Below are 72,089 nucleotides of genomic sequence, written 5' to 3'. Positions count from 1 at the left end.
CCACCGGTGGTCAATTTAGCGGGTCTAATGATGACCCACCAAATTGACAGCAGATCGCTCTCCAGTCAACCACGGTACTCTACCCCTGACGAGAAGACTAAGTTAAGTCGACGGGAAAGTTTCTCCTGTCGACCCCCCACAGTATAGACCTCGTGGTAACTCGACCTAAGTTATGTCGACTCCAGCTACATTATTCATGTAGCTGGAGTTGTGTAGCATAGGTCGACTTACTGCGGTAGTTTAGACATAGCCTCAGTCACAGTTTCTCTCCCCTGCACACTACAGGCCCAGTAGAAACCAAACAAGTTTCTCAATCTACTTTCCCACTCCTTGGTTAGACTTTTTTCCCCTCTGCCCTCAAATCAGACAGCTTCCTCTTCCATGTTGCCGGGTGGCCAGCATGGGGGCAATTGAGAGCAGAAGAGAAACATGCTTCCTTCTCTTAGTGCCAGTGACCTGCCTCACCCTGCCCCACAGCAGCTGGGGTCAGCCATTACAGGAAAAGTCTAGCTTTGCCCCTGTAAATCTACACAGGAGCACACTCAGTAACTATAAGGATGATGGTATGCACAGTCTTGTCAGCACTAGGAGCAGTGAGAGGCTCAAGCATGCTCAGTGAGGATGGACTCTGGAGATTTTAGCTGTTATAAGCAATGAAGTCTCCACTGAGCATGTGAAAAATGTGATTTTACAGACATATAACTTGGTCAGTTTTAAGTGGCTATTCATGGGACATGGCAAAAGACATGAATGCCAACTCCCTGCCAAATTTCAATTCCCTGCTCCAAAGCATAGGGATACTAGAGCATTTCAAAGAAAAGGCTTCAATATATTATGTTTGCACATGGGAATACAACATATTGTTTCCTAACCTTGTTCTTGGAAACAGTTAAACCATTTTGGCTGAAGATTTCTAAAAAAGTTCAATCTAAGTCAGATACCTGGCATGGTAAATTTCATCCCAAAAGTTATACACAACTGAAGACATAATGTTATAATGGAAAGTGTTGGGTAACCTTAATAATAGTCAGCTCTACAAGTCCCACCTATAATATTCAAAGGAAAGGTTCATATTAAAAATATATTCTGATTTTTGTAAGCTCCCCTATATATCTCTTAGAATCCTCTAAAGTCTCCCCCCTCCCCCCGCTGATGTTAATTATTTAATATTTGCATTGATGTAGCATCTGGCAGCCTCAATCAGGGATTGGAGCCCCGTCGTGCTAGACAATGCCCACGCATATAATGAAAGGACAGTTCCTGGCCCAAAGAATTTACAGTCCCAAGCCCTGATCATGAAAGGTTTATGCATGTGCTTAATTTTGAGTGTGTGAGTAATCTTATCGAACCCCTTGAGATTGGTGCCTAAGTAATTAGTGCTTAGTTAGATTGGCAGTAGCTTTGATAAACTTGAGGCCCAGGAAATCTTGAATAACATTTTTTTTCTTTTAAAAATCAAGTGTAATTATCAGACTTGAATTATTTTTAAATTAAATATTACCAAGTTATTTAAAGCAGTGATATGCTGGAATAGACTTGCATGAGCCCCTTGTTAGCAGAGCCAGAAGGGACCCATGAAGAAACCCAACTTCTTCTTTTTAAAAAGTTTATAGCTCAATTTTTTCTTGCAAAGTTATCTTTGAAATGGTAAGTTGAACAATGGTAAGAACAACCAACTGGGCTCCACTTTTGCAGCATGAGCATGAGGCTAAAGATACCTATGCACTGACTGACACACATACACATTCTTTTACACTTACACTTGTATAAAATGAGTCCAAAATTTGGGATGTATCCAAAGGCATCACCTGATAACATTACCAAAAATGCTTAGGCTGGCTTGACTCACAGTAATGTGATAATGGTGTCTGGAAATAATTGATGATTGGGTCCCCAAATTGTTTTTTTTTTCCCAGGCCCATCCCAAAACACTAATGCCAATTCTTATTCAGTCCTTTCTGATGCTGGGATCAAACTAACTGCTGTTCACCCTGGTAGTTGCTGCTTTGTGAGGATATCTGCCATGATGGTGGTCATGGCAGCTACTGCAAGATTAACTCCCCCACTTTTGTTGTCTACTAAGCACTAGGAATGTCCTCTACCCCTACCAGCAGCACTTAAGGACAAGAGGCTAAAAATGTAAATGACTTCTCATATTGAGCATAAAGTTGTAATACATCATTACTGTTCAAATTCAGTGAGAGGTTAACCTAAAACCAACCAACCAAACAAACAAACAAACTTCTTTAGCCCATGTAACACATGTTCAAGGATCAAAGGTATAACAATTTGTATTTCACCAGGGCAAGGATCACAGTCCAATGGCCAGATGTTGAAGCTAGAATCTATGAAAAAGGGGCAGATGATTGGACAGAGAATGGTATTACACATTCTTCAATCACACTGAACTCTAATTAGTCTTAGCAATAAAGACATTTCACAGAACAGGCTAAACAAATGGTTCCTGAGAAAGCTCTTTTTGTGCTGCTGAGGAAGCCTACATAACAGTGTGATCAGCAAAGCCCTAAGGGCCTATTCTGCCTTCAGATGCCCTTTAGTAAGCCCCAATCACTTAAATAATTTTAATTATGAATTGTACAAATGTATCACAGGGGAGGATTCATCCCCAACAGGCTGCCTATCAGCATATACCTAGACAAGTACTTTATGCAGCTATGACTGAATATGTACGTATACAGACCATGTGGCTATCAGTAATGTATTATGTGTGTAGCTATCTGCATGGTTAGGCATGGTACGTAAATCGAAAACATTGCAAAAGTACATGTAGCTATTTTTTTTACTTGTATTTTATTCCTGGAAGAAAGGAATCATTTGCTTTATACAGAAAAAAATATAAAGACATGATTAAAAGTGGCAGGGCTCACATCTAGGGAAAAGGTTGCACTCTTCTTGCCAAGTGCATATGAAAAAGCACATTTGCCCACTGCTACTAACTGGACACACTCAAGCAGCCACAGATCCACATATCCTTTCTAGATTGAGTCTCAGCCAGCTAAATCTCATCTACATCTCAACCAGATGCTGGATGTATTGCTCAAATGAACCATCCAGTCCAAAGACCTAGATACATGGAGTTAGATGTCATCTACTTCCAGAAGGCAACACGGCCAAAATAATTTCATTAAGGATCATGGTGACTTCACATAAGTATTGAAGGGAAGGGGAAATATATTAGAATCTTGACAAATCTCTGATGAGAGATCCCCTGAGGACAGATGATCAATTGTCCAATACCACCCTCTGGGACCATTCCAAAGAAAGAAATTGAGCCATTCAAGAGCAACTTTGTCAACCCTTGCTAGGATCAGCAGACATGCCAACAATACCTCATGGTTAGGAGTAAAAAAAGTCATCTGATAGACCTAAAATAATTAAAAGGAACACTTCATAGTCCTCCGTCTCCAAAAGGAGATGAGCAGTGCATTGTCCATACAATACCACAGCCTAAAACATGAATGAGTGGTGTCACTCTGTCTGGAGTGGCTCACGAGTGAGAATAACAACCTCAGGACAGACTATTAAGAAACAGAGCACAAACCCCAAACTGGTTGTGAGTTCTTTACTTAGATTTCCCCAACCAAATAACAAATTTAAACTCCTCAGGCAATATGCAGCTTTAACAGAGTCACAGAAGTCTCCTTCAGCATTCCGATCTATCTTGCCACCCAGGCAAGCTTGACTCTGTGACAAATGGTCACTTTACTTCACAAAATATTCATGTTACTCCCAGTCCCAAAGGACCAGTCACTCACCCCAGGTCAATTTGCACCTTAGATCTCACACCAAAGACATATCTTGTAGCCAATCCTATAGTAAACTAACTATGGATATTTTAACTCAGAAAAAGAAATTAGAGTTATTTACAAGGTTAAAGCAGGTAATCCTACACACACAAATGAGTTACAGTCAGGTTTCAAAAGGTAATCACAACGTCTATTGTAAACAGACTTTGAATATTCTTTAGGGCTAACCCAGGCAAAACAGCTGGGGATTCCTCGCCCCTCAGAAGTCAAGCAGCAAAGAAATACTAAGTTCTTCTTAATAGGTATTTTTATTCCCTTTCCCCAGTGTCTAAGCTGTGATGGGACAAAGGCTTGGTCATATACCCTCTTCAGTGCTCTGGGCGAAGCAATCAACAAAGTCTTTGTTTCACAATGGCTCATTTGGATGCAATAGCCGTTCCTGATGGGCACGAGATAATACCTCTTATGGCGTATTTCACACTGGGTAATGCTTCTCCCCTGGCTGTGGGGAATTTACAGTCTCAGGGGTGGTCTACACTACGAGGTTAGGTCGAATTTAGCTGCATTAGGTCGCTTTTATAAACAATGCGGCTACACAACCAACCCCGTTCTGTCGACCTAAAGGGCTCTTAAAATTGACTGCTGTACTCCTCCCTTACTAGGGGAGTAGCACTAAAATCGATCTTCTTGGGTCGAATTTGGGGTAATGCAGATGCAGTGTTGTGCAATTTGACGGTATTGGCCTCCGAGAGCTATCCCAGAGTGCTCCAATGTGACCGCTCTGGACAGCACTTTCAACTCTGATGCACTAGCCAGGTACACAGGAAAAGCCACGGGAAATTTTGAATTTCATTTCCTGTTTGGTCAGCGTGGCGAGCTCAGCGGAACAGGTGACCATGCAGTCCCAGAATCGCAAACGAGCTCCAGCATGGAGTGAACAGGAGACACTGGATCTGATTGCTGTATGGGGATAAGAATCTGTGCAGGCAGAACTCCGATCCAGCAGAAGAAATGCTAATATATATGTCAAAATCGCTCAGGGCATGGTGGAGAGAGGCTACACCAGGGACACACAGCAGTGCCGTGTCAAAGTTAAAGAGCTCAGGCAAGCCTACTACAAGACAAAGGAGGCAAACGGTTGCTCCAGGTCAGAGCCCCATACATGCTGCTTCTATGACTAGCTGCGTGCCATTCTAGGGGGGGACCCTAGCAGTATCCCACCACTGTCTGTGGACACCTGCAAAGGGGGAGTCTCACACAACACAGAGGAAGATTTTGTGGATGAGGAAGAGGAGGAGGAGAATGCACAGCAGGCAAGCAGAGAATCTGTTCTCCCGGTAGACAGGACCTTTTCATCACCCTGGAGCCAATACACTTCCAAGGCGGGTTCCCGGACCCTGAAGGCGGAGAAGGCACTTCTGGTGAGTGCACATTTGTAACAACACTACAGGGGTTAAAAGCAATTGTGTTTAATGTTTGATTTGCCCTGAAGAATCGGGATGCATTCGCGGCCAGTACAGCTACTGGAAAAGTCTGTTAACGTGTCTGGGGATGGAGCGGAAATCCTCCAGGGACATCTCCATGAAGCTCTCCTGGAGGTACTCTGAAAGCCTTTGCAGAAGGTTTCTGGGGAGGGCTGCCTTATTTCATCCTCCACGGTAGGACACTTTACCACGCCACGCCAATAGCAAGTAGTCTGAAATCATTGCAGCACAAAGCATGGCAGCAAATGGTCTTGGGTTTTGGTCGCATTCATGAAACATTTGGTCTTTATCTTTCTGTGTCAGCCTCAAGAGAGTGATATCATTCATGGTCACCTGGTTGAAATAGGGGAATTTTTGTAAGGGAACAGTAAAAGGACTCCGTTCATGCTGGGCTGTTTGCACTTGGTTAAAAGGGATCATCCCAGAGAATAGCCACGTGGGGGGTGGGGAGGAGGCTGGGTGTGCTGCACAGCCACCCCAAAACCTCAGCCCCTCCTTTTAAATGGCAAACCCAACCGGCATTGCTTGCTATGGAAAAGGAGGGTGCTACAGTTTGAAACCATTCCCACATGTTATGAAGGCAGAAGAAGCCAGCCTCGCATACCCTTTGGCTTACCATGGCTGCCTGGAAACAAAATTCTGTTTCCCAGCTGTGTGTGATGTATCACCATACCGGCAGGCGCTCAATATAAAAGGCAAAATGTGACCTTGTACCTAAAGCACATGTGCTGTCTGCTGTGAATTGCTTGATTCACTGTGAAAGAGTCTCCCTTTTGTTTTCAAAAATGTATCTTAAATTTTACTCTCTCTTTTATCCGCCCTGCAGGTACAAATGTTTCTATGCTCCCCCTATCATCTCCGTCCCAGAGGTTATCGCAGATTAAAAGGACAAAAAAACGCACTCACGATGACATGTTTTCTGAGCTCATGCAGTCCTCCCGCACTGATAGGACACAGCTGAATGCATGGAGGCATTTGGTGGCAGAGGCCAGGAAAGCATACAGTGAGCGTGATCAGAACATGCAGGAGGAGGCTAATGGGGGAGCAAACGGACATGATCAGGCATCTGGTGGAGCTGCAGGAAAGGCAACTAGAGCACAGACCCCCCCATGCATCTATTGTATAACCGCCTGCCCTCCTTGCCAAGTTCCATATCCTCTTCACCCAGACGCCCAACAATGCGGGGGGGGGGGGTGGAGGAGGCTCCGGGCACCCTGCCACTCAACTCCAGAGGATGGCCCAAGCAACAGAAGGCTGTCATTCAAACAGCTTGGATTTGTGGTGTGGCTATAGTAAGCAATGTGGCCTTGTCCTTCCCTCCTCCCTCACCCCACCCAGGCTACCTTGTCAGTGAATGGATTCAAAACAATAGGGACTTTATTTCCTTTGCCAGCTGTGGTCGAAGGGGGGAGGGTGGTTGGCTTACAGGGAAGTACATTCAACAAAGGGGGTGGTTTTGCATCAAGGAGAAACACACACAACTGTATCACCATAGCCTGGCCAGTCATGAAACTGTTTTTCAAAGCCTCTCTGATGCGCAGCACGCCTAGCTGTGCTCTTCTAATCACCCTGGTGTCTGGCTGTTCAAATTTGGCCGCAAGGTGACTTGCCTCAACCTCCCACCCTGCCATAAACGTCTCCCCCTTACTCTCACAGACATTATGGAGCACACAGCAAGCAGCAATAACAATGGGAATATTGGTTGTGCTGAGGTCTAACCTACTCAGCAAACAGCGCCAGTGGGCTTTTAAACGTCCAAAGGCACATTCTACCACCATTCTGCACTTGCTCAGCCTATAGTTGAACTGCTCCTCACTACTGTCCAGGCTGCCTGTGTACAGCTTCATGAGCCATGGGAGCAAAGGGTAGGCTGGGTCTCCAAGAATAACTATTGGCATTTCAACATCCCCAGTGGTAATTTTCTGGTCTGGGAAGAAAGTCCCTTCTTGCAGCTTTTTGAACAGCCCAGAGTTCCTAAAGATGCGAATGTCATGCACCTTTCCCGACCATCCCACGTTGATGTTGTCCCTTGTGATCCACCAGTGCTTGCAGCACCACGGAGAAGTACCCCTTGCAGTTTATGTACTGGTTGGCAAGGTGGTCCGGTGCCAAGATAGGGATATGCATTCTGTCTATCGCCCCACCACAGTTAGGGAACCCCATTGCAGCAAAGCCATCCACTATGACCTGCACATTTCCCAAAGTCACTACTCTTGATAGCAGCAGCTCAGTGATTGCATTGGCTATTTGGATCACAGCAGCCCCCACAGTAGATTTACCCACTCCAAATTGATTCCCGACTGACCAGTAACTGTCTGGTGTTGCAAGCTTCCAGAGGGCTATCGCCACTTACTTCTCAACTGTGAGGGCTGCTCTGATCTTGGTATTCTTCCACTTCAGGGCAGGGGAAAGCAAGTCACAAAGTTCCATGAAAGTGGCCTTATGCATGCAAAAGTTTCACAGCCACTGGGAATGATCCCATAGCTGCAACACTATGCGGTCCCACCAGTCTGTGTTTGTTTGCCGGGCCAAGAATCGGTGTTCCACTGTATTAATCTGCCCCCTACCACCATGATGTCCCAATTGCCACATCCCGTGCTTTCAAGAATGTCTGTGTCCATGTCCTCCCCACAATTGTCCTCATGCTGGTGGCTCCTAGCCAGGCTCTGCACGTACTGCAGGATAATGCGCAAGGTGTTTACAATGCTCGTAACAGCTGAGCTGAGCAGGCTCCATGCTTGCCATGCGATGGCATCTGCATGGATAACCCAGGAAAAAAGGTGTGAAACGATTGTTTGCCATTGCTTTCAAGGAGGGAGTGAGGGAGGGAGGGGAGACTGATGACATGTACCCAAAACCACCCACAACAATGTTTTTGACCCATCAGGCACTGGGAGCTTAACCCAGAATTCCAGTGAGCAGAGGGGACTGTGGGATAGCTACCCACAGTGCACCACTCTGTGAGTCGATGCTAGCCACGGTATTGAGGACGCATTCCGCCGACCTACTGTGCTTAGTGGAGACCTACACGATCGTCTGTATAAAATCGCTTTCTAAAGATTGAATTCTATAAAATCGACCTAATTTCATAGTGTAGACATACCCTTAGGCTTGGTCTACATTACAAACTTACGTCGGTATAACTACGTCACTCAGGGGTGTGGGAGATCCACATCCCTGGGCAATGTAGTTATACTGATCTAACCCCCCCCCCCCCCCGTGTAGACAGTGGTATGTCAATGGCATAGCTTCTCCCAGTGATATAGCTAGATATAGCTACCATCTCTGGGGGAGGTGGAGTACCTATGCCAATAGAAGAAGCTCTCCCAAGGGCATAGGTAGCATCTTCACTAAGCACTACTACTGGTGCATCTGCTTTACTGCAGTGTTGTAAGTGTAGACAAGCCCTTAGCAATTTTTTCTTTATAATTACAGAGCAAACATATACATATTAACTTATAGTATTGGATACGGTCATTAGGGTGAGCCAGATTGGTTTCCAGCTATGCATTTGTCAGTGTTCAGTTAGGGCCTGGGGCCTTGGCATGAACTGGCACCTGGTCTTCCAGTGTCACAGTTGGGATCAAAGAAAACTAGGTGTTATTAAAGTTGGCTTTCCCACAATTTTCTTGATAACCTTCCTCAGAAATGAGAAATCTGAGACAAATCAATAAATAAGATTTTCCACATCAAGAAATGGTTTCTTGAGAAGGAACCTAATGACAGTTTCTTTAACAGATGCTGGCACCCTTCCCTTCTTAAGGAGCTGACAAATTTTCTCCAACAATAGATCTAGATAAAGACATACTGTGAATGGGATCAATAATTCACCTAGAAAATTCATAATCAATATGAACCTTGAAGTCACTCATACCAATCAATAGAGGTATACATTTCTTGAGCTTGTAAGCTGCTTGGGTTAGAGAACCCATCTTCCTATGTGTTTGAACAGTGTACAAGGACACACTGATCCTGAATGGGTGCTACAGTGATATACATATTAAACAATAATTATAATGAATGACCATTAGAAATAGGCTGAAGCTGCAATATTCAGATCCAGATCAATAGAATTTCTGCTGCTAAATCCTTAAGCACTTTTGAAATTCTCCCTTATTGTGTGCAGATGCTCCAGCCTATGCATTGAGTGTCCACAGCCCCTCCTTGCCAGTTATGCATGTCTTAGAGCCACTCTAGTGGCAAAAACATCAATTTAATAACTCCTCCCACAAGCCACCATCAGTGACCTTCACACCATATTATAGGGGTCAGCATAAAAACCCTTTCTGCAGCACAAGAGGAATGCAGAGATTCCCAGCATATCTGGTCCAAGTACTTCCCTATAGCCCCAATGTGGGACGTACATAATGCAGTTGACTCTGGGCAATGTCTCTGCATCAGAGTGCATTTTACTCAGACAGGCAGAAGAGGATTTTTTTTTTCCTATGTGAAACTGCTTAAAGCTAATCATTTCTACTAGCAACGTTTGATAACATTATATAACACTATTACATTGTGTGAGTAAAGCAATATACTGACCATAGTCCAAGTTTTAGGATTCTTTTCACTATTTCAACTTTCTAAAATTAACAAGGCTAGATGTTATTTTGTATATTCAGTAAAGAGTCCCCTTGCTATCATGGTAGCACAAGTTTTAGTTACTTCTGCTGATTATAAGACCTTTCTGAGAAATCTATTTGCTTTCACCTGGAATTGCAAATTGCAAAAATTAAATTTTGTCTGGATTGGAAAAAGATTGCTCTATTTATGGTTCCCTCTTTCCCTCCAAACCAGGTGATGCTGCATAAAATCTTTTTTTCAATCTAGTTTGCATTCAGTTTGACTGCTGATAATGTATTGTAATTTGTCATTTACATTGATTACTGATGACACGTATGTAGTTAAACTGAAGCATATAATCAGTCGGCCTATATTTTCAAAGGTGAGTAGGGATTTTGGCTGCTCAGCTTGAGACACCTGAAAGGTGCCTGACTTTTCAGAAAATGCTGAGATCCCACCATTGAAAAATCAGGTGTTTCATGTTGGGCACCTAATAACTGAGATGGCGAAATCACTAGTTCCTTTTGAAAATTCAGTCTTATCATGTTTAAGGACTTGTTTTTCTCTTCCTTCTTTTTGTAGACTTTTCTCTGGTTTTCGATACATTTATCATGACCTCCATAAGAACAACCTCTATAACAAAATAAACCCTTCCAAATTAAGTATTTTTGCTGTATCTGCAGTCATTTTTTGAGTATTTATACTGTACTCTTTTTTTATTAAAAGCCATCGCTATACTTAAAAGGTGACATCAGTGGAACAGACCATTATCATGGGGAAATATCTCCTTCTGCTATATAAATATGGAGGGGAAGTCTGACATTTGTAAAATAAATAAATGGTGAGGTGAAATCACTTTTAAAGCTGGAGACACTTAATCCCATGTTCAGGTTCTAAATAGTTATTTTTCTTGTGTCAAATGTCTTATGTAGATATAATCACTTTATCTGAGAGAGATTGGTGCAGTGAGTAAAGCAAAAGTTGCTCCTTAACCATTGTGGAACTGCTGCATTTCCATTGTTTTAAATGACAGACCTCCCCAACGTTTCACTGAATGGGAAAACAGTTTGTCCATATGGATATAATGCAATTTTATGGCTACAGTTCTTTCCTAAATGGCTCTAAATGTTTAGTTTTAGCTTATATCTTTGAATGATATAAACAATCTGACAGTCTGACTACTTGTCATATACCCACTTCATGTCCTGATTTTTTCGTAGTCTTTGATATCCATGCAAAGGTATTTATTGTTTCCTTAGTGCCAGGAATACTTTCTGGATGGCCCTTTCCTATAGGCAGCAGGATATTTTGGACAGAGGGGTCTTTTTAAGACTCTTTGAACACCTATTATAGTCAAGGGTTGCCTCTTGACTGCAATATGGTATCATAGTCTTATGAATCCCGGTCGATACAAGGAATGTGCAATGAATACAGTCTGGAAGGAAAAAATCTTTATGTAGTTAAAAATCTCTCTGTACTATAGTTATATACATTTTATTTATAAATCAATAGAATATCAAAGTGTCAAAGACTGATTTTTTTTTCTGGGCAAATCACACATACACATGTATAAGTGAGTATAGGTATTTCCCCATATATATCCTAACATCATATATAAATACATGTATCCTATGAGCAACTGATTATTTTTAAATCTTGTTAATCTATTTTGGAAAAAAAAGCTGATCAACAACATTTTGAATGAAAAAGATTAGGTGATCATAGTTATTTGGGACAGTGAACAAGAAGTTCAACAGCATACTCATAATATTAACTAATATTTAACTGTTTTCCCCTACATGAGAGAGAGAGAGAGAGAGAGACCCACCAAAAAACAAACCACTCCATTGCCCTCTTAGTCTCTGACCGATGTGAGATGCCAGACTGGAGATTGTATCAGCACAATAAAGGCTCCTAGGTTCCACAGTCATACGCAAAAGTCGGCTTTCCTCCAGCATGTTACCCAGCCCAAGTAACAGCAGGTGGAGAGGTATGGAGAACCCAGAAGGCGTGAAGGGTTAAAGGCATCATCGCAGCCATTAGAGGGAAAAGTTGAAGCAATGCAAGCACAGTAGACTCCTCTCCCTTCCTCCCCTCCCCTTTCCCCCACTCCCCACTTCCTAAGCCGGATCAGCGTTTAGGGAGGGCAGTCATCATCACGCAATCCTGAGCAGCTGGAGCTGACGTTGGACGGAGCTGCCAGGTAGCTGAAAAAAGGCAGAGAAGGCAGCTGATACCCACTTTTCAACGTTTCTTTTTTTTTTTAGTCTGGGTCTGGACTTCAAGCATCACAGCGCCCGAGCCAGCTCATCTGAACCCTCAGTGTATTGCAATACCTTCTCTTCCCAAAGAAAAGATTCCACTGAGTAGCAGAATGCTCGCAGTGTCGCAGCCAGGGCTACAGCGCAGAGCCTTTCTGTAAATTTGTGTGTGTGTGTGTGTGTGTGATTCCTTTCTTTGAGGGCACCTTTGGTTTTTGTTACCCTGATGTGACTTTTGCTTCGCTTTGGAATGATGGGGATCTTTCTGGCTTATGTTGGATGCATTTTCTTTTCCGTTTTGTATATTCAACAAGGACTTTCTACCCAAGGTAAGATCGCTCTTTGTCAAATGTGTGTGTACTCCCTAAAATCCGAAGCAGGGCTCCCAAAAAGATGCATAGGAGAATATAGATTCCAAGCCTTAGAAATTACAAACAGCAAAAGAGGGGAGAAGTTTACCCCTAAACCGACTGCTCATACTAGATTGCAAGGAGGGAAAATGAGAAATACCTTGGACGGACAAAAATGCTGTGTGTATATTTGTAATGAATGCATACATACGCGTGTTTGGGTTGTGTATATATGTATGTTTACAGCGAATACCCACCCATGCATACGTAATTATTACATGCACACATAATATAAGATGGCTAAATCGTGTGCCTTCATTAAATATTGCAATCTATATAGGATCTGGCTCCTTTTCCACTCTTTTCCGTGATCCTCAGTCTCAGCCCTTTGTTTCCCTTTAGTGATTATATATAGATCTCAAAAAAAGATCGACTTCTTTGAAGACCTCACTAAAAAGGGCGTCTTGCATTCCAAGCAGCCCCAGCTCTGCAGAATCCAGTTGTTTGGGACTTTGAGGGCTGCAGTGATCATTTCAGCACCATGGACAGAGCGTCTCAGGCTGCCCGCTGAACGCTGCATCATTTCTGCAAACACAACTCCTGTCTTGATTTTTTTTTTTTAAACACTGACCAGGGAGGAAAACTTCTTTCAATCCGTGAGCATGCAGAATGAAGAGTCACTTTGCCCGTTAACTAGCTGAATAGCTAGCGTTGACTAAAAAGAATGTCGTGGGGTGGTGGGGAGGAGGCACTGTAAAATAAAAGAAATAGCAGCTTTTTTTATGCCTCTGTCTCATAGTACAAGTGTTTAGAAAGCAAAAGGGGGTTCGGTATATTCCCAAATCACCCCACAAATAAACTTCAGATAACGAGCTTGGACGCATTAGGGAGAAAGGGGAACACTGCAAACATTCCCTCCTAAGCTTTGTCAGCCTATAACAACACACAGCTGGGAATGGATAACTGACTGTTGAATTCTTTGAGCAATGGGTCTGTTCCTGTCCAGTGTTTCTTAGATTTGAACCAGGAGGTTTATTTTTTTTTCCCTTTCACTGGCCAGGATAGGGTCTACAAAATTTATCATCAAGTTTGCTCGATTTTTAGATGAGCTACACACGAGCCTAAGGAACATATAGGGAGGCTCGATGGTGACTTTTAAGAAACATTGGTGTCTTGCACTGTGTGTATTTGTAGGAATTTTGCTCAACCGTAGAATGGTGTGGTAAGATGGGAGTAGTCATATTTAAAGAGGAGGTGTTTGTTCGTTTTGGAAAGTGGGTCTGCTAGGATGAAGAATGATAAGAAACACTGTTTATTCGTTTCACTGCGAGAGCATAAATTATCATAAAAGAAATACGTGACTCAGTTAATGTGTTTGAAACGTGCATTTTGATGAGTGATCATAACGCACCTCTTAGCACATTACACATTCTAAATATCTATTTCAGTTAACCATGTAGAGTTTAATCATTCACATGCACTCACCTAGGAAATGCAATACATGAGCGGTGCTGATTTTCCAAATTGCCTTTCACTGAAATCCCTCAATGTGTTTGGTGAAATACTGCATTCCACCCAAGGATATTTGGATCTAATTATATGTAACTTTCTTAACCCAGGGGAGCGATCAGAGGGGGTACTTAGCTTTCCCATTAGCGGGACTTGAGCACAAGAGCGGGAGTTGTGCGGATTGGCGAAAATATATAAATGTGTGAGACAAAGCGGGGGGGCGGGGGATGGGGGCAAGAGAAGGAGAAGAGAGATGGGGAAAGGGAGTGAGAAAAGATGAGGAACAGAGAAATGGGCGCGATAGAAATGGGGAAATGTAAAGGAGGCAGTGAGAAAAGGACAAGGAAACAGGGAGGGGAAAAGGTAGGGAGAAAGAGAACAAGAAAAAAAACCAGACGAAAATGGGGGGGGGGGAGAGAAGAAGGAGCGGGAGATCCCAATAAGCTGTTTGCGTTTGTTTTGCAGCAAAATTCACCGAGTTCCCCCGAAATGTCACAGCCACTGAAGGGCAGAACGTGGAGATGTCGTGCGCTTTCCAGAGCGGCTCCGCCTCGGTGTACCTCGAGATCCAGTGGTGGTTTCTGCGAGCAGCCGAGGAGCAGGAGGCTGGAGGCGAGGTGACGGGCACTCAGGTACCGATGCGCCTCCACTGGGCTTCCCCCTCCCCTCCAAGCGGCCAATCCACCCAAGCACGCCAAAAAAGGGGGGGAGGGGGTAGTGGATTTCGCTGAAGGCTTAATGCTACCCATGAACTGTAGCACAGCAGGCTGCAGGGAGAAATGCCCACCCCAGGGGATGGGATCTTCGGTGCCTGCCACTCCCCTAGCTCAGCTTCACTTCTTAGGAAAGCGACATGGATTTCTCAAGTCTGATTCTCTCTTCAAACAAATCCTATGTTAATAGAGTTGCTGCTTGCAGGAGTGTATTTCCCAAGTGTCAAGATACTACAACAATCCCTTATTAGCCATTGGGGCACTGGAATCTGTAAAGCTAATTCGGCAGGCATGGGGGGGGGACCTGTTTTTGGGGATTCACAGCTCCAAAAAAACCCCCCACTCTTGTAGCCTTCAAAGTCTAGTGTCGAGGACTCTTTTCTGTACAGAACCTCGGTTTTTCCCCCTTGCATTGTTTCTGATTGATAGTTACACTGAAAAGATTAAATATCCTTCTAATAGGAATCAGTTTAGGATTTCAGGACAACCACACAAGCATCCACTGGGCTTAGTCCTTACTTATGTAAAGAAAGGGGAGAAGGAACTCTCCCTTTGCCTTGAACATTTTCCCTGAGATAGGATTGGGGGGGAAAAATGATTCTCTCTAACATTTTAATCCTCCTATGCCGTCCACACGAGTTTTATACTGAAGATTCTTCCTGAAGCCTGATCGTAATAGGATGGAGAATGACAGTTTAGTCTTACAAGAAGACACTACGCATCTGTTCTCGTTTTCAATACAGTGTTTTCAGTGTGCCACAATCCTATAATGCTGGCTGCCGCAATAGCACTTGTATAGAACTGAAGCTAAATTCAGTCTGTTCAACTCTCCCAATGAGGTTCTGCCGATAGGTGGCACACTTAGCATGCAAGTGTTCTCGGGGAAAGGCTGGCTGAAATAATCTGCTGCGCTTTAGTGGTTATTTTGCACAAGGGCCAGTAGCCCAGCACTGCACGGCAACAGCGCCTCACAAATGTTATCCTTTCCCAATAGGTGGAGCTCTTACCAGAGAGAGACTTGGACAATGACGGAACAAAGATAAGCGTAAGTATTTGAAAAAAAAATAGAGAGCATTCCTACATAGTTAATTACTTTACCTTTGGCATTAATTTAACATGCACCCAAAAGCCTGTGGGCAACCAACTAATCACAGTCATGGAGCTTACTTTAGTTTCTCTGTTCCTCCCACCCCCTCTGAGGCTGGTTACTACAGGATGAGAGACAGACTCAGAAAGAGATGCTTTCCTAGCACTGTACATATTATCACAGAAACAATATAGCCCCAATGGGTTCATTAAACTGCATTGGTACAGATTTCCTCAACAAAAGCAAAATCAAGTGCCAGGGCATGCTTGCCCCAAATATTCCTCATCCTGCAAGGAAAGGTGGATCCGTATCCTCCTGAGCACTGCTCCCCTTTTCACCTCACCCCAGACCTACTTCCCAAGACCCTGCAGAAGGCTCTCCATGGGGCTGGGATCTGCGGGGGGTGTGGGGGGGAAGGAGGTGGGGAACTGAGCATGCCAAAGGTGGGCAGTGGTTTAGGCACAGTTTGGCTAGTGGTGAAGGCTGGAGGTCCCTGTACCAGTGCCATGCAAATCGTCCCCCTCCTCCCAGATTTCCCTGCCTGGGACTGTACTAGCTCTGCTTTGGAGTCTCCTCTTGGTGGCAAGATCCCTCTCCCTCTCCTCCTTTTATGATGGTGCTGGGGAAGCCCTGTTACCACAGTTCCATTGGAGCCATGGTGACAGGACAAGATGGAGGGGATGCAGGGCTGACAGAAGTATATGGATTTCCTTTGGCTGGCCCTGGCCATCTGGTGATCCGTTAAATTGATGGGTGCACCCTCTGGCTTATTCAACAGGAGAAAAGCCCACTATGCCCTCTTCCACTCTGAAAATGGGGCAACTCCTCAAGGTTATTCTCACCTGGCACAGAGTCCCACCCCCAATTAGCCCCTCCTGAGCGGTTGATCCCTGGAGAGGTTGATCCAGTCCCAGAATTCTAAATGAGGAATAAATGCTGAAAGTTTGCCCTGAAACTGCATTTCCCTTCAGCTGAATATGTAGCTATTTAAATGGGTGATTTCAGAAATTAGTTAAAGCTGGCAGAGAACAGACATTGATGCTGCTGAGAGGGCATCTGACCTGATAAGAGCCAGGATGCAGTTCTTCCTATGGCAATAACTCTATTGATTTTATTGGGTGTGCTCTCTGTGTCAAGCCTTCAGGGTTAGACTCTACAGTACTGGAATTAACTATCTTCCATTTGGAGATTAAAGTTTTCACACAATTATGGGTCAGACAGTGCTGGAACTGGTAGCAGGGTACAGGACCTCCCTTCCAGTGCCCCAGAGATTTAAGGAGATGGGACAATTGTTCATTCTTAACAAATACTGCAGTGTACACATCTCACATGATCTCCAGAGGGATTTTGCCTCTCAGACAGAATCCATCTTGAACTCCCACTGGGGCAGTGCAGCCCGACACAGGCACAGTCTGGCCCTAAATCAGCAACAACCACATTAATCAGCAATATATGATAATCATGCATGTTAAAGCCTTCACTCCCTTCTTCTCTGGTGCCTACAAATAATTAGCCAACTAATTAATGTTAGGTTGAAGGGCAGTTGGCCATAGTTGAAGTGACATTTTAATGTATATACATTATATTAAACACTGTACACATTTTGTCCACAGCCTTCTCACTCACATTTCCTATGTTGGTTGTCACTTTACCCTGTAAACCCTTCATGGAATGGACCATTTGTTCTGATGAGGATTGATGGACCCCTGATTTGGGCATTATTGCAATAGAAATACAACCATTATCAATAAACTCACCAATTACTCAGAACATACTCCTTCAAAACTTCCATCAAAGTCCATAGGAATGTTGACTGAATACGAACTACAGGATTTGGCTCATCTTTGTTACAGTTCAGGCCTTTCGCATTAAAAGTATCTCTTATTATGTGTGTTGATATTTAAAGCCAGGCCATTCTATTACACAGCCCAATATTTTTATAGGCTTGTGTAATAGATATTTTATATTTGTAATAAAAAATGTTGTCTACATTACAGTGGCATTCTAAATATACTTGCTATAAAAGGAGCCTTTTTTGGATGCATGAATAGAATTCCTATTAGCATTAATGGAATGTATCCATACCAAATGGAGAATAAACCGTTAACTGTGGTTGGTAAATCCTTATCAAGAGATGGTAATATGTAAGGGCTGGGTTTTTAACAATGTTGAAACTCACCATTTCTGGTGATCAATGTCCTAACAGATAAAGCACAATATGGGACATGAGCTGGTGTCTGCTACAGACTACTAATTCACACTATGGAACAGGATAACCATCTCCTTATGCACTGAGTAATAATGCGTAGGGGGAAAAAATGATCATGGGGGACTTCAATTTGAGTGACATACTACAGGCAGCATGAGAAATCCAGCATAAGGCATCATTGGAATTTCTAAACATTATAGATGACAATGTCCTAACTCAGCCAATATGGGGAAATTATATATTAGACCTTTACCTAACAGATACAGAGGAACTGATTACAGAACTAAAAGTTAATGGTAACTTAAGTACAAGTGATCATGACTTGATGACTTTTAAAAAGTGCAAGAAGAATTAAGTTCAGGCCAGCAATATATATAGACTATATATGCTTTAACAGAGCCAGTTTCACAAAACTGAAAAACATTTATGAACCAAATCAGCTGGGAGAAAGAATATAATCAGAAAAATGTGATGATAATTGGGAATCATTTAAGATCACCTAACTAGATGCCTCAAAAGTCACAATCTCACAACTGAAGAAGAATGCCCTGGTTAAAAAAAACAAAAACAAAACCTACGTGGTTTAATGGGAAATGAAGACAACTATAAAAAATAAAACAAACAAAATATAACAAATGGAAGAAAGGGGAAGTTGATAGTAAAGAATATAAATCAGAAGTTAGGAATTGAAGAAAATTGGTAAGGGGGAAGCCAAGGGACATGAGGTGAAATCTATGGCCACCAGAGTTAAAAACAATCAGGAATTTTTTCAATGTATTAGGAATAAAAAGAATCCTGACAATGGTACTGTTCCATTACTAGATGGAAATGCTAGAATTATCAGTAATGATACAATTGTTCAATAAATATTTCTCTTCTGTATTTGGAGGAAAAACAGATGATTCAGTCTCATCATATGGTGATGACAACACTTTTTCCATTCCACTAGTATCTCTGGAGGATATTTAACAGAAGCTACTAAGTTAGACATTTTAAAATCAGCACATCCAGATAACTTGCATCCAAGAATTTAAAAAGAGCTGACTGAGGAGCTCACTGGTCTGCTAATGTTGATTTTCAATAAGTCTTGTAGCACCAGGAAAGTTCCAGAAGACTAGAAGAAAGCTGATGTTGGGCCAATTTTTAGAAAGGGTAAACAGGATGACCTGGGTAATTATAGGCCTGTCATCCTGACATCGATCTCTGGAAAGCTAATGGAGTGGCTGTTAAGGGTTTTGATTAATGAAAAACTAAAGGAGGGTGACGTAATTAATACAAATTGACATGAATTTATGGAAAATAGATCCTGTCTAACTGGATATCTTTTTTTTTTGTGAGATTACAAGTTTGGTTGACAAAGGTAATAGTGTTGATATAAAATACATAAACTTCTGTAAAGTGTTTGACTTGGTACCACAAAACATTTGATTAAAAAAAAAACTATAATATAAAATTAACATGGGACACATTAAATGTATTAAAAACTAGCTAACTGATAGTTTTCAAAAAGGAACTGTAATGAGTGGGTCTGTTTCCAGTGGGGTCCCACAGAGATTGCTTCTTGGCTCTATGCTATATAACGTCTTTATCAATGACCTAGAAGAAAACATAACTTCATCATTGATAAAGTTTGCAGATGACACAAAAACTGAGGGAATGATAAATAATGAAGAGAACAGGTCTCTTTTTCAGAATGATCTAGATCATGTGTTAAACTGGGCACAAGCAAACAGTATGCTTTGTAATATGGCTAAATGTAAACATATGCAACTGGGAACACAGAATGCAGGCCATATGTAAGGATGGGGAACTCTATCCTGGGAAGCAGTGACTTTGAAAAAGACATGGTGGTTGTGGTGGATAATCAGTTGAACATGAGCTTCCAGTGTGACACAGTGACCAAAAGAGCTAATGTGATCCTGGGATGCATACACAGGGGAATCTTGAGTAGGAATTGAGAGGTTATTTCCCCTCTGTATTTGGCACTGCTGCAACTGGTGCTGGAATACTTTGTCCAATTCTGGTGCCCATAATTCAAAAAGGATGTTGATAAATTGGAGAGGGTTCAGAGAAAAATAACGAGAATGATTAAGGCATTAGAAAACATGCCTTATAGTGAGACTCAAGGAGCTCAATCTGTCTAGCTTAACAAAGAGAGGGTTAAAGGGTGACTTGATTACAGTCTATACAGGGGTGCTGGAACAATTTTTATAGGGGGGGTACTGAGAACCATTGAGCCAAACTGTAAACTCTGTATGTAATGGAAACCACTTCAAGCCAGGCGGTGCTGCAGCACCCCCAGCATCCCTAGTTCTAGCACCTATGAGTCTCTAAGTACGTGTATGGGGAACACATATTTAATAATGGGCTCTTCAATCTAGCAGTGAAAGGTATAACACAATCCAATAGCCAGACGTTGAAGATAAGACACATTCAAACTGGAATAAGGTGTAAATTTTTAATGGTGAGAGTAATTGACCATTAGAACATATTACCAAGGGTCATGGTGGATTCTCCATGGCAATTTTAAAATCAAGATTGGGTGTTTTTTCTAAAAGATATGCTATAGGAATTATTTTGGAGACCTTCTATTGCTTGTGTTATATATGAGGTCAGATTAGGTGATCACAGTGGTCCCTTCTGGGCTTAGAATCTATGACTATGTCATTTGGAAGAGGAACACTATATAATGAAGCATGCTTTCTTTGCATTTTAAAATGTAGAAATGGCTAAAGAGAAAACAAATTCGGCACTCAGTTACTTCTCTACAACACCATTGACTTTGTTGATGTTGCATGGGGATTCATGACAGCAGAATTTGGCCCACAGAGACAATTTACATGCTGACTGCCCTTCCAATTTCTTTTTTTATTGTTTTTGATAACTGGATCAGTATAGGTATTATATTATTATTGATTAAGATTAACTATCCAGCACTTTCTGTGGATTTAATGTTGCTTACATTATGCTTGATACATTTAATCTATACCGTGAGTACAGTTTGCCATATAAAATAATTCATATGTGGAGCTGGGAACAATAACATTGTATGCTTAAAAGTCTATCACATTTCTTGCTGCAGTCATGTATCCACAAGTATTGCCCTACAAATTACACAACAGGCAGGATAAGGGCTTTGCCAAAATGGTGACTATGATATGCCAAGTTGTCAGGAACATTATGTTGAATAATCATAAATAACATATACCTGGTTGCAGTGTAATACTTTTCCTTTTCTAATATCTGTGACATCTTCATTATCCAAATGTTTCTCTACTGCATACTGCCTTCAATCTTCTGTAGTTACATTAAATGAAGCTACATTTGCATCTGAATTTATATAACGGATATAGGCAGCAGAATTAAGGGCACTTCCTAAAACTCATAGCTTTCAATGATGATGAACCCTCAAACTGGCTTGCTGTTAGGGTAATCCATAAATGAAAAAGTGTTCTGGTATCACAGATATCAAGTAATATACAATTAAATATAAATGACTATAAGGAAAGAAGTGTACCGAAAAAAATCTGCTACTTTTGCTAGTGTTTCTTAGTACCTTTCACTTATGAGTAAATTGCAATGTCTTGTTACGTCTTCAAAAATAAATAATTTGTGCTTTTAAATTAATTATATAAGGTGAAAAATGTGTTAGGCTGCCTTAGGATTAGGATACATTGCATGTCTTGGTATTAGCTGATGCCTCCCAACATAACATAGGGTATGAGCTATTTTCTATTGTCAAATCACAGAGATGTCACAATATTTTAATAAGCACATGCTTCTATAAATAAGGGGGGGGGGGAACTGGCTACATGTCACCAGATGCCTCAGCATTACAGTTAGCAAATGCCTTGCACAAGCCTGAAGGAGACAAATTTAATGTCAAGTGATAATTTTTAAAACAATGAAGACTACAAGATAATCTAATAAAGTGTTAAAGAAATTTAAACATTGGCAAACATCTTCAATAAGGCTGTTAATGCAGTGGTTCGAAATCTGAATGATTCAATAAAGTCATCTAATTGGAAAGGTTTAACCAAAGAAATGCACTGACATCAGCTTCATGCAAGAAAGCTCATTAAGAATGCTCATGATCTGAAAGAATTAATTAAAGAGCATGGGAGACTGGGTTGTTTGTCTGAGGCCAATTAACATTTCAGAGAAAACCATCTAAGTAGATTTGGAATTAAGTCACCAGTTGTCCCTATGCCTACAGAAAGCAAAATTCATCTTTGGTGTAATTTCACTGAAATAAGCAAAATTACATCACATTGGTTTGGCCCATGGTCTTTTAGGGTCTGTTATACGGCAGTTAGACACTTGCAGCTGGCCTTTGCCAGTTGATTCGGGGTCACAGGGCTCGGGTTTTGGGACTGATAAATTGAAGTGTAGACTTCCAGGCTCAGGCTGCAACCTGAGCTCTGGGACCCTCCCACCTTGCAGGTCCTAGAGCCTGGGCTCCAGCCCAAGCGCAGAAGTCTGCACTGCAATTAAACAGGCCTGCAGTCTGAGTTCTGTAAGCCCAAATCAGCTGTAATAGGCCAGTCCCCGGTGTCTAACTGCAGTGTAGACATACCCTTAGGATAGCTGCATTCTGTATGTCAGTATATTCTTCATAGAGAAAGAATGTCAGAATGGTAATGTCTGATATTTTTTGTTCCTGGAAAACTTGCAGACAGTGAAAGTACAAGGGAATGACATCTCCCACAAGCTGCAGATTTCAAAAGTGAGGAAAAAGGATGAAGGCTTGTATGAGTGCAGGGTGACAGATGCCAACTATGGAGACCTTCAGGAATACAAGGCCCAGGCATTTCTCAAAGTCAATGCTAACAGCCACTCTCGGCGAATGCAGGCCTTTGAAGCATCCCCAATGTGGTTGCAAGATATGAAACCTCGCAAGAACATCTCTGCAGCTGTTCCCAGTAGCGTCCATAACTCTTCCAATCAGCGAATGCGCTCCACCGCCAGCCCTGAAGCAGCAGCTAAAATCCCAAAACAGAGTCCACAATCAGGTATGATAAGCATTTTGAGCATTTCAATGTCTTGCTAACCAGCGTGCAACATGAGGTTAACTCAAACTGGATCACTGTGATAGGGAAAGGTTGGTGCCCAATATATACATATATATGCTAAGCATAAGTGATTGAAACTAAATATGATGGGAAACATTTTCAAAAATGTGTAAGAGGCTTAGGAGTCTATATCTCATTGGAAGTCAATGGGACGTAGGCTTCTAAAACCAGATCCTCAAAGATATTTAACACCCAACTTCCATTGAAATCAGTGGGAGTTAGGTGCCTACAGACATTTGAGGATTTGGTCCCTAGTGTTTATCTCATTTCTGAAAATGGGACTTAAACTCTTAAGTCACATAAATGCTGTTGAAAATGTTGCACTGCGTATGCTTTAGGAATGGTTGCACAGAGAATATGCATTTGCCATTAGTCAGTCATCAGATTGAAGATACTAACATGGCAATGCCTCATTTTCTGTCACACAGAAATTAACCTCTGTTTTATTTGGAAGCTATGAATAACCTACACTGGCGTGAGTGTTTGCCATCTAATATACAATGGTGAATGCTACAATTATACATACAGTGTGACCCTCCACTGTTACATGATAGTGACGGTGAGAGTGAGGGAATGAAGAAATAGAACACACAAATCATCAAAACACGCTCTTTGGAAATGCAAAACGACCAAAAAAAAAAAGTTGTGAAAAGTCAGCTGTGCAAGTTAAAGCTTCTGATACTATCTCGCATGACCTTCTCTTAAACCAACTAGGGAAATATAGCCTAGACAAACCTACTATACATGGTTGTATTACTGGTTGGAAAAAACATACTTAGAGAGTAGCTATCAATGGTTCACAGTCAAGCTGGAAGGACATATCGAGTGAGGTCCTGCAGGGATCTGTTCTGGGTCTGGTTCTATTCAATATCCTCATAAATGATTTTGATAATGGCATAGAAAGTAAAGTTTGCAAATAATGCCAAGACTGGAGGGGTTGCAAGTGCTTTGGATGACAGAACTAGAATTCAAAATGACCTTGACAAACTAGAGAAATTGTCTGAAATTAATAGGATGAAATTCAATAAGGACAAATGCAATGTACGACACTTAGGAAGGAATAATTAATTGCACAAACACAAAATGGGAAATGACTGCCTAGGAAGGAGTACTGCAGAAAATGATCTGGGGGTTATAGTGGATCACAAACTAAATTTGAGTCAACAATGTAATACAAAAAAAAGTGAACATAATTCTGGGACATATTAGTGGGAGTGTTATAAGCAAGACACCAGAAGTAATTCTCCCTCTATATTCGGCACTGATAAAGCCTCAGATGGAGTACTGTGTCCAGTTCTGGGCACCATACTTTGGGAAAGATGTGGAAAAAATGGAGAAAGTCCAGGGAAGAGTAAGAAAAGTGATTAAAAGTCTAGAAAACATGACTTATGAAGAAATATGAAAAATAGGGTTTGTTTAGTCTGGAAAAGAGAAGACTGAGAGGGGACATAACAGTTTTTAAGTATGTAAAAGATTGTTGTAAATAGGAGGGTGATAAATTGTTCTTTTTTAACCACTGAGGACAGGACAAGAAGTAATGGGCTTAAATTGCAGTAAAGGGGATTTAGATTAGACATTAGGAAAAAATTTCCTAGCTGTAGGAGTAGTTAACACTGGAACAAATTAGCTAGGGAGTTTGTGGAATCTCCATCATTGGAGGTTTGTAAGAACAAGTTAGACAAACACCTGGTAGGGATGGTTCTTAGTAATACTTACTCCTGCCTCTTTGCAAGGTACTGGACTAGATGAACTATTGAGGTCCCTTCCAGTCCTACATTCCTATGATTATTTGGGTTACATCTAATTTACTGAAAGAGAATGAAGTTGAGCAAGGTTCTTAAGCATGTGCCTAACTTTAACCATGTAAATAAAGCTGCTCAAATTTTTTCCAATTGAATGTTTTGCCATCAGAAAATGTCATTTCATTGGAACTGAAACTTCCTACGGAAATGTGTTGATTTCCAAAGAAATTCCCTTTTGGGAAATAAATTGGGAAAAATAAGTATTTTGATAAGTCAATACATTCCACTGTGACATTTTTGGAACAGAATGTTTTGATTTTAAAATAAAATAAACTTTTGTTTAGAAATTTCTTTTATTTTATTTTATTTTATATATATATATATATATATATATATATAAATGTTAAGTTTATTATATATATATAATATAAAAATGTAAACATTGAAATGCAATGTTTCAATTTTATTGAAACAAAGTGTTTTGATTGACATGATTACATTTTTTTCCTGTAAATTTCATGTCACAGGAATTTTAGAAATCTTTTGTTTTCATTCAGATTCAGAACAAAACTAATTTCAAAATCACAGAATTTCCTGCAAATCAGAACCTGAAATCCTCAAACAGCTCTATCTGTGAGTAATTCCACTTAAGTCAATGGGACTAGTTAGAAGTTTAAAGGTAGACACATATTTAAGCACCTTGGCCAGAGTGTGGATGCAGCAGGTAATCCATTAAACTATTCTGGTAGCATTACAGGTATAAAAGATTCACTAATTCAATAATTTATCCAACATTTTGCCCTGTAAGGGCTGTGTCCTGCCAGTGATCTGGATGCAAACCTCTCATTGATTGTTACGGGCATTCCAAAATCAAAATAACATTCAGTCATAGCTCTCAGAGGGCAAGAAGTATGCTTATCTTCATGCTTCAACATTTTCTCAAAATGATATTTATTGTAGACCAAGTACAGACAGTTCTAATAATAAAGTATTATTAATTTAATCTTTTATATTCATGTGTGGTTTCTGATGGAGCAAAGTTTCATGCTCCATTCACAAAGCTAATTTCCCCTACTAAGGAAAATTGACTTTCACCAGTACTGATTTTGACTCAATATATTTTATGTTGATTTCTCCTAATCAACACTCAAGAGCCATACTGGAACTGACAGTGGAGTCTGCACCAATAGTTTAATTTTTGAGGATCAAGATCGATTTTCCTCATATTGAGAAGACTGGGGCCTTAATTTTTACTTTCAGTCTGATTTGGTGATATTTTAGACCCACTTTGAATTCACTTTACAGAGGTGTAAATGCCTACACAAGGTACCAGGCAGTGGAGAATTTGGCCCTACATGTCTAGTGATTCCAACTGAGGAAGAGGAGGCATCCAATTTTGGGACATCAGAATGGCAGAACAGAGATAATAGTCATAGGCAGGCACATTGTGGATGATCTTTCTTACTAATGTAATTAATCAACATGTGTCTGCCCTAATTTTCTTATGTGGTTCAAAAGAAAATTAATCTCTTTTCCCATATCACAATGTAGTGCTCAAATACAGAAACTGGCAAGAGACAGATATTTTCATGTTTCGTTCAATTTTATGCAGTGAAGGAACCTGTCCTAGAGAATGGAAACATTGTTACAAATTAAAATATACCTGCATAATTCAAATATTTGTGATTATATTTCATACAATGGGGTAGCCCGGGATACTTTTACTTTTGTTGAGCAGTACCTTGACATCAGTGGGACTGCTTGCAGAATAAAGTTTCACTCAGTGTGGGTAACGGTGTCAGAATTTAGTCCAATAATAGAGTAGGGGTTGTATTACCTTATGACCAACAGTTAATTTTCTCATTGCATTGATAAGCACATTGCAAAGAAATCTGGGTCTGTTGAACCTTTTCACTGCTCATGTTCACCCAACATTCTTTTAAGTGTCAGTTTTCAGTTGGCAATAGAGATCTAAAAAGTAGCACTAGAGAATAATTTCTCAACCCAAGGGCAGTCGTTACCATAAAAAAAAAGCATTTGCCAGCTATTACCATTTTAAAGTACCTGAGGTTACCATAATTTCCCCCTATACTCAGGAGAAAGAATATTTGTGGTAACTGTGAGGGGACTGTATAGCAATGGTTGGTAAATGATAACTTTTTGATGGCTTATTCTGTATGTATGGTTTATGGGCTTTTATATATCTCTGTGGCTTTTGTATATCCGTTATTTACCTCACAGGATGTTGTGAATCTTAATTAGTAAAGTCCACACAGCACGATGAAATGTTTACATAAAAATGCTATATATACGTGCAAAGTATTATAATTATAAAAACAGATACAGAATAGATAGAGTGTGCACCAGAAAGAACAAAAACATGCATTAAAAAAATACACTGAAGAAGTATTAAGGTCTATTTTAAAATAAAAAAAACAACAGGGAACCAAAAGTCAGAGCTGTCATAGCTTGACCCTTTGATTTCATATGCCTGGGCTGCTGCAAATGAAGTCTGCCATCAGGGCATAAGAGCAATCTGACTAATATGACAGCCTAATATGCATATATTCAGAAAAATGTCTTATGTAGGTGGAGTGATAGACATTTTCTCTGCATAATTCAAAAGAGTGTATCATATTCCAAAGGTAAAATTACACATTTCATATATCACAAGGTCTTGTAACTATAGGTAATGGTGTAATTTTCTAGGGGCAAACTGTGAAATGAATTTGGTTCTATGCAAAGGGGAGCCAAATGAACTAGAGGTACTGGGCCAGATTTGTCATTTCATTGCTGTAAATCCAGAGTAACACCACAGACATCAGTAGAATCAGTCTAGATTTACACCAGTATAGCTGACCCATTGAAAATGTGCACATCCCAGATATTACTCCCACTCCAAAAATCTGGGACAACATTCCTAGGAAACCTGTGTGCTTCTCAGCATTCACTAACTCAAACACAGAACTGGCTACATCTTAGTAACCCTTCTGCCATCTTAGAAAGGAGATATGTGAAGAGCAACTCCTTTGATGGCTGGGGGTTCAGTATGTAACCTGGGAGGGAGCAAGCAGGGGAAGATGGGTCTTTGCATCTTGTAGCACCAACTGAATTCCTTGAATCAGGAAGACCCACAGCAAACTGCAGTACCAGGTAGGAGGACAAAGGGAGGAAATAATAACATTCTTGGAATCTGCTGATTCTGGTAAATGGATGTGTCCCTCCTGCCATTTGGGTCTGTAGAGTCCGTAGTTCTGAATCTACCAGCTTTGAATGCAAGACACACTTTTATGCCCAAATTGTAGTGTTATAGAATATTCACCAACATTTTTTTCTTTCTGTCTATATATTAGATCTCCATATATAGTCAGCCTACAAAAAGCCTGCAGCCTTCACTGAGGTCACTGTCAAAATTCCCACGGATGTCACTGGGAACAAGATCAGACACTTTGAGGCTGATTTTTGGAAGTGTTGAACATCCACAATGCCAGCTGAAGTCAAAGTAGCGGTGGGTGCTCAGCACTGCAGAAAATCAGGATCATACGTATTTGGTGTTAAATAATAAAGAGCACCATTGATTTTGTTTTCTTAAACCTTTTCTATATCTATGAATAATTCCATCAATAAGATAATGTGTAGGTAATAGGCTATCTACTATCTATTACAATTAGATATTTTTACATAGCATCATCTTTAATTTTTTTTTACTTAAAAGGACTTGCATATTCACCTTTTCGGAAAACAACAATTATTTTTAGTTAATCTCAAAGAACAGAATAAACAGTGAAATTATTAGTTGATACTCAGTAAATGTGGACCTCAATCTGCAAAGCGCTAAATGCCTTCAGCTCCCATTGTTCTCACTTGTGATGCAAGGAGCAATCATGATATGAGAAAACAAGAATGAGCAACAAAGGAGAATAAATACCTCTCTCAATTAAGGAGTGACATAACAGACTCCAAACACTTCTACACACTCTTTTCTATGAAACAAAGTGTGGTTCAGGGAATCATATTTTTCTATTTGAATGGTATACCTTGATCACCTTCAGCACTCATATAGATTGTGATGATCACAACACTTCTTCCATTCTTCTCGTATCCTGGCCTTCCTTCCCCATGTGCAGCCATGCCTTTTCATAATAAAATCTTCCCATCTCTTTGGAGGTTGGCCGAGTGGTTGTTTCAGTTCCTGTGGGTACCACTCAGCGACAGCTGCAGTCCATTGATTGTCAGTGAGTCTAGCTATATGCCCGGCCCATCACATTTTACTATACTTGCTTTAATTACTGTATACCATTCATTCTGATTAAAACAAAGCAGAATGGTATACAGTAATTAAAAAATTGATAGAAGTGTCTATAAATTGTATTATAAAGCTATGTCTGGGGTGAGACTATTTTTGTTCCAAATTCTACCTTAAAGTAAATTTTGATGATGAGATTTTTGTTAGGCTAGGATTTTCAAAAGAGAGGAAAGGAGTTAAGTTGCTAACATCCTTAGGGTTCTTTGAAAAACCCAGTTTAATTTATTTTGTATATATGCCTATTCCAGGCTTTGGGCACCCTGGGGGCAATGCTAGTCCCACTGAGATCAATGACAAAACTCCCATTAACTTCAGTGGGGCCAGGAATTCATCTCCTGATGCCTATTAAAATACATAAATATATTAAAACAGTAGCAACTGCCCCCAGCCTTCCATACAACTGCCAGTCAGTAAGAAAATATTATAAAACAAAAATCTCACCACCCCTCACGTTCCCAATAGAGATAACTGGTTTGATACCTGAGAAGAATGTACACAACAACAACTTCATTTCTCTGTATTTGGTGATTTTCTAAATGTTCTAGTAATTTCAGGGCTCAGTCCTGACAGGTGGTGAGCTCTGTGACCTGATCCCATTAAGCACATGTGTAACTTTAAGCACCTGTGTAGTCCCACTGTAGTCAATGAGAGTATTCACATGCTTTAGAGTTGAGCACATGCTTAAGTACATTGCCGGATGTGGGCCAAAGTGCTCAGCACCTTACAGGGTTGAGCCCTATAAGAGGATTACTTTTCTGAGGCAAGCATGGAAAGTAATATCAGTTGCGTTGTTCTGTGGGCTCAGCACTGGGTAGTTGCCTCCCCTAAACCCAGTTCAGTATGGTGGGGCCATAGTAGAGCTGAAAATGGAAATGTTCATTTTGAAATACCTTCCCATGCTCAGAAATTCATCTCACCCTTTCTGTGACAACAATAATATTTACCAACACACACCTATATTTAGATCTATCCTATATACGTACATACCACATTTAGTGATCCATCTACCTAACTAGCTATAGATATTGTCGTGTACGTTCTTAAGTGTATCACTTATTTTTTAGTCATTTAAAAAAATGCTTTAACCTCTATGGCTTACCTCACCTCCAGAGCCAAAAATGATAAATTTCCTGGGGGAGCCTCTGAGGAATCTCTTTAGTAGAGGGAGCATAGAGCAAATAATTCAGTTCCACATGTCTGGTACAACTGCTAATTAACCACTGGGAAGAATACACATAGGCCATGCAGTTTTGTTTGTCTGTTCATCCAAATTACTTTTCATCACTGCTCAATCTGGTGTCTTGTACCAGGACATTGGAAATGGCAGTGCATGTGATAGGACACCCTTAGAATAATGGATGGGGTTTCCTTTCTTAAGAAACCATTACCTGACAAATACACAGCAATGTGGAAGGCATTTTTGCCTGGTTTTGGATATGAAACAGGAAACTTCCTTTCTTTGATGGAAAACCCCACTCCCTTTACAAAGGTTACAACATTAAAAAAAAAAAGGGCCAAATTCTCTGCTGGCTTAAATGGATAAAACACTACTGAAGTCAACAGAGCTGCATCTGCTTATACGAACAGAGAAGTAAGCCCCTGTAAATGTATTTTAATGTTACACAGGGGCATGGGGTGAGAGTGGAGAGTCCTGGCTTTTACCAGTTCATATCAGGTGGAGAGGCATAACAAGCTGGCTGGGAACTGAAAGATGAGAAAGAAAGAAAAAAGAACATAGCTATTTGGAATTACGTCAGAGTTTATTTTTTTCCCCCTAGATGGAATCTTTCCTAGGCAATTCACTCTGAAAGCTTAGCCCTGGTCTGGTCTAAAACACTGCACACTTAGGCCTGGTCTACAGTAACCCCCAACTTCGAACTAAGGTACGCAACTTCAGCTACGTGAATAACGTAGCTGAAGTCGACATACCTTAGTTCGAACGTACCGTGGTTCAGACGCGGTCCACACGCGGCAGGCAGGCTCCCCGTCGACTCCGCGGTACTCCTCTCGCCGAGCTGGAGTACCGCAGTCGACGGCGAGCGCTTCCGGGATCGATATATCGCTTCCAGACCAGACGCGATAAATCGAACCCGGAACTTCGATTCCCAGCCGCCGAACTAGCGGCTGGGTGTAGACATACCCTTAGTAATTAGTCAGTCTCTGAGATTTTTCATTGGACTAAATCATTCATAAGGCACAGCAATGCTAACATCAGATACCCTTCTCTGGGTGTGAGTAGTAGCTATAATAAAAATTATTAATCCTGGTTGGTTGTTTAGAAAGTTGGATGTCATTTGAAGAAGATACGATGATCTCTCTCTGCACCATGCACAGAGTGTTGGGGTTTTTCCCCTTTTCATTTGACCATTTCATTCACAAAGTGCCTCTGACACACTTTGTTATTGCAATTTGCTACACACACAGAGAGAGAGAGAGAGAGAGAGAGAGATCATTGAAGTTTGACCCTTACCTACCGGCAAATGCTACTTGTCTGGAACAAAGCTGTCTAACATAATGAAAAGAGTTAAAACATAAAATTGAAAGATAATGGCCACAGCCTGTATTTTAGATACTACTCATACAGACTCTACATGCTCTGCAACAGTGACTAAAACACAGTTAGAAAACCATTTTGTTGCTGTTGTTTCTTCTGTTGCTACTGTTGCTATTACCTTGACTGTTATTGTTGCTTCCACGCACAGTGTCCCTGGAGAAACTGTCCAGCGAACTAATGCCTGCAGAAGAGCAGTGCCCACTGACACAATGAAAAACAAAATACACGGCTGAACACCACAATAGATCTGCTGTATTCCCATTCCTCCAATTCCTCCTGTGCCACTGAACAAAATGTTAAAATGATAAGATTTGTTGGAGCGGGGGCAAAAATTAAGAACTGAGGAAAAAGCAGTAGGTTGTCACTAAATCATTAAGGGTCTGATTCTCAGCTGATGTAGGCCCATTGGCTTCAATGGAGCAATTTTGATTTATACCAGGCCTTAAATATTATAGTACTGTACCTGCCTGAATTTCCATCTGCTGAAATAACAACTCACACATTTATTTATTTCTTGAAACATATACAAAAATATCTGTGGGTGACCATGCTATGCGCTAGGTGTCTACCACAGAATACTGGCAAAGGACAACCCACGGTTCTAACCACCGCAACCTCCATCACCCTGGGGGGAAAGTAAAAATTAGATTTAAAGGGAATGGTAGAGAAGCTCAGTGATTTAGAATCCGTGGGAGGATGGAATTAAAACACTGAGAGAAACTCTCTAGGCCTGATTCTCCCATCACTCCATTTTGACACCAATATGACCTAATGGATTTTCATGGAGTTACTTCCAATTTACACCAGTGCAAATGAGGGGACAATCAGGCCAACCACATCTAAAAGATGAGGCTGAACATTGCCAGCTGGGGGCAAAAGGTGATCTGTGGCTTGTCTACCGAGCACAGAGCTATTTCTCTATAGTGAGCAATAATTCTTCAGTGTCTGTGACGCACACAAGCTTATTTTTGCAGATGTTCTTTTTATGGAAGTGCTTCTGAACGCTTGTGAGATAGTATTAGGGCCAAGCCTAGTTAGGTTGTTGGTTTTTTTTTTTTTTTTGAGGCATGGATGAGTGGTATGTAGGAGAAGGAGACTGGTGCAATTAAGTTTTGAAATGTGACTCACATTTTTGTGGATAATTTGAAGGTCTATTAACCAGCCAGAAGCTGTATTGTTATTTTGGTTTGGGCTTAAGGTATAAGAAGGTGTGACAGCCATGCTTAGTTAAGATAAAGTTTGGGAAGCTGATCAGCCGTACAGCTCTCAACAACTAAAAACGTCAGTTCAAACAAATTCTAGGTCGTTGGTAAGCAAGCAGCATTAAAGCACTGGTTTATTCCTTTTTCTATCATGCTTTTAAAAAAATGTCGAAGATATTTTAAGACCACTGTTTCCAGTGTGGAAGCAAAGAAGAACACTATTCAGCGCACAAGGAATCAAATAAGAATATTCACAGAATATGCTGCCCATGTTTCCCAAATATTAGGACCAAATATTAGTCCTACCAATTTACTGTTAGGATTTTAGCTGGACTACCAGAGCCTGCAACCTGCCTTGCCTATTCTTACCAACACTGGATCTTGGGCTGTTCCAGAATCCAGTTTGAATAACCAGCAGCGACATTTCAGAGGCCACTACACAAAGGTCCCTTATATCTCAACCCTTTCCCTGAGAAATATTTACCCATGCAAGTAGACTGTTGAAATCAATAGGAATAGTCATATGAGTGAAGGATATTCAGTGTGAGGAAAACATTACACAATCAGGCCCTAAATTAGGGAAGGGAAGTCAGATATGGGTCATAAAAGGCTGAAGTACAAGCATGTCTACTCATAACTGAGAACTACTGATATACACAACCTCATACTCTGGTTAGTCTGAAGTGGGTCAAGAAAGCTGTAAGATCCACACAAGAATAGAAGGATAAAATAAAGAGTGACAACAAACTAAATATATAGCTTGGACCATCCATGTTGAAGTAAAATGGTGACTAGTAGATTATACAAGAATTGAATAGGTCCTTTGCTCAAAACTTGGAATGAGCTCAACCCAGTACCTTTTCTGAGCTCTGAAAACTTCGAGTTTCTCTTTTTTTTAATGCATCAACACCTAGGTCTTGTCTACACAAACATTTAGTTTATGGCAAGCTGGGGTGTGAATCTACCCCGTACTAGCCTGCTGCACACTTATGGTCTGTGTGGAGCTTGCTGCCACACACTAACAGTTCTTTAGTGCATTTTTATCTATTCCCTTTCAAATTAGGGCAGGTCAGACCATACTAAGGAACTGTTAGTACATGGTAGAAGGGTCCACACAGACAATTAGTGTGCAGCAGGCTTGTGAGGGGTAAGATTCACACCCCAGCTTGCAGCAAACTAAATGTTCATGTAGACGAGCTCTTAGCCTCACAATAGTTCCTAAGACAGCTAAAGCCTATAAGTATCCGGGAGAGAAAAATATTCTTGTGGTTAGAGTACAGGGCTTGAGGACAGGACACTTCGTCTCTAATACTGACTTGACCATTAATCCTTGCTCTTCCACAAACTCAGGCAAATCACTGGTAATCTCTCTGTGTCTCAGTGTACCAATTTGTACAGTGGGGACACTACTACTTACCTTTCTCACAGGATTGCTAGGGGTCTTTGATGTTTTTATATTTGATTTGAGATTCTCAAATGGAAGGCACTATAGAAATGCAAAGTAGTAGTATTCTCATGGGAAAAAAATCTGTCCTTGCAAGACTTCTGGCCTCATTTCCAGACCAAAAAAAGCTTAGATAAGCTTCTCATAAGTATCTGAACAGAGTGCTGAACCTAGTGAGTTCACATCATTAGCAGCAACACACATGAATGCCACATATCATGGGGTAAATGTACTTTCATTATATCATTTCATGTCAAGATCACCTGATCATGCTAATGGCAAAAACCTTGCCTAGTCATATATAGTTTAGTAATATAGTATAAAACAATATACATTTTAAAATAAAACAGTGCAAACAGTGATTTGGCGGTTCAAAACTGAATGGATACAGTGAATTATAAAATAATATATGTTAGACATGGAACAGCCAATTAGATTGTCCAGCCCATCTTCCTGCAAATACCTGATTGCACCCAGCATATTTTCTGGGGTTTTGTCCAGTCTAATCTGACAAGTCCCAAGTGATGAAGCTTCTTCCACTTACAAGATTATTCCACAGCCAGAGCCTGTGGGATGACACAGTCAAACTGATCTACAAGAAAGATTGTTTGAACAGCAGTATTTTGTATGGACTGGAAGCAGGGACTGGAAGGGGCAGGGAGAAGTGTGTGACTGGAAGCCCAGTTAGGAGGATACTGCAATAGTCAAGAAGGGAAATAATGAATGATGAACAAGAGCTTTGCTTGAAGAGGTAGAAAGAAAAGGATGCATCTGTAGGATGTTGTGGAGGAGGATGCAGCATGATTGGATGTGGCCCGCATGCATGAGCTAAGGGCAAGGGAGAACCCCAAAATAATACCAAGGCTGCAATCCTTCCAAGCCTTTGGTTAATTTTGTTGGTCTTCTCTGATGTCCTTTTAATGTTCACAGAACTGAAAGTAATATTCCATGTGCGGTCATGGCAGTGCCACACTGAGGTTGACTAACTTTATGTCTTGTATATATAACTCAACATTGCACTAGTCTTATTTGCAACCAGAGCAGATTATCCATGGCTGCCTTATTTTCTAGCCACAATCAGTCCTAGCTCCCTTTCATCATTACCCCTTACATAAGTTTCTCCTTGCCAGTTTTGGACTGGTTCATTGAAAACATTGGGATTTTTCACTTTTTGGCCTGATTCAGGATGGAAAAAAAATGTTATATCTCAAAAATTTTTACTGTACAGAAAAAACATAGGGAGGGTTGAGATTTCCACAGTTGAACAAGGACAATGATGGATAGAATGAGAACAGAGAAGGAATTTATTCATTTCAGGACTGCGTGAAATAATACACAATCAAAGCTGAAATTAAATGACCCTTCTTGGTTTGAACAGACTTTACAAACACAAAACTCATACAATCTTTCAATACACCTGGTTTAAGATTCATAAATAGTTTGAATGAATTTAGGGCAAATATTAAATTATCCTGGATTGATTTTACATGGAAATCATGCAGAATTTTGACTGGATTTGGCTTTTAGACTTTGGTTATATGAAACTCAAATCTCAAAGAAAAATTGAAAGGCGTGAAGGAGGATCCAAGTCGGAAAACTGTGAACTGAAGAAAATGCCAGCACAAATTTTTGCAATGCAAAACAGCCAAATTTTCACACAATTCTATTTATGATTTAGATCAGTGTTTCCCAAACTTGGGATGCCGCTTGTGTAGGGAAAGCCCCTGGCGGGCCGGGCTGGTTTGTTTACCTGCTGCGTCCACAGGTCCGGCTGATCGCGGCTCCCAGTGGCTGCGGTTCGCTGCTCCAGGCCAATGGGGGCTGCTGGAAGCGGCGGCCAGTACGTCCCTCAGCCCGCGCCACTTCCAGCAGCTCCCATTGGCCTGGAGCAGCGAATCACAGCCAGTGGGAGCCGTGATCGGCCGGACCTGTGGACACGGCAGGTAAACAAACCAGCCCGGCCCAACAGAGGCTTTCCCTACACAAGCGGCGTCCCAAGTTTGGGAAACACTGACTTAGATGATCAGAAGAATACAAGACATTCAGTGTAGTTAAAAAAACCTTTATAAATGTATATACACATGTGGTATTGAAAGCCACGTGATCTGTATTGAGACCACACGATGAACTGAAAAGTTTGTGTTTAATTGTACTAGTCCTGATCTCTGAGCACCAAACCTGCACTTTGCTCATTAATCTGAGACTTAGTCTGACATTCCAAATCCTGAAGGCCACATTCTTAACCAGTCTGCATTCAGTGGGACTGTCTGTGGAGTAGGATACTATTCATTGTGAGTAAAGTACTAAGAGGATCTGACCATTAGAATTGAGTATATCTGCAAGGTAATAAGAGCTGGGCGGATGAAAGGCACTCAGATACCCAAGCATTCTGCAGCGGCTAGCTGTTCCTAAGGGTGTGCCTAACTAAATTTGTTGAAGTTCCATGCTCCTAGAAGCAGACTGCCTTACACCTCAGCTAGGTAAGCACTTTCGGGACTTTGAGCAAATATGTCTGCAACTAGGAGGAGCTAAAACAGTTGCAAATTTTACATAACTGGTATTTTCAACCTTAAGGGAAAACAAAAACAATTGATAAGAAACAGATTTTTTTTAAATTTGATTTTGTCTGTAAAATTTTATCTGGTCAATAACCAAATGGAAGCTGGAGACTCTACTCATTATCAGGACTGTCAGCCTAGCATGAGTCACATGACCAATTGACCTTTTTGACCAATTGTATTCTGTAGTTATACTTTTGAAATCATCCCTTCTGCTGAAAAGTAACATTTTAAATGTTAACAGTCTAACAATAATGGTAATTACAGAATAAAGCCTTAACATTCACTAGTATATATGCACACATTTAGGTTTTATCTGTCCGTGTTAGTTTTAAAGATGGGTTTACTATTTTCAACACTAAGGCCAACATTTATTAATTTTTATTTTTCATAAGTGTGTGGAACACTGTTCAACACCCTGCCACCATACCGGCATTTAAATAAAACCACATATTTGTATCAAAGGGATTCTCAAAGATTTCATAGTGTGTGCCACATTTTAAGAGTTTCCCATGGAACCCTCTCCTCCCATTCACGCTCATGTCTGTGTGGCAAATAGAATATTTGGCTACATGGAAAAGTAATGTTAGGAAAATATTTAATGTATGTTTCACTTCTTTCAATGCACTTTAGCAGCTGGAACAAAAAGAAGACCCAGCACAACCAGCCAGCTCTCCTCTCACTACCAGCAAATGCTCTGCACCAGTGGTTCAAGGACCACAGTTTGAGAATCTCTGGTATAAATATTAAGTAGCATTTCTTTAGTAATATAGCAATAGTGCACACACATGCCCTTTCTTTCTGCAGACCACTATCCTGGATCCTGACAATCATACTCAAGCTTTGCACAGCGCTTGTGTTGTGCAATAAAATCTCTTTTAGCTGTTAATTGTTAATTATAGAAAAAAGCTTTTAGAAATGGCAGGCATATGAGTGATAAACTTTGGAAATCCACAGCCAGATAAACAGTTTGTAACTAGCATTGCTGTGCTCACAGTTCCAGTGGTGCTCCTCATGCTCTGGCCAGACACGTACACTAGAAGTCCATCTGAACCAAAGCCCTGGATCTGAACATCCTGAACTTTGGAAACATTTGGATCTGGATCCAGATATGAAGTTTGTATCTGGCTTTAGTCTATATGAAGTGTTGAACCAAAAGGCCAGATTTAACCTGCCTCTGACCTTTTGGGAAATCGAGATCTGGATTTGAAATTTGCACCACAGTCAATTTCTGTTACATAGTGCTTTATCATATCATACAAAGAAGAAATTGAGAGCAATAAAAAATAGCTTCCATCAGTGACTTCAAAAGAAACAGGATAGAAACTTAAACAGTTGCTTTTTGTTTTATTGCTTTGATGTGTTCTGTACTTTGTATATGCTTCCCACTACCCCCAAATAGGGAAGAGAACTGTTTGAGCCAATATGAGAATGAAGAAACTTATTCAGTGCTTCAGTGAAAAATCTGACTACATTTAGACTCCTACTGTATTTCAAAGGGATCTTTGAAAAGATAAAAGTGCATTTAATCTTCACCACCATTCATACTCACTCGTATTCATTGTAGCTTAGAAATCAATTTTATTTGATAGGAAATATTACTAGAAATGTGGCTGTCATGATTGGATGAGCATTTTGAAAAGAAATAAAACTACTTAGAACAAGTAAGACTCAAATATTGCATTGGGATGCTACAGGGTCAAACCCTGAGATGGCTTAAGGATTCTGATGCAGGCCCATGATGACCATGTTACATAACTAAAGTAATCTCAGATATTCCTAACAGCCTCTTTTCATTAAGAAATTTGAAATATTTTAATGTTGGGATTGTTCCCAATAAGCTCACTAAAGCTTTAACGTGCACATGCTGTATAAAACCTGATCTAAAATCTTTGAAAAAACAAACAAAACCACCCCACCACAGGCAGAAGAACCTGCAATTTGTGTGCTGGAAATGATATAATCTGGAGGATACATTTATGCAATGGTTGAGAGAAAAGGATGCCATCTTGATTATGCAGTGCATCATCAGTTCTGAGTCTACAAAAATGGTGGCTGAAAAGAAAAGATTGGTCGCAAATATTGCAGTTTTGCCTTTTCAAAAATTGAAACACTTAGGTCAGTTTCATTTTGTATGGTAGTAGTTTCCTTCAACATCATGTTATGGTTTTCAAACTGTCAAGTTATGTCATCATTAAATAATTGTTCAAAATAGGCCCTTTTAAAAAATATCCACATGGGATTTGTGAACATTTGTCCTTAAACTGTGTGGTAGATTTCATGCAGAGAAGGTGTGATTCTATGACTTTTTAAAGATCAATTCAAATAGGATTATATGGATGAGACAAAGATCACAAAATGATAGTAAAAATGCTTGCAAATATAAAAATAACAGGAGCTAGTCTGACTGTAGAAAAAAGTCCTCCTTTAACTAAGGAAAAGAGGAAAATCTCATGAAAATATGATGAACCATAAGCTTGATTTAAAATAATGTAAAGTATATAAAGAAAGGCTACATTCCATGATAAAAAGAAATGATGTACACAAGATACTACAAGCAACAAATAAAACTGAGTTGCAGTGGCCTTTGAGTCCAATTTGTAAACAGTTGTGGATTTGAGCAATTATCCATAGCGAGTAGATCCACTGCAGTCCTGTGAGCAAATTTACTCATGTGCAGAATCAGGTCCTTAATACCATATAATATTATATTCTACTGTACATGAGACATTCAAATGGCAATAAAGAAATTAGGCTACCATCTCTTAAGCAAAGTAAGCAGTCATGGGATAAGAGGGAAGGTTCTCTCATAGATTAGTAACTGGTTAAAAGATAGGAAACAAAGAAGTAGGAATAAATGGTCAGTTTTCAGAATGGAGAGAGAGAAATAGTGGTGTCCCTCAGGGGTCTGTACTGGGCCCAGTCCTATTCAACATATTCATAAATGGTCTGGAAAAAGGGGTAAACAGTGAGGTGGCAAAATTTGCAGATGATACAAAACCACTCAAGATAGTTAAGTCCCAGGCAGACTGCAAAAAGCTACAAAAGGATCTCTCAAAATGGAGTGACTGGGCAATAAAATGGCAGATGAAATTCAATGTTGATAAATGCAAAGTAATGCACATTGAAAAGCATAATCCCCACTATACATATAAAATGATGGGGTCTAAATTAGCTGCAGATGTTGTCGCCCCACCTCAAAAAAAGTTATATTGGACTTGGAAAAAGTTCAGAAAAGGGCAACAAAAATTATTACAGGTATGAAACGGCTGCTGTATGAGGAGATATTAATAAAACTTGGACTTTTCAGCTTGGAATAGAGACGACTAAGGCGGGGATATGGTAGAGATCTATAAAATCATGATTGGTGTGGAGAAAGTAAATAGGAAGTGTTATTTACTCCTTCTCATAACACAAGAACATGGGGGCACCATATGAAATTAATAGGTAGCAGGTTTATAACAAACAAAAAGAAGTATTTTTTCACACAACGCACAGTCAACCTGTGGAACTCCTTTCCAGAGGATGTTGTGAAGGCCAAAACTATAACAGGGTTCAAAAAAGAACTAGATAAATTCATGGAGGATAGGTCCATCAATGGCTATTAACCAGGATGGGGTGGAATGGTGTTCCTAGTCTCTGTTTGCCAGAAGCTGGGAATGGGCGACAGAATGGATCACTTGATTACCTGTTCTGTTCATTCCCTCTGGGGCACCTGGCATTGGCCACTGCTGGAAGACAGGATACTGGGCTAGATGGACCTTTGGTCTGACCCAGTATGGCCGTTCTTATGTTCTCAACTCCCTTTGACTTTCAATGGGAGTTGGGCACACAGCTTCCTTAGCCCCTTTTGGAAATCCCATGTATAAACTGCAGTGGGTATCATTACAAAGTCCTCATTTGTTCTACCCCTATATGGGTATTTGCAATACCTCAGTTAGTTCAGATAGCCTTGTGTGTTTACAGTGGGTAAAAATCCTTGTAATGGCAACTTCTGTATATAAAAGTTACAGTTCGGCCAGTTACTCATATTAATTCCATGTACTATGAGCCACTCTTTTATTTGCAAAAGGAGGCAGTATATTGGGACCTGGAATTTAATTTGATCTCCATTCTAACGGAAAGGAAAGCAAATATTTTTGGCTTTACCTAAAACTATATTTTCTAGGCAAAAGAGGACAGATATTTAACTGGACAGACATCTGTAAGCTGAAGGGGCAAAAAACCCACTTATCCTAGCATCTTTGATATCATTAACTTCCTTTGTCTTTTAATAATACATATTATAGCTTTATGAAGTCACATGTGCACTTTTTTTGTTGTAAGGAAATTCAGGGTCAAACTTGATATTGAAGTTCTATATGTAAATAGGTTATAAAGGCTTAGTAGATGTTTTCCTCAATGTTAAATCAGTTATTGGAGTTCAAAACCACAACATGTTGCTTATAAGCATTGACAGTGCTATCTACAGAGGACCTGACCGACATCTATAAACACATGCTGATCGTATTTGTAACATCTAATCAATCATTTAATAACCCTTTATAAACAGAACTTTAAAGAAGAGTATGGCCACATTCAGTTTACAACTTTCCCCTAAAGTAATGTAAGTCCTTTTGCACTTTCTGAAAACACTTATTTATGATGTACAGCAGTGGTCTCACACTTTAAGACCCAGCATGTCACACATCGAGAACTCAAAAATACTTGCTATGCTACCTTTTCAATTTTAATTAGCATAGTTCTAAGGGATCTTACATTAAAGCTAGTGTCACAGTTTAAACATCATTCTCTTAGGTTTCTGAAGAGAAAAAAAAATTGGAAGATCTGATTACTCAAAAATAAATATACTTCAAACAGTTTAGCATACATTTCTTCCCTTACACTGCACTGCCATTCCGCCAGGTTCCTTAGCATTGCTTTTATTTTGCAAGCAAATATTTTGCAGCCAACAATAGACTGTTTTGTTAGTAAGCAAATACCATCATTACTGAGCAACTTTAGAAATTATTTTGTAAGGAATGCTTTGAGGTGGAAGGTGTTTAGATTTGTTTTTCTCTATATATCGTAATTGGATTACATTGTTTAAAAAGACATACAAAAAAAAAAAAAAAAAGAACCTCCCTGGGACTGAAATACTTTGTATGTGTTGTTATTTGCAGTGCATGCCAAGACATTCATGGGCACCAGAGCCAAGCTGGCGAGCTAATTAAATATATAAAATGTATGTGTTTAAACAGCCTTATAAGGAGCATTGGAAATCTGCAAGATGAGCGAATATCTTATAACTTCTTCCGCAGGTGCGAGGATAGCTACAAGCCATGGACTTTCTGTCCTGCTTCTTGTTTGTGGCTTTGTGAAGGGTGCTTTGCTTTAATCTAAAAGTGCTGACTTTTTCCAATATCACTTTCTCTTCTTAAAGCAAAGAGCAAATCGCCTGTAAAATCCACGGAGCGGACAGCAAAGTTGACCCTAACCTCCAACCACCACTCTGCACCCAATGTACTCTAATTCTCTACACATGGAGCACCTTCAGGAAGTACAAAAAACAAAACAAATATATATATATTGTTTAAACATATAAATATATATACGAAGAGGATACCACATTTTCTTGATCTATATTATTTTCTTTGCTGTATCACTGATCATTTATTTGAAGAGAACGGGTGTGATGTAACAGGACATTTTGTAACAGCAAGACCTAGTTTCCTTTTCTTTCAGCAAGTAGAAGCATCATATCCTTGACTGCTCAGGGGTTGGCTTGCAAGTCATCAGTATTATACAAATTCACTATGGATGATATTTGGTTTCCTTCTTTGAAAGAACTGTGGCAGCCATGAGGCAAACAGTGGCCAAAAATAAATACATAAAAAAAATAAACCAACAAAAAATCCAAGAAAACAAAATGACTCAGCATCACCTCTGACAAAAAACACCTCAGAAACTTTGATGAAAAGCCTATTTTTTTTGTGGGGGTCGGGAGTGCAAAACAAAAATACCAACATTGCAAAGCAACTAACAGGACTAGAGGACGTTGTTTCTGAAGACAAGCAAGAAGCACTATTGAGGTTTTTTTTTTAATTTTACTTTTTTGAATTTTTTCCTCTCTTTTTTTTTCTACCCCCTTCCTTTTCCTCTCTTTTCTCTTGGTTTGTTTCTTGTTCAATGGTGGCAGTTGCTGACTTAGGCCAACCCCTATTGACTGTGTGGTGGTAATATAAATACATTTTTTGTGTGTGTGTGTGTTCTATATTTCAATGTGTTTTCTCTAATTTTGCAACTCCTGTATATGCAAAACTAACTTCAATTCTGTAAATTGCTTACAGTATGTGTGATATAACTTCACAGTAGACATACCATGGTCCTCATGCAAGACAATTTTTAATATTATCTATATGTCGTGCCACCAACAGATATTTTTGTTTCCTTTTTTGATGAAGCATTATTTTTTAATTTGTAATTCAGTACTGTGTGGATTTTGTAATACATGCATTCACTTTCACTGGTTTGACCCCTTGCAGATGGCAATGCAGCCCTCTGTTTACTCTGTAAAATGCACATTAAAATTTGTTATGGTCTCTGAACAATGAATTATTTTACTTGTGTGCATGCTATGTTGGAGTCTGGTGGCTCAAACCCCTTTTAATTTATAATGTTTATTGAGGATGAAATGATTTTATCATCAGAGAATGTAAAATGTAAGTCTGCAGGCAAATACTGCATGCAGGCAAGGTCAAGAGAAAAAAAATCAGAATGTACTCCTGGAAGATATTCTTTTAATGACGAGTTTTAATCAAGTGAAATGTTTACAATGATTCACTCAATTCACCCAAGAACTCTTCCTGCTATGGCTAAAAAGGTATCTTTTTTCATCCTTTCTGTAGGTGGCTAGCCATTGTTCTTTCATACTCTTCATTATATTACTTTATGCCTATGAAGTGAAAATGAAAATGTTGCTTTGGCTGGAAGTAATTTACATAACATGAATTATATTAATTAATGAAGGAAGGGAAAACTACAAATATTTGTTGATTAAATCAGCTAGCTTTTAATGTCCTTCCCTCTTTTCACCCCGATTGAATAATCCAAATCCTTCCTGCTGTTTCATATACTAACACAGACAAACATGTTACAATACTTTACATGGTTCAGTGTACTATTTACTAGAGGACTCTGTAACTATGTCTGGTCAGCTATAAAAGACTGACCCCTCAACATATTTTTCCCCTTATAGACAAGAAAAATTAGCCTAGCTACATTTAACATCCTACAAGTATAAGGCCTTTATATTAAATTTTAAAAGACCCACAAAGACCCTATCCTTTCCCCCTAATGCCAATAGCAAAACTCTCATTAATTTCAAATGGGAGTAAGCTCAGACCATATATCTCCAGGATAAAAGAACTATGCACTAATGCTTTGTGTCTTAACATATTCATAAATGATCTGGAAAATGGGGTAAACAGTGAGGTGGCAAAATTTGCAGATGATACAGAACTACTCAAGATAGTAAATCCCAGGCAGACTGTGAAGAGTTACAGAAGGATCTCTCAAAAGTGGGTGACTGGGCAACAAAATGGCAGATGAAATTCAGTGTTGATAAACGCAAAGCAATGCACGTTGGAAAGCATAATCCCAACTATACATATAAAATGATGGAGTCTAAATTAGCTGTTACCATTCAAGAAAGAGATCTTAGAGTCATTGTGGATAGTTCTCTGTAAACATCCACTCAATGTGCAGCAGCAGTCAAAAAAACGAACAGAATGTTGGGAATCATTAAGAAAGGGATAGATAATAAGACAGAAAATATCATATTACCTCTATATAAATCCATGGTACACCCACATTTTTAATACTGCGTGCAGATGTGGTCATCCCATCTCAAAAAAGATATATTGGACTCAGAAAAGGTACATAAAAGGGCAACACAAATTATTAGGGGTATAGAACGTCTGCTGTATGAGGAAAGATTAATAAGACTGGGACTTTTCAGCTTTGAAAAGAGACGACTAAGGGGGGATATGATGAAGGTCTATAACATTATGATTGGTGTGAAGAAAGTAAATAAGGAAGTGTTATTTACTCCTTCTCATGACACAAGAACTAGGGGCCACCAAATGAAATTAATAGGGAGCAGATTTAAAACAAACAAAAGGAACTATTTTTTCACACAACGCACAGTCAACCTGTGGAACTGCTTGCCAGAGGATATTGTGAAGGCCAAGACTATAACAGGGTTCAAAAAAGAACTAGATAAATTCATGGAGGATAGGTCCATCAATGGCTATTAGCCAGGATGGGGAGGACTGGTGTTCCTAGCCTCTGTTTGCCAGAAGCTAGGAATGGGCGACCGGGGATGGATCACTGTTCTGTTAATTCCCTCTGGGGCAGCTGGCATTGACCACTGTTGGAAGATAGGATACTGGGCTAGATGGACCTTTGGTCTGATCCAATTTGGCCGGTCTTATGTTCTTATGTCTGGATAATATAACGATGCAATCTTCTTTGGGCTGTTCACAAAGGCATTTCTAATGACTTAATTTGGAAGATTCACAAGAGTAAATCAAGCACAATTTGGAGCATAATTTATGTTTGAAAAAATATTCAGTGCATTCCTTATATATCCTAACATTAGGCTCTTTGACTGCTAGCAATTGAGCTAGCAACATGATAGTGCGGTCTTTTTTTCAGAGCAGTTGCAGTGAATTTAGAACCCAAAATATACAATTAGTAGTTCAATTCATTCCTTCTAACATACATTACTTTTCCTTTTTCAACAGTGAATTTCATCTGTTACTGTACTAGCTAGATGTATTAGGCCCTTCTGAACTTCCTTCCAGTCTTCTCTAGTCTTGACTAGTGCTAGCTAGAGAACAAGAACTAAGGGAGTTTGTTTTGTTTTGTTTTGTTTTAAAAGAGGTTTAGAAATTTGTTTTTTTGTTCTGCATTGGAATGACACTGAAACCCTTCAAAGATTGAGAGAGAGGGAGAGCCAAGTGGCATGGGCACTAATCTAGGCTGTGACAGACTTCAGTTCAAGTTCTCACTTTGCCTGATTCGCTGGGCTATTGGTTCCTCTGGGGTCAGTTGTTCTTTGCTTTTCATCAGAAATTCCATCTGGAACCTAAAAAGTGTCACCAAACCAATGCACTTCCACAAAGTTTCAGTTTTGACCTATCAACATTTTCCAACAACAACAACAACAACAAAAATTCACACACACACACAAAAATCCTGACCAGCTTGAGTCTTGACTAACCTAAATAACTTTGTGTCATCTGCACATTTTGCTTCCTCATAATTTATTTCCTTTTTGCTTTCCCTGATAAATATATTTAACACCACAGACCTTAGCACAGACCCATGGGGCTCACCGCAGTTAACTTTTTGCTGTGAAAATTGACTAGGTGTTACTGTTTGTTTTCCATTTGATAGACAAAAGTTAAAGCCACTCAAAAAAATTCAATACCCAGGTATTTAAATGCTTGATTGGAAGGTTTATAATATTCATTTGAATATATAGTACTGCTTCCAGAGTATATTATAAAAGAAAAAACATTACAAGCTATTTTAATTATCCTTACTTGGTAATCATAGAGTCAAATCTCTCCTTTCAGTCTATCAGCATCTCAGCAACCAGAAGTCCCATTGATTTCAACAGGAGTTTTTTTGGTGTTCAAGTAGACTCAGGGTCAGGCACTGTGAATATCATGCAGTAGGCATACGTCATAATATCCAGCTTAGCTTGCTGTGCCCTAACTCTTGTTTTTCTTGTAATGTATCCATCCAATGAAATACTTGCTATAACTGATTAGTTGGTGTTGGTCCTGCTTTGAGTAGGGGATTGGACCAGATGACCTCCTGAGGTCTCTTCCACCCCTGATCTTCTATGATTCTATGAATCTATGTGATGGAGATTAATTTGCTAATGATATTTTTGTACCATTATGCAAAGTAATAATACCTCTACCCTCCAATTTTCCACTTCATCAGCAATTAAATATACCAAAACTGTATCTTCCAAAACCAGAAACACATCACAAACTGTGTGCAAACGAGGACAAACTGCCTGAAAAATAGAAAGAGTTTGATGTATAAACGCATGGAATTAAAGAAAAGGAGAAAAGGAGAGAAGGGCAAGAGGCACAGCTACAAAATAAAAAGTGGGGGGTAGAACTGAAATTAAAAATGGGGAGGGGGAATCTCCAGATATATGGTATTCCAGGAAGTGTGTCCATTTGTGGCATATGCTGTGTTAACCATTATCCAATTCAAGTTCATATAAGACTTCATCCTGTTAGGTACTGAGCACTTCCTGCAAGGTCCTCTTCCTCAGTGCCCTCAAATCCTATTGGCTGCATTAGTAGCTGAGAACACTCCACATCCCATAAAATGCTCCGCATTTTACAAGATGAGGCCCATAAAAAATTGCTTTCCTGGGGAAAAGTAAAACGTGCACTACTTTGTAAGGTGCACATGTTGAAAAAATATTTTTCTGAGGGATTAAAATCCCAGTCCTCTGGAGAGGGGAAATGGCTAATATAAGGAACCAAATCACTGGAGCATATATATTTCAGGGGAGGAAATAGTGGTATTACTTTTATCTAACACCATTTCATCACTGTTCAGTAGTTGCCATTTGGCTCATTTCTTGATCAGTAAGAAGAGTATAAAGAAAACATGTTGTTATCCTTCTGCAAAGGAAAAGGAATGCCTTACCTTGTGCAGATCCATCTAATGTACAATTCTTTGTGTCTTGTGTTTACACTCAAGCTGTAGGTCTAGACATTTTTCTTCTACATAGTAAATCATGTAAACTAAAATATCATATATTAAATTATTAGGTCTCTTATTTTATCCAAATTTCAATGAAAGAATAGAAATTCCAAACTTCTCTTAGAAGAGTATTATGGCAATGCAGTAATTTCCTTTCCTGTGTAAAATATTAGGATTTTGTACCTTTCAAATTAGTTACCCATATAAAAGCTGGTGATGTTTCTTTCAAATAATTTTAAACATGGGCTATGGTTCAATGTACATTTCACTTCATTCATCAGATATTTGTTCTGTTCAAATGTTGACATGTACTTCATGTATTAACATAACGCAAATGACAGAATGAAACCACTGGAGATAGGCTGAATGATTCAGAAGAAAGGCTACTCTTCTATGTCCACCTACGGAGGTGCTTCTAGGCAATATTGTTGATACCCACATATAACTTCTTATCAGTAGGGTAATCTCCAAAGATGCAAAATTATGAGTCAGACCTCCAACATCACAAGAGCAGCTTAAAAAATGAGATTTTAAAAAACCCACACAATTATTTGAAGGTTCTTGTTATTTCCCTTATTAGTTCCCTCTGAAACTCAGATTCCACATTGCTCACCCAAAACCTGAAGCACTCAAAATCAGTAGCCCCTTAAGAAAATGTTGGCCTTGGTGTTTAAAAATATCACAAATTAAAGTAACTCTTAAAACAGTTAACATTGAGAAAAGTCAGATTTAATTAAATGAGTTAACCCAGTGCCTTTATGCCTGAAGTAACAAAATAGGTCAGTTGAAAATCCTGAAAATTATAAACAAAGATTTTATATACAGTGCACTGAATCCTGGTGAATTCACTTTTAAGACAAATTTATTACCTTATTTTCACATATTAGCATATAGCAAGCATAGGGTTATAGGAGACTGGCTTTCAGGAATGTGCATTATTATTTTCTCTGGCATTCATACTGTAGGATTAAAGATATTTCATTTTTATCTTACAGTGCATTGAGACCAATATGCTACTTTATAATCTCTTATAAAGGAAATCAATATACCTTACTGATTGAAGCACAGTCAGTTAGTTAAAAACAAAGATTCCAAGCCAGCATGGTTCTTTAGTACCATGGTAGCTTTAAGGATGTGAGCCGTCATGCCATTGACTTCTGGAGGACTATTTGTATGCTTAAACGTACACATTTGGTTAAATATGTGGCTGATTCAGGACACAAATAGACACTGTAAGATGAACTAACCAATTTCTTATCTTCATGTCTTTAACAAGCATTGCTTCTTAACACATATCATAGAGTGGTCACAGCCAAAAAGTCAGCATTAACCTATAGTTGCCATGTGGCGGTTTTAAATAGTTAAACTTCTTAGTAGTAATCTCTGCAGTTATGTCATCATATGCTAAAAAGTAAAGAAAATGTTCCCTCCGTCACCTCCCAGCCCCAAGAGGGGGGAAAAAATGCCAACCAAAAACTTTGTAGTGGAATGTTTGTTCCTAACATTACTATTGGTAAATGTCAAATGTTGTTTATAGAGCTAAAAGTATTAAGATCCAAGAATGGGATCAAATACCTTGCAATATAAATTTTTAAAGGTTAATCTGTCAAGATTTGCTTTGCTAAACAATAAGCACACAGTAAATTGTTTAATGCAGGTCATCAGAAACTGCGTCAGTCTCTTGTTTCAAACATCCCAAACATTATTTGATTTGATTTCCTAGATATGAAGTTTTGTTGAAGACATAAGGGAGAGAAAAGGTTATATAGTTTGTCTAGCACTCTTTATGTCACCAATCTGAGACAGCACTAAAAAAGAAGAAAGTTAGATTCTCCTATATTGATGACTCATTAGCAAATGGAAGAATTACAGGCAAATAAAAGACAGAGGGATTGATATTGTTTAAAAAGAAAGAATGTTTAAAAATAGAAATAATAGAAATGTAGGCCTGGAAGGGACCTCAAGAAATCATCTAGTCCATCCCCTAATGCTGAGGCAGAACCAACTATACCTTGAACATCCCTGACAGTTGTTTGTCTACCGTGTTCTTAGAAACCTCAAATGTTGAGTGTTCTGTAACCTATTCCAGAGCTTAGCTATCTTTTTAATTAGAAAGTTAAGTAAGGGACCTTGTCAAGCATAGGTTAATATTTTAATTAATTTTCTCCATTCTGCAATATTCCTTTCTGTTGATATTACCCTCTCAAACATGACAATACTGTACTTCTCTTCTACAGCATAAGGCAAAATTTCCTTTCCCTTTTATGAAAGGAGCTACAATGAATTAGGCCATTTCTGTTTAACAACAATTTAAATATATATAGTGTTATATCATGTCAAAATATCTTTGATGGAGTGGTGGTTTTTTTTTATTTTAGGGGGAGGGGAGAGAGTAGGTTTATTTTTTACCAGCTTCATCAATCATATTGTCAGTGCAGTTCTGGAAATATTGTTAGCTAATTGTAGCTGGGGAACTAAGCACAGAAGCCCAACAAAATGTATTTGGTAAGCTTTACACATGTAGTTTTAAAAGAGATTGTCAGCAATGGATTGTTCAGAGTGTTAAAAAAAAAAAAAAAATTACATTTCAGGGAAGTTCCATGACCTGTGTTATGCAGGAAGTAAAACTAGATGATCTAATGGTACCTTCTGGTCTTGGAATCTATGAACTATGAACCCAGAATACTTTCTCTATAGGATAAAAACAGTTTCAAGAAGGCCAGAAGTAAAGTCTAGAAACATTTTGAGAGAACACTTTAAACTAGAGATTTTTGAAAAATCTCAACATTTGAAAATTTTCAACAGAAAAAAAAAAGAATTTTGGTGAAAATATTTTTCTCCCATTTCTGCCTGAAATACTGTGAGTTTGATGCTCATTTACACCACTCAAGGAATGTCAAAGTGCCTTAAGGTGGGAAAAAATGAAATGTATGCCCATTTAAAAGCACCTTTCATTGGAGATATTGGTGTGTGAAGAGATCTTAGTATACATGAGAATCAAGCCTTGTATATATTGATAGCACACAATGAATCTGGAATGTACATAATAGACCATTAATTTCTCTGTACTCTTTATATACCATGTAACTTGAGAAATACCACAGATGATTGGGTTTGACAACTAACTACTTAAAATGAACTGCTTAATATAAATCTCAGAGGGAAGTAGAAACTCAAGTATTTCTTTCACAAAAGTCACCCACAACAATAGCCTTTCCTATGATTATTTTATTTTTCAGCTTTTGAAGCAAAATTCAGTGCAGTGTATATAAAACCTTTGTTTATAATTTGCAGGATTTGCAACTGACCTATTTTGTGACTTCAGGCACAGAGGTGCTGGGTTAAATCATTTAATTAAAGCTAACTTTTCTCAATGTTAACTGTTTTAAGAGTTACTTTAATTTGTGATATATTTAAACATCAGTGCCAACATTTTAAAAAGTGGCTACTGATTTGGGGTGCCTCAGGTTTTGGGTGACCAATGTGGGGCCTGAGTTTCAGAGGTGGTGATCACCCACAGCTGTACAGAAAGAAAAATACTCACCCACTTTATTTGTCTTATAAAATAAATTCTGTTAAAATTTACCTCACCATTATCTGAACCATTTTAATTTAATTTAAACTAGACATTGGAGCAACAGCTGTTTGGCCCATGTGCTATCGGCTTTCACAGGAGGTAGAGAAGTTTGGAGGAGGATTCTACCTGGTTCACCTACTAATTGGAGTCTAACACAACACACAGGAAATGGAGGATTGAATTCCCTCTAGTATCCTCAAACAGTCATTGAAAATGATGTTGACAGGCCAAATCTTTACCAAAGCAAAATATCCACTGATGTCAATGGTAGTTTTCTCCAAGTAAAGACTGAGCCCCGCATCCTGTAACTGACAGTGTGTGGGTGGACTGCTGCATTTGGCAGAACTCTATTGAGAGTGGTGTCCCATGCAGTCCAGCTGCATGGTATCAGATGCAGAATCAGGGACTAATAACTCAAGCCTTGTGCAAGGGAAGGAGTCTGCTTGCCTATGCAGCAGTTTGACAAGACCCTAGAGGATTTAGCCCCTCCAAAATAATACCTCTGTAGTATACTTGCTTGCCAGTGATGAGGGTCCTTAGAGGAGGAAAACAAGGATTGTGTAACCCAGTTCAGCTCATTTCAAGCTAATTTTAAAATATATAATTATGTAACTAAGTTTTATTTTCAGCTTTGACCTAACTATTTTAGGTTAGTCAAACCCTTACATCAGTGCTCAAGCTTATGCCCAGGAACATTACCACTGAGTTCAAAATGGATGGCTTTTTTGAGGATTCCTGTGAAGGACTGAGACCTAAACTAATGAGGTTTGGGTTTCAAAGCTGTTGCCAATATTGTTGCCAACTCATGTGATTTTCTCACAAATCTTCCAATAATTGTACTTTTAGTTAAAAGTTTATGTCCTGGACTCATGTGAGAATCTCAGCTTTCTTTTTTTATTTAAAGAGAGTTTCCATCACTCACAATTGCAGGAATAAAGGTTGAAAATGTGACCTGAGTGCCCCGTCAGGGCTCAAAAAGCAGAAGGGAAATAAAAAGAAACCCAAACGATTTTTTTTAATCTACTTTTTTAAACTGCTCATGATGTTGGAGATGTGATTCATGATTTTGCGTCTTTGGGGATTGCCCTAATGATAAACTGATAAGGAGTTGTGTGGGTAACAACAATAGCCTGGGAGTGCCTCCGTAGGTGGACATAGAAGAATAGTGTTTCTATTGAATCATTCAGCCCACTTCCAGTGCTTTCATTCTCTGTCATTTGCATTATGTTAGATATGAAGTATATGTAAACTTTTGAACAGAAAAATATCTGATGAATGGAATGAAAAATACATAGAATCAAAACCCATGTTTAAAATTATATGACAAACAATAACCAGCTTTTATATGCGTAATTAATTTGTAATCTACAAAATCCTAATATTTTCCACAGGAAAGGAAATTGAAATTACTGCATTGTCATAATACTCTTCTAAGAGAAGTTTGGAAGTTTTATTGAAATTTAGTTAAAAATACAAGATCTAAGCATTTAGTATGTGATATTTTAGCTTACATGATTTACTAAATAGAAGAAAAAATTCTGGGCCTACAGCTTGAGTGTACACACAAGACACAAATAATTGTGCACTAGAAAGATCTGCATGAGGTAAGGCATTCCTTTTCCTCAGCAGAAGGATAACATGATTTCCTCATATTCTTCTTACTGATCAGTAGTTGCCTTTTGGTTCATTCCCTGAACAGCAATGAAATGGTGCTAGAGAAAAGTAATACCAATATTTCCTCCCCTAAAACATGTATGGCTGCAGTGATTCGGTTTCTTATACTAGCCATTTTCCCTTTCCAGGGGACTGCATTTTAATCCCCCAGAATTTTTTTTCAAAGTATGCACCTTATATAGTAGTGCACATTTTACATTCCCTTAGGAAAACAATTCCTTATGGGCCTCATCCTGCAAAATACGGAGCTTTTTATGGGATGTGGAGTGTTCTCAGCTACTAATGCAGCCAATGGGATTTGAGGGCACTGAGGAAGAGGACCTTGCAGGAAGTGCTCAGTACCTAGCAGGATGAAGTCTTATATGAATTTGGTTTGGAAAATGGTTGCCATAGTGTATGCCACAAATAGACACATTACCATATATAGGTGATTTCCCTCCCTTTTAATTTAAATTCTACCCCCCCCCCCCCACACACACACTTTTGTATTCTAGCTTTGCCTCTTGCCCTTCTCTACCTTTCTCCTTTTATTTATTTCCAATTGTCTATCCATCAAACTCTTTCTATTTTGTAGTTTGCCCTAGTTTGCACACAGTTTGCTGTGTTTCTGGTTTTGGAAGATACTGATAGTCTTTGCTGATGAAGTGAAAAATTGGAGGGTGGTGATATTAGTTTGCACCAGGTACAAAAATATCATTAGCAGATGTATCTCCACCACATGCTTAGTTATAGCAAGTATATCATCAGATGGATACACTGCAACAAAAACAAGAGTTAGGTCACAGCAAACAAAGCTGGATATTAGGACACAAGCTACTCTATGATATTCAGAGGGCCTGGCCTTATGTCAGTTTGAACAACAAAAAATCCTGTTCAAGTCAATGGGACTTCTTTTTTCACAAGGAATATAGGATCAAACCCAGAGATTCTTATAGACAGAGTACTGACACTATAATTTAAGAGTAAGGGTAATTACAATAACTTAGTATGATTTTAATTTTTATAATTATACCTGCACTCTGGAAGCAGTACTGTACTTTCAAGTGAATATTATAATCCTTCCAACCAAGTATTAAATACCTCGTACTGAACATTTTTGTTGAATGGCTTTAACTTCTGTCTATCAGACAGAAGAACACTAAGAACACATAGTCAATTTACACATAACAAAAGGTTAACTGTGGGGTGCCCCATGAGTCTGTGCTAAAGTTTGTATTGTTTAATATATTTATTAGGGATCACAAAAAGGAACTAAACTATGAGGAAGCAAAATTGGCAGATGACACAGGTATTTAGGTTAGTCAAGACTACAGCTGATCAGGAATTTTTTGATTAAAGTTTGTTTTTGTTTTTGTTTTTTTAAATGTCAATTGGTCAAAACTGAAACTTTGTGGAAGTGTGTTGGTTTTGGTGACACTTTCCTGGTTCAGGATGGAATTTCTGGTGAAAACCCAAGAACAACTGACCCCAGAAGAGCCAATATCCCAGGGAATCAAGCAGAGTGGGGACTTGAAATAGAGTCTGCCACAGCCCAGGTGAATGCCCATACCACTTGGATCTTCCTCTCTCGATTTTTGAAGTCTCAGCTTCATTCCAATGAAAAACAAAAATCAAATCTCAAAACATCTTTGTATTTTTTTCTTTGTAAAATGCAGTTCTTGTTTTCCAGCCAGCCCTAGTCAAGACTAGAGCAGACTGGAAGGAAGTTCAGAAGGACATAATACAGGTTAGATAGTACAATAAGAAGTAAAATTCACAGTTAAGACAGACAAAATAATATGTTACAGGGAATAATTTGAACTGCCAACTATATATTCTGGATTCTAAATTAACTGTAACCACTCCGGAAAAAACCTGGCCATTAGTGTTGCTAACTCAAACAATATCGTCACTCAGTCTACACTGGGAGTGAGAGAGATAAATATTAGGAAGTACAAGGAACGGAATGGATAATAGACCTGAAAATATAACAGTTTTTATAAAGGGGTTATGTCCTGACCTGGAATACTGTTTGCATTTCTGGACACCCTATTTTAGAAATATTTGGGGGGGAAATTGGATGATATAGTCTCGTCATATGATGATAACCCTCTTTCTGTTTCACTAGCATTTCTGGAAAAAATGTTTAACAGAAGCTACTAAGCTAGACATTTTAAAATCAGCAGGTCCAGATAACTTGCATTCAAGAGTTTTAAAAGAACTGGTTGAGGAGCTCACTTGACTGTTAATATTGATTTTCAATAAGTCATGGAATACTGAAGAAGTTCCAGAAGATTGGAAGAAAGCTAATGTTGGGCCAATTATTTAAAAGGATAAATGGTATGGCCCAAGTAATTATAGGCTTGTCAGCCTGACATCGATCCCTGGAAAGATAATGGAGTGGCTGCATGGGACTTGATTCATAAAGAATTAAAGGAGCATACTGTAATTAATGCAAATGAACAAGGGTTTATGGAAATATGTTGCTATCAACCTAAAAATATATTTTTGATGATATTACAAGTTTGGTTGATGAAGGTCAGATTGATGTAACAAACTTCTGTAAAGTGTTTGCCATAGTACCACACAACATTTTGATTACAAAACTAGAATGACATAAAATTGACATCGCACACATTAAAAGGACTACTAACTGGCTAACTGATAGGTCTCCAAATGGAACTGTAAACTGGGAATCGTCATGAAGAGGGTGTGTTTCCAATGGGGTCCCACAGGGATTGATTCTTGGCCCTACACTATTTAAGATTTTTACCAATGACCTGGAAGAAAATATGAAACCATAATTGATAAAGTTTGCAAATGACACAAAAATTGGAGTAGTGGTAAATAACGAAGAGGATAGGTCACTTACTCACAGTGATCTGGATTGTTTGGGAAACTGGCACAAGCAAATAATATGCTTTTTAATACTACTAAATGTAAATGTGTACAAGTAGGAGCAAAGAATGTAGGCACACTTCCAGAATGGGGGACTATACTGGGAAGCAGTGACTCTGAAAATGATGTGGGGGTTGTGGTAGATAAACAGCCAAACATGAGCTCCCACTATGATGCTGTGGCCAATGAGCTAATGTAATCCTGGGATGCATAAAGAGGGGAACCTTCAATAGGACTAGAGAGGTTATTTTACCTCTGTATTTGGCACTGGTGCAATTGCTGCTGGAATACTATGCCCTGTTCTGGTGCCCACAATTTAAGAAGGATGTTGATAAATTGAAGAGGGTTCAGAGGGGAGCCACAAGAATGATTAAGGGATTAGAAAGCATGCCTTATAGTGATAGCCTCAAAGAGCACAATTTATTCAGTTTACCAAAGAGAAGGTTAAGGGGTAACTTGATTAAACTAAGTATCTACATGAGAACAAATATTTATTAATGGACTCCTCAGTCTATCAGAGAAAGGTAGAACACTATCCAGTGACTGGAAGTTGAAGACAGACAAATTCAGACTGGAAATAAGGTGTAAATTTTTAACTGTGAGAACAATTAACCATTGGAACAATCTACCAGTGATCATGGTGGATTATCCATCAATGATAATTTTTAAAATCAAGATTGGATGTTGTTTTTTTCTAAAAGAGATGCAGGTCAGGCTAGATGATCACAATGATCTCTGTCCTTGGAATCTACAAATATAAATCTATATATAGATGCGTTTATAGCAGAAAATGAAAGAGTTCCATGGTGAGTGTTGAAAAATGATTAGAGCTATGGATTGACTTGCATTTTAAAAAAATGAAAAAAAAATAGCACTGTAACTTAAAGAAGAGACAAGTAAGAGTGGATATAAAAGATGAATACATAATAACAAAGGGTACGGAGGAGGTTAAAAAAGACTCTTCTATTTACTCTCCCATTATTAAAAGAGATAGAATAAGAACACAAATTAACTTGTGAAACTCATTACCATCAATAGTAGTAAGGCCACCACTTAGTAGAAAGGATGGTCCCCTGTTTAGAGAACTAACCTGGGACTTAGGAGATGCAGGTTAAATTCCCTGTTCTGCCACAGACTTCTTGTGTGATCTTGCTCAAGACATGGGCTCTTTCTGTTCCTCAGTTCCACATCAATAAAATAGGGAGAATAGTCCCTTCTTACCTCAGAACGGTGTTGTGAAGATAACTACATTTAAAGATTGTGAGGTGCAGTTGTAGAGGCTATATTAATACTTAAGATATAAAGTAGGATTCCAAATAGAGCTGGAAATTTTTATGGATAATGAGAATGGGTACATTAGAAAGGGTTTTAAAAGGCTTGTGTTAATTCAAATCAATCCTTGGGCTTCAGACCATAAGCCAACCAGCAGTTGTTAGTAGTTAGGAAGAAACTAACTTATAGGCATTAACCATGAGGCTTCTTTCACCTTTCTCAGAAACATTTAGTACTGGCATCATTCAAAGAAAGGATATTGGATTAGGGGGACCCCTTGTCTGACTCAGTATGGCTGCTTTGGATAACAGGGATTCCAGAAATTGTAGAGATTTTTCAATGTAATTAATAAAAGACTTGGGACATGAGCCTGTCCAGAGAGGTATTTTTGGGCGGTAGTTGCAGTTAGGATAGCTGTACCATATTAAACTTTTCTTACAGCAGACCCATGGGTCTACACTATACATTGTTATCAACTCTGAAGGGACCAGGAATGGGTCTGGCTGCTAGTCGGAGCTGCCATTAAAAATACACAACAGATCAGCATTAGCAAAATCAGGTAGGTGGCTTGGAAACAGTGTAAGGGCATAAAAGGTTTTTGCCTTTTTTTTTTTTTTAACTTTATACGATTCAGTAGTAAGCCAACCCTTGGTGAAGGCTATACTCTCAATTTAGACAAATTTCACAAAGCTGCCAAAACAAAGTTAGACTCTATTTCTCAAAACTAAGAAAGAATGTACATTTCCCTTAGAGTCTAATATTTTCACACATCTATGAGAGGCATAAGAGAACAACAGTGCTACCATACCTATGCATTGTGTAGCTTGTATCTGCTTTGGCTTATTTTCTGCCCTCGCTACATGGCATATACTGTAATAAGAACAAACAGCCCAATCTTGCTCCCACTGAAGTCATTGGAATCTTGCCATTGACTTAAATAGGAGCTGGTGAAAACAGGTCATGTCTGAAAGTGAGGAAGCATAGGAATTAATATGTAAAGACTGAGTAAAGGTAGATTGACAGATGAATTACTTTACATTATTATTTCATCTCTACTAGCTCAATTCACTCTTTCAAACAGTCACATTGAAGAATACTTTTGTCATTATTACCCCAAGCTGCTAACCTCTTTTCCCCCTCTTTTCTTTTTCTCTGACATGCATATATTGCAGAGAAATGTAAAACATCCAGCATTCAATTATTAACTTTATATAATTCAAGCCTGGCAGGCAATGCAAGAAACAAAAATACAGATGAGACTTAGAACCAAATCCCACTTCAGGAGTTTTGCCTAAATATAACTAGCTCCTGTATCAGCCACATTCTTTGACTTTTATCATTGAAACATCAACCTAGAATTCTAAAAAACATTCAAATTCAAAAGGATGTTGAGTCTCAGACTACTTGAAAATCAGGGGTTTGAAACAAGGAACAGGACTCAAACTAAATTTTGAAAACGTACATGTGACTTTGGGTGATCAACTAGAGACACCTTAAATGAAACTGAATTTCTGAATGAGGGTACTCAGCACGTTCTAAAAAATGGGGCTTTATAAGTGTCTCATATTTAGCACTCAAAAATTGAGGCAAGCCAAATCATTGTTCAGTTCTGAAAATATAGGCCAACACCTTTTGAGGAACAGTATTTAATACCAATCAGTAGTGGGCCCAAGTTAGGAGCACATAATGTTACACTTCTCTACACAGGACACTTCTCTTCCTCCCACCCTACAAGAAGATTGCAGAGCCATTGGCTATTATCTTTGAAAACTCATGGCGATCGGGGGAGGTCCCGGATGACTGGAAAAAGGCTAATGTAGTGCCCATCTTTAAAAAAGGGAAGACTGTTCTCAGGGGTACCAGATGACAGAACAAGAAGCAATGGTCTCAAGTTGCAGTGGGGGAGGTTTAGGTTGGATATTAGGAAAAACTTTTTCACTAGGAGGGTGGTAAAGCACTAGAATGGGTTACCTAGGGAGGTAGTGGAATCTCATTCCTTAGAGGTTTTTAAGGTCAGGCTTGACAAAGCCCTGGTTGGGATGCTTTAGTTGGGAATTGGTCCTGCTTTGAGCAGGGGGTTGGACTAGATGACCTCCTGAGGTCCCTTCCAACGCGGATATTCTATGATTCTATGATTCTAAGATTTTAGGAGAATAAACTTTCCATGCTGAGGTGACAGAAGAGGATTCCCCTCACCTGCTCCCCTTCTTGTGGTCCCCACAGAAGAGGGAAGAAAAGAAATACACACTGGCTAGATTTCTTTTTCTGCCACCTTTGTTACAAAGAGTGTGTGAAGATGCCTGGCTCACTCTTCCTTCATCCCAGGGGGAGAAGAGTGAAGATGGTTCACTCCAACACCTGGATCCTCCTTCCCCCATGCCCAAAGGTCACCTCTCTTTCCATTGATGTCTTCTGTGGGGATCTAGTGGCCTTCTCCCTACTCTATCATCTGCATGGGATCCAGACAACTTTATCTTGCCTGTGAAAAAATTGGATATGGGCCTACTTATCACCCCAATCCAAAGAGAAGGTCTTTTGAGTTCAGACTGCTTGTCCTACAACCCATTTGGTAACAGCAAGGTTGGCTGAACATTGCAGTGAGTCCTGCTGCACTGTCTCTAAGATATATTAGCCCTGTTGCCACTATTAATAGGTAGGGGATCAGTTAATAGGGATTGATAAATAGTCTGGTTATTTACTGAACAATTTCAACAAATTCTTTGGGAGTATAAGCTGTGCCAACTTCCCCACATTGTTCATCCAGCTGTCCTCAGCATTGTCCTGGAAGGATCACCTCTAGGAGGTTAGAGGTCTTTGTGTCTAACCAGTCATCATCTGTGTATTGAGACTGCTGACCAGGATGCCAATTCCTTCCCATTTCATTCTGATTCCTTTGCAGCTCTTTGTTGTTGGTATTTTTGTTAGTTAGTTCATTCACTCATTTTTCTGTTATAGTTCTTTGAGTCTCTTCTGTGATAAGATGCATCTTGATGTACCTCTTGACTACAAATATTTGTCCCCAGATACAGTTGAGCAAGACAGCTTAGTATGTGAAAGTGAGGTGAAGTGGAAGGAAGATTGTGTCAAGCCTGACAGGGAAAATGAGACTTTTTCTTCACTGGAACGTTGCCTTTTAAAAAGCTTGAGAGCAACAAATACTAATGCTTCCTGTAAGCCACTTGAGGCTTGGGATTTGGAGAGTGGGGAGCCCCAAAGCCAGCCAGAGACAATGGCACTTTATCAAAGAGGGAAGCTTATCAGTATAAAATAGCCTTATATTAGCTATTATGAAGGGGGAAAGGACTCTAGAGGAGACAGAAGAACAATATTTCAATCATTTCAAATGATACCATAACCAAATTAAGATAAGATTAGGATTGCTAGCTGACAGTGTGTGCTTCAGCCAGAAATAGGGAGTAGTCACAATTAGGGCTAAGTCCTGATGTTCTTACTCTGTTCTCATTCAGGCAAGAAGGAATTTTCTAGTGGACCAGAGGCTTTTTAGGGACAAATTTTCCTCTCAGATGAGAATCTGGCCTGAAGTCATGTTTAGAATGGCCAATTGTAGGTATTGTGTAGTTGACTTCCCATGCTGCTGCGTCATCAGCTTCAGCATCTATCAGTTCCATGAGTAGTCATGATAAAGGTACTGTTAATAAGCAAGGTGACGGTGTCCAAAAGTGGCACCGCACAGAACCAGAGGAAGGTGAAAATGACTAGAAGGCCTGGTGTTCAGAGGCGTGGAGGGCAGGAGAAAATGTTCATAGAGTGTGAAGATGATAGAAAAGAGCACCTTCATACAGGGGGGAAAAAGAGGGAAAACAGGACAGTACTAAAACTATCAGCAATTGTTTAGGACAGGGAAAAACCATTGCATATTCTTTGATGAAATGGCTGATTATCTTAATAAATAATTGCTCCATCCCAAGAACTATACCTAAGACAGACTATAGTGCTGTTTTGTTTCTTGTTTTTTTAAGGTATATTAGCTCTTGGGTTGTCAATATACACACCTTTGAGAGAAGACAATTTATGAGGACAATGAAAGGACATATATAAGGACAATGAAATTAGCGTAAGTATACAAGAATGAAACAAACACTACAAGACACTACAAACGTGCATCTGGGATTGTAGAAAAGGTTGTATATTATCTTGCATGTTTACACACATACGGGGTGCCATGTAAAGGTTGTGTATGCAATCCTAACAGTGTAACTACAAACATCTCTTAGTATAGATTTTAGTATGGAATATTATTCTCTATGAAGTGTTATAATGCAAACTTTTTTTCTGTATCTTGACAGGATAGGTAATGCCAACTTTCCCATGAATAAGACCATGAACTCTCTTTGGCTGCCTTTCAAGGTGTTAAATCTGACTTTAGTATCCAACTTCAAAATCCTCTGTTTTATCGTTGGCTTTATATCATTTCCTTATTTCTCTCTCAATTATTACTATTTCTACTACTATTAATAATAATGATAACTTAGATTTATACAGTCTTTCCTCTCAAAGGGTTCAAATGCACTTTAAAAATTATATACAGCAGGGGTTGGCAACGTTCGGCATGCGGCTCGCCAGGGTGAGCACCCTGGTGGGCCGGGCCAGTTTTATTTACCTGCTGACGTGGCAGGTTCGGCCGATCGCGGCCCCCACTGGCCGCGGTCCGCTGTCCCGGGCCAATGGGGGCGGCGAGAAGTGGCGCGGGCGAGCGATGTGCTGGCCGCGGCTTCTCGCCACCCCCATTGGCCCGGGACAGCGGACCGCGGCCAGTGGGGGCCGCGATCGGCTGAACCTGCCGCGTCAGCAGGTAAATAAAACTGGCCCGGCCCACCAGGGTGCTCACCCTGGCGAGCCGCATGCCGAACGTTGCCAACCCCTGATATACAGTATTGGAATCACTTTACTTGCCCCTGAATTGCAGCCACCTCTCAAATGAAACCTGGCAACATTTTAACAGCACTCTGCAACACCATCACAATGGTTTAAGACAGTGGAGATTACCATATCAAAATGAAAATGCAAAAAGAATTTTATGTGTATGGAATGGAACTATGCAAGTTGGAATATGGCTGAAACACTACCTAAGTTTTGCAAAGAGTGCCAGGGAAAATGTATGGACTGCAAGTGGTCACAGCTTTTCATCTTATTTGACAATCTTATGATTCTCCATCTTATTCAGTGTTCATTGTTAAAAAGTGAACATTTACCACTCAATGGTGCATGAGATAAAATATTTATTTTCTGCATTGATGTTAGAGAATGCCTATCACATTTCAGATACGGTAACTGCTGGAAAATATGGACTTGTAATGGCAACAACTCTATAACACTGGTATATAAACAATCTAGAAAAAAAATAAGTTATTGTACTACTATGCACAGTTTGTTTCTGTGCAAGAACAGTAAGTCTCTGGTAGGGCCTTGGTTTCATATCTCTTAAGAAAGAAAGACTTCCAGATTACAAGAGCAGAATGTCCCAGCCTTAATATTTGTACAATATTGACTTATAGCCCAATTGCATTGGAATGCATTGGAATCCTGTGGTGCAGACTATGCAACGCTCCATTATCTTCATTGGCTGCACCCCAATATGTCCTTTATTCCAGTGGTGGATTGCTGCAAACCAGACAGGAACCATAACCAATGCCATACAAGTTATGTGGTTATTAAAAACCAACCCAGCTCAACATCTGAATAGTAATGCAACAATTTGCTGCAAAATCTTGATAGTCATCATGGCAGTCCCATAAAAGCTTTTGCACAAAATATTGCTAAACATTAAAAAAAAAATCTTAAAATTGCTCCAATTTCCCAAATATTTCACTAACTTACACCTAGACAAATTTTAACTTAAACATCACCGTTAATATTTCATTCAAATCTATTTGATATATTGAGTGATCTGGTGTCATAATTCACTATCCATTAACAAACTTCTATAATAGTCTTGAAATCAAACCTCACTCATTAAAGTTCAATCCATGGCAAAGTCAAATGGTAAGGATGACTTGGGCACTGGTGCCAAATCCAATTAATGGCAGCCTTTCAATTGACTTCAATGAATTCAGGATCAGGCCCCTTGTTAGAAAATCCAAAACTTTTACAATGCTCCTCATCTCCTTCAATAGCTTTGTAAGATGTCATACAGATAATAGATATTGCAAATAACTTTAACTATATATATATATATATATATATATATATATATATATATATATATATATATCACACACACACACACACACACACACACACACACACTCACACTCACACTCCATGGAAATTATCACATAGTAGCAAGTAATCTAAATGATCAAATGTTTTTGAAAAGCTATGTTTATGGCCTACTAGAACCATTCTATGACCTGTTGAAGGGGAAACATCTGGATCATTATAGTATCTGTGTGAACAGAAAATAGTTGATTTCACAGCCATTTTTGACTTCTGAATAATTTCAATCTGACTATGCACAAACTCTTCCCCTAGCAGACAATAGCATTGTACCCAGGCCAATTATTATACTCAGTCAATGTATGGTTGCTGAATAAGTGATTTAGCTCCTTGCAAAATTGGTATTTAGATTTGGCATCTGTCTTTCTTGGCTTCTTTCTCTGCTGAGTCTGACAGCTTCTTAATCTAACTTCCTTTCTCTTACATCCATCAATGTTTTTTCTTTACCTTCCAATTTTCTGCAGCCAACAACATATTACCTTGTCTGCTTTTCTCTGATCATCTTTTCAAATCTAGTGTGCAACCCCTAATAAGGATTTTTCAAGTTTCAGCATGTTGCTCTTGTTGGTTTCTTGCTTTATATTGCTCCAGATGCAAAAGAGATGTGAGATCACAAATTAGCATGGATTTTTGTTTTCAATGCACACACAGTAAGTACTTTATTAAACAGATCACCAGAACACCATAAAAACAAGATTCAGAATCAACAGCTTCAGCACTGTAAATAATCTAAAGAAATTAAATGGTACAATTTTTAAAGGTATTTATGCACCTACGGAGGCAGATAAATGCTCCATGGGATTTTCAAAAAAGTGTCTAGCGCCTAACTCCTGAAATCAATGGCATCTATCTGCATCCTTACATGCTTAAATACCTTAAAAAATTGGCCCTCAGACTTCCTAGAATCTGTGTGCATGAATCCCATTAGACCTCTGTGTGCTTCTGGGGAGGAGGTGTAGCATGGATGTTCAATGTGAAATAATTATAGCCAAAACAATTTCCATTGTAGCGTTTAGGTGCCTAGAACAGCACAGTATTTAGCTATCTAATTCTGCTTTACGCCCCCATATTTAGGCTCACAAGTTTAAAATTTAAATCCATTGGTAGTGGCCACTGTTGCAGATAGAATATTGTACTGATGGATCAGAGGTCTGATCCAGTATGGCAATACCTATGTCCTTATGTTAATCCACAGCATTAACTAAATTCCATTAGAAGTAGGTTCTTTATAGGAGTATAGCTTCCATCCACTCTGACGCGTGAGCTTAATCACATGACAGCTGCACTCATTCTTACTGCTAGCAATAAGACAAAATATAATCATCAAAGGCACATTTAAAGTAGATCAATGCAAAGGAGAGGTGTTTTGTTTATGTGGCAGTTGAAAATGAACTGAGCAATGTCAGGTTTCAGAGTGGTAGCCGTGTTAGTCTGTATCAGCAAAAAGAACAGGAGTGCTTGTGGCACTTTAGAGACTAACAAATTTATTTGGGCATAAGCTTTCATGGGCTAAAACCCACTTCATCTGAAGTGAAAAATACAGTAGGAAGATATATATATATATATATATATATACATACACACACACACACACACACACAGAGCATGAAAAAATGGGTGCTGTCATACCAACTCTAATGAGACTAATCAATTAAGGTGGGCTATTATCAGCAGGAGAAAAAAAAACGTTTGTAGTGATAATCAGGATGATCCATTTCCAACAGTTGACAAGAAGGTGTGCGTAACAGTAGGGGGAAAAGTAAAGTAAAAACTATTTCCCCATGCTAATTTCCCCCCTACTGTTACTCACACCTTCTTGTCACTGTTTGAAATGGGCCATCCTGATTATCACAACCTCCAGAAAATCAAACAATGCACTAACATGTTTGGGGCAATATCTCCATGAAAAGTTCTCTCATTAGATATCACCCAACCTCTTTGCAATCAGAGACTTGTATATAGTTCTACAGGCTGGCTGGCTGGTGTCCACAACCAGAAGCTGTCTTCTCTATACTGTATTGGGATAATCGACAAGCATTGGAAAATGAAATGACAAATCTTTACTACAAGCACATACAGTCATTTAGGGGCTAAGCTATTAAAAGTAAATCTGAAGACCCACTGAAGGCAAGCAAGCTGCCAGGCTTGTCAACAACCCAATCCACAGCAGGAACAACAGACAAGGACACAAAAACATTAGCGTAATCAGTCATGGCTCGCTCAAGAAGGCAACTGTCCAGACTGGCAATACTGCCCCTAGGAAGAGTTGATTCTACTTTTGACAAAAAACAAGAAACCCAGGAAATGGAATGAAAACCAAGCTTGGCAGCCAAGATAACTACTGAGATCCATTTTAAACTAGTAAAGTCAATTAAATGAACCAATTTTTGTTACAACTGCTGCAATAAGGGAAGAGTGAAGACTCCTGAAACAAAATTAGGAATCCCCATGGCAGGTTTATAAACAAAAGGTTCAGCAAGTATCCATGGGAACCCCAGCCACGTATCCTGTGGCCTCAGTTTAAAAAAAAAATCTGAGTGTTAAAAAGGTTTTGATAAAACCCAGTAATATCTTAAAATTGAGACACTCAGGACCCAACCAAAAAAGATTCTGATCAAAACCCAATCCCCTACCCGCCGAAGAAAAACAAAAGGCCAGTTCCAAGGAACAGGCTCATCCACAAACAGCTGCTGTGGAGACTGTCATCTAAAAGTATCAACTCTTCTGGAAAGATCAAAGAGACCTTGACGCCCTTCCACAATGGACAGATACAAAATACTCCATTTCAACCTTCAGAATTTTTTTCTAAAAAGAAGGGAGGGGGATCCAAAACAACACACTTATGCCACAACATAGTCTTTAATAATTTAATTGCCTCTAACATCTGCACTCAGAAGGAGAGTTGAGGCAAACACCATTTCCAATTTTGCACCCTCCCCTCTAACTTTTCCATAACTCCCTCCCAATTTCAACCCAAAATATCATCCAGTCCTCACATAATTCCCAGTGCCTTTAAGCCAGTCCAGCTCCACAATACCCCCTTGTCTCCCTCCCTGGCAAAGTCGGGGGTGGGAGATCACCCAAGCCCCCAGCAGGACTGTGTCACACTTCCCCCAATTTATGCAAGCTGAGGAAGCTGGCTCAAGAGTGCTGACATTCAGTTAAAACCTGGATATCACAATCATGATTAATAAACACAGTCAAATTGTCAGCATATGTGGAGGCTCACCCAAGTACAAGCTGGAACGGGCAGAGAAAGGCCAGAAAGGTACTTTTGCAATATGCATAACAGAGGCTTGATAGAAAGAGCATACAATAACCCAGTCAGGGAACAACCCAATTTGATTCCCATACAGCCTGCAAATGGGGTACTCAAAACACTATTTACTGTAAGTAGACATATCATTATACAGTAACTGAATACAGGAGGAAAACCTGGACCCAAAACCAAAAGCACAAAGGGTGCAAAACAACTATCCATGATCTAAATGATCAAAAGCCTTCTCTTAATCAAGGGAAATCAACTCAATGTGCAAATCAAACATTTTTGAGGCCAAAATTTTGAGGCAATGGGAAAAGATTATAACAAATGGACCTGTTGAGGACACAAAAGTGGGATCAGGGTGCATGACTGATCCAATCATAATTTTCAGTTTATTTGCCAAAGCCTTTGATAAAAGTTTATAGTCAAAGCAAAGCAGGGACACAGGTATCCAATTTTTCACTTCCTCAAGGTCTCCATTCTTAGGCAACCGAGGAAGAGCTGCTTGATGACAACTGTGTGGCAATATCTTCTTTTTGATGTACTCCTGAAAAGCCTGAAGCAAGCCAGGCCCAAGAAGGGTCCAAAACACACATAATACCAGGTGCCTTCCCTGGAGTTAAGCCGTTTAGGACAGAAGTCAATTCTGAAAGTGTCAGGTCCTGTTCAAGAGACAAGGTGGGTGAGGTAATACCTTTTATTAGACCAACTTCTGTTGGTGAGAGAGAGAAGCTTTCCAGCCATGTCTTTCTCACCAATAGAAGTTGGTCCAATAAAAGATATTACGTCACCCACCTTGTCTTTCTAGTATTGGCTACAACTACACTGCATAGGTTCTGTTCAAGTTTATCCACATCTAATACTGAAATCCTAGGAAGATCTGCAAGGGCCCGCCAAGCCTCAGATGGGCACACAGCTCTGAGGAAAAAAATTCACAGCAAAGTTCCTAATCCTCACTGGATCTGAAAGCACTCGGCCCGATGACATCTTGAAGTAGCCAATCCTCCTCCTCCACGCATGTTTCTTTTCCAGGGTGAAGAAAAACCGAATAGGTGCATCCATTTGAAAAAAAGGGCCCTGAAATCAAGCCTTAACCAGTGCACTCAACTTTCCTATGCCACGTGTTCTGCAAAAGCTGGGTTTTTTTTTATATTTCAAGCTCTCATGCAACCCAGCATTATTATTTCTGTAAAAGCTTTTTCAAGTTCCACAAACACCAACTCTACCTTCCCCATACTCCAGTGAAAGCCCCGGGTTGTCTGCAGAGTGTGCTACTGACAAAAACATTTAATGTCCACTTCACCAACCTCTCACCATTGCCTCATTGAGAGGGAAAACATCCTTTGAGGCAACTCAGGCTCCCCAAATATAATTGAAAGAGTCTCGAAAGTGAACGTCCTGTAAAAGGCCAATGTTAAAATGCCAATATGGATAATGGTCTTGAATAGAAGGAACAGACAACACAAATAAGAGCAAACTATGATCTGAAATCCCAGTAGGGACAATACAACCAGAAAACAAATGAGACAAATGCTGATTAAAAACATAAAAATGGTCCAAACAAGCCATAGAAAAAGATCTGGCATTAGCATTCCCCCAGGTGTACTGCTGCACATTGGGGTGAAAATGTTGCCACACATCAGTCAGGTCAGAAGCCTGTAAGAGAGTGTGTCAAGTCAGCGAACAGATAGTGCATCTGTTTCCAAATGATTCCTATTCAATTTCTCACTAAAAATACAATTACAATTGCCCCCCAAAATTAAAACAATGCTTGTCAAGCAATTTGTCAAGAGAGCACCCAAATTCTGAAAAACAAAAACAAAAACACCCCACCCTATCTTTCCCTACAGTAGGAGCATAGACATTAATTTAAAAAAAAAATGATGATGTTCAAAGGTAGCTGAACCATGAACAAATGGCCTGGAACAACTTTCTGCACAACCATTGAATCAGGTTTCACCCTGTCCACAAAGAGAATGGTAACCCGTGCGCTTGCAGCAGAATATCACGCAGAAAAATCTCCCTGCTCCAATCAACAAGCCAATCAGTTTGTCTGTATCTGTGTGCATCTCTTGCAAAAATGAAGGTGTTCATTGTTTTCTGGAACAGGTACTCAAAAAGAGCCATCTGTTTTTTAATGTACCTGTGTCCATTCACATTCAGAAAGCCATATACAAAATTATCCATCAGACCAGTACTTATCAGAACAAAAATAAGAAAAAGGACACAGAACCTGCCTCCTACCCCAAAGCTCAAAATAATAAACACCAACTTTTCCCATATCCATTAATCCTCAACATTTCCATAGGGAAAGAGACACACATTTTGGACATAAGATTTTTTTAGTCTGAAACAATTCTGTGTCTCAAACTCAGACACAGAGACATGTCTCATAGTATACCAAGCTGGCAATAAAAAAAAGATTAAGGTTAGGAAACCAATCTTCCACCTCTACTCTACATTTCCCCTTAGTTTAATTCAGAAACCTACAAATAGTATATATCCCCTCTCGGGGAGTTCAGAACCCAAAGAATCTGTAAGTTCATCATCCCCCCAGATTCTGAGTCACAGTCACTGCCAACCTTGGGGGCAAGGGACCTCAGAGAGACCGGAGGAAAGGAGCTGCTGGGATTGAGGAGGCAAAACTAATACTTGAGAATCCTCCAGGAAAAAAACAGATACATCTTGGAGGTGAATGTCTCGCTGTGAGGGCTTTGGCTTCCTTGACCACGAGATGCTCTTCCAGGAAGAAGGACTGCTCAGCAGAAATGGGGTCCACCTATCAAGGAAGGGGAAGAACATATTTGGATACAGACTAGCTAACCAAGCGAGGAGGGCTTTAAACTAGGTTTGATGGGGGCAGGTGACAAAAGCCCACAGGTAAGTCAAAAACACGGAGAGCTGGAAGAAGGGTCAGAATCTGGGCCATTATAGCTGGGATAAGGGAGAGGAAAAGAGAATATGGGGAAAAAGCAAATCAGTATCTTAGATGTCTGTATACTAATGTGAGAAGTATGGGGAATAAGCAGAAAGAACTTGAAATGCTAGTTAATGAACATAACTATGACATAGTTGGCATCACAGACACTTGGTAGGATAATACACATGACTGGAATATTGGTCTAGAAGGGTACAGCTTTCTCAGGAAGGACAGGAAAGGAAAAAAGGGAGGTGTTGCCTTTTATATAAAATGTATAGACTTAGATGGAGGTTGAGGTGGAAATAGGAAACAGATTTGTTGAAAGTCTCTGGGTAAGGATAAAAGGGGTAAAAAACACAGGTTATGTAATGGTAGGGGTCTACTACAGACCACCTAACCAGGAAGAAGAGGTGGATGAGGCTTTGAAAAAAACCCAAAACAACAACTAACAAAATCATCCAAAGCACAGGACTTGGGGATGATGAGGGACTTCTACTACCCAGACATCTGTTGGGAACATAATACAGCACACAGATTATCCAGAAAGTTCTTGGAATGTATTGGAGACAATTTTTTTATTTCAGAAGGTGGAGAAAACTACTAGGGGAGAGGTTGTTCTAGATTTGATTTTGACAAATAGGGAGGAAACAGTTGAGAATTTGAAAGTGGAAGGCAGTTTAGGTGAAATCGATCATGAAATTGTAGAGTTCATGATTCTAAAGAATGTTAGGAGGGAAAAGAGCACAATACAGATAATGGATTTCAAGAAGGCAGACTTTAGCAAACTCAGGGAGTTGGTAGGTAAGATCCCATGGGAAGCAAGTCTAAGGGGAAAAACAATTGAAGACAGTTGGCAATTTTTCAAAGAGACATTATTAAGGGCACAAGAGCAAATTATTCCACTGTGTAGGAAAGATAGGCTTTATAGCAAGAAACCACCCTGTCTTAACCAGGAGATCTTCAATGATCTGACATTAAAAAAAGAGTCCTACAAAAAGTGGGAAATAGGTCAAATTACAAAGAATGAATATAAACAAATAACACAAGTATGTAGGGACAAAATTAGAAAGGCCAAGGAACAAAATAAGACTAAACTAGCTAGGGTAGTAAAGGGTAACAAGAAAACATTTTAGAAATACAGTAGAAGCAAGAGGAAGACCAAAGACCAGATAGGCACATCACTCAATGAGGGGTGGGAGGACGACAATAACAGAAAATGTGGCAGTGGCAGAAGTGCTAAATCACGTTTTTGTTTCAGTTTTCACCAAAAAGGTTAGTAGTGATTGGACGTCTAACATAATGAAAATGAGGTAGGATCTGAGGCTAAAATAGGGAAAGAACAGGTTAAAAATTACTTAGACAAGTTAGATGTCTTCAAATCACCAGGTCCTGATGAAATACATCCTAGAATTCTCAAGTATGTGACTGAGGCGATATCTGAGCCACTAGCGATTATGTTCAAAAAGTCATGGAAGATGGGAGAGATTCCAGAGGACTGGAAAAGGGCAAATATAGTGCCAGTATATAAAAAGGAAAATAAAAACAACCCAGAGAATTACAGACCAGTCAGCTTAACTTTAGTACCTGGAAAGATAATGGAGCAAATAATTAAGCAATCTAAGACTTAGACAAACTAGGGAAATCCAATCTAGATGGAGCTACTACAAGGCATGTGCATAACTGGTTTGAAAACTGTTCCCAGAGAATAGTTATCAGTGTTTCACAGTCAGGCTGGAAGGGCATATTGAGTGGGGTCTCACAGGGATTAGTTCTGTGTCTGGTTCTGTTTAATATCTTCATCAATGATTTAGATAACGGCATAGACAGTACATTTATAAAGTTTGCAGATACCAAGCTGGAAGGGATTGCAAGTGCTTTGGAGGATGGGATTAAAAATCAAAATGATTTGGACTGGAGAAATGGTCTGAAGTAAATAGGATGAAATTCAATAAGAACAAATGCAAAGTACTCCACTTACGGAGGATCAATCAATCAGTTGCACACATACACAATGGGAAATGACTGCCTAGGAAGGAGCACTAAGGAAAAGGATCTGAGGGTCATAGTGGATCACAAGCTAAATATGAGTCAACAGTGTAACACTGTTGGAAAAGAAGCAAACATCATTCTGGGATGTATTAGCAGGAATGTTGTGTACAAGACACAAGTAGTAATTTTTCTGCTCTACTTTGCTCTGATTAGGCCTCAGCTGGAGTACTGTGTCCAGGAAAGATGTGGATAAATTGGAGAAAGTCCAGAGAAGAGCAGCAACAATGATTCAAGGTCTAGAAAACGTGACCTATGAGGAAAGATTGAAAAAAACCTGAGTTTGTTTAGTCTGGAAAAGAGAAGATGAGGGGGGACATGATAACGGTTTTCAAGTACATAAAATGTTACAAGGAGGAGGGAAGTAAATTGTTCTCCTTAACCTCTGAAGATAGGACGAGAAGCAATGGGCTTAAATTGCCTCAAGAGCAGTTTAGTTTGGTCATTGGGAAAATCTTCCTGTCAGGGTAGTTACGCAGTGGAATAAATTGCCTAGAGAGGTTGTGGAATCTCCATCATTGGAAAAATTTAAGAACAGATTAGACAAACACCTGTCAGGGATGGGCTAGATAACACTTAATTCTGCAATGAGTGCAGGGGACTGGACTAGATGACCTCTCAAGG

At 39.4% G+C, this 72,089-nt stretch overlaps 1 protein-coding gene across 2 annotated transcripts; it reads left to right on the top strand.

The window, feature by feature from the left end:
- The first annotated feature begins 12,322 nt into the window (after window positions 1-12,322).
- Window positions 12,323-42,329, top strand: VSTM2A (V-set and transmembrane domain containing 2A). Of its 2 annotated transcripts, none has more exons than XM_065400029.1 (5): window positions 12,323-12,401; window positions 14,397-14,563; window positions 15,639-15,689; window positions 22,616-22,952; window positions 42,241-42,329. In XM_065400029.1, exons 1-5 carry the CDS (start codon window positions 12,323-12,325, stop codon window positions 42,327-42,329), a joined length of 723 nt encoding a protein of 240 aa, XP_065256101.1. The 2 variants fall into 2 exon arrangements, with proteins under 2 accessions (XP_065256101.1, XP_065256102.1); XM_065400030.1 differs by lacking the exon at window positions 42,241-42,329 and adding an exon at window positions 42,119-42,195.
- The last annotated feature ends 29,760 nt before the right edge of the window (window positions 42,330-72,089 follow it).

The sequence above is a fragment of the Emys orbicularis genome, chromosome 2 (assembly GCF_028017835.1).
Source record: "Emys orbicularis isolate rEmyOrb1 chromosome 2, rEmyOrb1.hap1, whole genome shotgun sequence".
Taxonomy (NCBI): domain Eukaryota; kingdom Metazoa; phylum Chordata; order Testudines; family Emydidae; genus Emys; species Emys orbicularis.
Note: the sequence above shows the minus strand (reverse complement) of the source record. Positions and strands in the feature narration are given on the sequence as shown.

What these genes read in the sequence shown, in the direction of transcription:
- VSTM2A (XM_065400029.1), top strand. Translation starts at nt 12,323, where the DNA reads ATGATGGGGATCTTTCTGGCTTATGTTGGATGCATTTTCTTTTCCGTT. An exon ending in GCGAGGTGACGGGCACTCAG is followed by an intron (nt 14,564 to 15,638) that starts GTACCGATGCGC and finishes CTTTCCCAATAG; the next exon opens with GTGGAGCTCTTACCAGAGAG. An exon ending in AAAACAGAGTCCACAATCAG is followed by an intron (nt 22,953 to 42,240) that starts GTATGATAAGCA and finishes CTCTTCTTAAAG; the next exon opens with CAAAGAGCAAATCGCCTGTA.